Genomic DNA, 72089 nt, shown 5'->3' on the forward strand with positions numbered 1-72089 from the left:
TATTTGCCCTGACTTGAATGTAATGTCTGTATAAACAGAGAGTGGACTATTCTAAAGTTCATCTCGAATCTTAGGGGAAAAGAGGAGGATTTACCCTATTCTCTTCTTAACATTTCATACGCAAGCACACAAAACTTCTCCAGGTACCCAAGTGACACAGTGTAGGAAAGCATGTCAAATGAGAAATTGGTGTCATGGTGGGGCAGGAAGGAACAATAGTACTAGTATTGGCAAAAGAACTAAAGCTAACAGGATATTAGAAATGAAAGCAGGGGTGTCTGGCTGTCTCTCAGGAGAGCATGTGACTCTTGATCTTGGGGCTGTGAGTTTGAGCCATGTGGGGTGTGGGGACTACTTAAAAATAAAATCTTTTAAAAAAATAAGAGCAAAAGAGTTCTATTTTAGCATGGTGGCACCTTATATGTTCAGGCATTTCTGTTCTGCTATGTTGGTTGTCTTGAGTTTTGTCTTTAAACTTAAGACAGGGGTATAAATTTTTAAAAATGATTATACACTGTTCCCTTTGAGAACTAGGAGTTTGAATTTAAAATTAACAATATTTCCAATATGTTAAAAATTAACTACATCTCATGTTCAGTATTTTCTTAAATAACGATTTTATATAACAGGCCATTCTGAAGTATAATAAATGATGTCTTCTAAATTCTACTAATGGCTGGCATTACTTATGACCCTTTCTGTAGCAATAGCCAGTAAAAAAGATCATGTTTTCAGTATATACATATCATTTTGAAGACTCTAACCTTCAAAGTGAGTCAATTTATCTAATTTATAGGAAGATGAAAACCATTCTAGGAGTAACATTTTATGATTCTACTCTCATCAATATCTGATACTTTAAATTTTCTTTTTAAACATCTCCATTTTCCATTGTCATGTTTGAATTACTTTTATTATTGTATTTTACCTGTTTCAATGTCTACTTCTTTTCTTCTATGAATGAATTCACCAGTTGAAGTCAAAATGAGCCTAGAAACCCTTAAGATTTAGAATACCTTTTAATAATCATACATCATGCCATTAAGAAAAATCAGATACAGCTCTCTCTGATAAGAATTATGTTTACATTTTTCTCATCATTAAGTTTGACTTATTAAAAATAATCTTTTAATAGCAATGAAAATGGAAGTAACATACTAAAAATGGACTCTTATTTTATCAATTTAAAATTTCTAAACAATTTGAATGCTGGTGCAACTGTATGTCCATCATTCCCTCTGCTTGTTTTACTTGAAAAAAAAATATGCCCATTGGAAATGTGCACGTAACAGAACCTATACGTAAATATATATAAAGTTAAAATATATACATATGCATATCAGCAGACCAAACTGTAAAACGACTCTGTAAGACCTATAGTACTAGAGATGCTTCAAATACCAGTGATTAGAATTTATCAGAGATTTTTTTTAAATTTAGAGAACAGCATAATTAATTTCAGATAAGCCTTGTCTGGTCAATTAGTCCATGAAAACTTTCTTCTGGTTTTTTATTCATCATTTATGCTGCCCCATTTGCCATTTTACAACAAATTAGAAGAATAAATCCAATTTGTTATGATCCAAGGATTGTGTTTACAGTGTCTTATTTAACCCCCAGACTGAAAGACCCACACATTTGCCTTCTATTTAAATGGATATTGAGAAAAATGAGAGAGAAAGAGAAATATGGCTTTGTTTCATAAAAAACTAAATATCATCTAAAAAGTTAGTTAATTACCCATAGTTAAATATTTGACCCTCATAAAGAAATTGCATGATATGCTTTTGAATCACTTTCTATTATTAATGGTGTTAAACCTTCAAGCTTTTACTCTCATAATTCTTTTCAATTCCCACCTATCCCTTCAATGACTTTTTTCCCTTTGACTAGTTTAATTATCATGTTCACTTTTCCCAAACTAAATTGTGTACTCTTCATTATAAATTTTGCATTTCCATAGAATAAATACAATTATTCTTGTCCCAATAACCTAAATATGTTACAAGAGTCGATATTAAATGTGTTTCAGAATTTTTAGGATTAGATATCAAAGACAGGAATTGATACCAAGTTTTAAGAATTTTACCGTAAATTTTGTGACACTATACTCCAGTCCCAATTCATGGTTGAGAAACTTAGAGCAAAATAACCCGACATACAGATCAACAAATAAGTAACCAAACCTGACATAAATGCCTTATTTCTTATGAACATGTCTCATCTCCCCTATGAGATGACCAGCCTTTCTGGGACAGAGCCAAAGTAACACCCCTGGCATCTAGCATATGCCTACCAAATATTAGAGAATAAATGTTTAAGTTGGTTTTTTAAAACCAGTGAATCTTTGCCACATATATTAGTTAGCCCAGAATGAAATATTCTGCCATTAAAGATGTACAGCTACTAAGTTACATGCACATCTTAAGACTTCCGCACAAGTCTCACCAATCAACTGACTTCAGGGGCACCTCATTGACTCGGTTGGTAGGGCATGTGACTCTTGATCTTGGGGTCGTGAGTTCAAGCCCCACGGTGGGGATAGAGATTACTTCAAAAAATTAAAAAATAAAATCTTTAAAAACAAATCAATTAATTTCATTTTCTATTGAGCTCCTGAGTTTGTTTTTTTCAATATACCTATCATGGGGGACTGGGAATGCTTTTACTGCCCTTTTCTTAGATTTTTATGTCAATCTTCACAATATAGTACAAAACAGAACATTTCTTTTAGAAAATGTTTGTTCCTGACTTACTCTTTTTGCTCTGACATTGTTTCACGTTTTGTGCTAGTAGAAAGAAAGAAAAATTATTTTAAATGTGCGAATGAAATGAAGACCAACAAAAAACTGTTCTCTGCATTGGATAATAGAGTTTTAATGTATTTCTGCTGTCGGGTTGGTGTATTTGTGTGATAATTTTATGTGACAGTGTAATTAAATTGTAAAACAATTCCCATTTCCTATGTATTTTATCTATTTATCATCATTTATTTCTTTACCTTCTTTTTCTGCAATAAATATTATTGTAAGGAGAGTTAAATAAGTTAAACCAATGCAATTACTTTTACAGATTGAAATTAACTTCATATATCAATTTGTACACATTTGTACAAAGTACCTACAACTTGCCCGATATAAATAAATGTGTTTATTGCAGTATATTTATGATGTCACTGTGGTTCCATGTTTGCCTTCCTTTTGAGTGATGATCTATATGTTTAAACTTGACATTTTAACAGTATTTTCAAACAATTTCATTCATTATCAAATAACCATTTATTACACTATGGCAATTTCATACAATTTACTGAACCCTTTAGACACTCCTAAACAATGATTTATCAACCAATATACAGATTTTAATGCTTATCACAGCAAATATAGAAAGTAACATTAAATAGTGACTTGACAAGAGATAACTAAATTATCTTTTTAAAAAATTCCTGATGAGTCATGTTTAGTAATAGCCTGTATGCTTTTATAGGTGTACTAGAAATTAAAAGAAGTATGTCAGATTGTCCTATTCTTCATGTGTTAAGATGATTAATTATAAAACCTACACAGATGTCAATTGAATAACCTCAAATGTTAATTTTAAAGGCAAGAAAGAAGGAAGGGTATTTTAGATGTTTTGGATGCTGACCTGCTTGATAGCTTCTTGTATCTGGGCTTCCCCCATAGAAAGGACAGCATTCCTGCTCAGAAAAGGCATCTCTGGGTGACAAATCTGGGATGATCCAGATGGATCATGTTGTGCGAAACCAGTGGTTACTTAAAATCCCATCCGCCTGCTGCACACCAAACATACATACTCAGTTCATTCTCATGAGGTCTGACCATATCATCCTCTCTGGAGCATCCCACAGAAGTTATGTTGTTGTAAACTGTATTGAGGGAAAAATTTAATTTCTCCACCCAAAGGAGCCAAGTCCGTGGCAGAATGTTATCTTTGTAGGATCATGCAGTTGATTCAGTGAAAGCTACAGCCCTCAGAGAAGCCAAGAGAAAGTTTAGGTTTAAAAACAAACAACGAGGACGGAAAGGGAGGAGAGAGAAACAAGACAAGCTTCCTTTCAAGTAGGATCATTTACATGAAACATTAAACCTGATAAAGGTTTCTGTCAGTGTGGGGGAGGGTCTGTATTTCTGTAGTTATCCACATCCACAATGAATTAATTTGACACTAACTGCAGAAGGATTAAATTTATTCAAACTCTGTAGACTACTCCTTGACTATTAAAATTAAATGAAGATAAAAATGAATTATTCTTTCCTAGATCAAAAATTAAACACCAAAGCAATTTATGAGGATGTGGGGGACGATGAGCAGTGAAGACCACAACCTGTGACTTTTTGTTCTGAAATAAATTGAAATGAGATTTTTTTTGATAGATTTATTAATTTAACAAAAAAAACCCTTATTTCTAAGACCCCTGGGACACCTTTGGAAAACATACTCTAGCTGTAAGAACCTAAAAATATATCCGTTTCTACTAATACTTTTTAAAATATATATCTGTGCCAAGAAATTGGCTTTTGCTAGAGAACATCTTTTTCAATAGTCAAAACACAAAAAGAATTATCACAATGAAAAAGAGGAACAAGTTTCAAATGGCTTCACTTCAGCAGGTGTCCTCTCTCCCTCCATGTCAGATTAAGAACTGAAGCAAAGAGTATTATGAAGAGACAGTCTCATAAACTAAACTGAAAGAATCCCTTATTTTCAGAATGGCCCGTGAACAAAAATGATCACTTCAAGGCAATGCCTGAGATTTCCCGAGACTACCATCTCTTTCTTCATTTGCCCTTGCCTTTTCCCAGTCTTAGAGAAAACATAGTGCATACAGGGTGTGTGGGAGGGATCTTCACGGTCAGGTTGGAATTGTAGAGGAAATTTGCTGACTCTGAGTTCAGGGCGCTATCTATTATATTGTGCAAACCGGCAAACTGTAAATACCCCTATCCCTGGTAAATATTCCAATTCGTTAAAGTATCTTTCCTATCACCTGGCATGGATTTGATGTATGCATTTGGATTGGGGTTTTTTATGCCATTTTTTTAAGGCAAGACAATAACATGAAAGATGTGTCATTTTCAGGTGTTTGCACTTAAACATCCACATGACATTTGAGTGAATTTCTAAAATGTAAGGAAATGATAAGCCCAGCTTTGGGCAAAATGCTCAAACCAGGGTCATATGAGTCTTTCGTACTGTCTGAATTACTGACAAGGAAACTGAAGATCTGAAGAAGATAGGGAACTTGCCCAAGGTCACAGAAATTGTAGCCCTCTAAGGACTAGAATGCCTCTCCCAATCCTGGCCCAGTCCCTGGCCTTCCATTGCAGTGTAAAGTTTATGTGTTAAACCCTCTATGAAAAATAATTGCATTTTAACGTGAATCAGTGTCATAAGCTAATTAAGGAAAGACTAATAATGTAATTTCAGGCATTAGTCATCTTACTGATTCAAATTTGCCCCACACTCTCTCATATTCCAAGCTACACACAAAGCATACTAGATACAAATTTTGTAAATAGTGCTTGTCAGATGGAATAGCATCTCACATTTATATATATGGAAAGTCCCTCATATTAATGGGTGACCTGCTGAAGAGTAGTACTCCATTCAAAAAAAAAAAAATCTAGAATTTGAGAGATTAAGGATCTTTTAAAGATGATAATTCATGGTAAACTTCTGTCATTTCATGTCTCCCCATTCCATAAATACCTGAAACTGGAAAGTATTCTTCTTTTTCTTAGAAGGTATAATTTGGTGCTTTAGCAATTATATAAGGAAAAAAAGTGTTTGTCTTTAAGTCCCATAAGGGAACCATGTAAATGAAAAATAATGTTACAATATTAATATTTTCTCCTCAGTTGTACTGACATTCATTAAAAAGAACTGAGTTAGTACATTTTACCTGCACTTTTACCTGTGCTATTTTAAAATATAAATAATGATCTAGATTCTTTCACTTGAGGTGGTTACTTTTAGGAAGTAAAGTATTTTTGGAAATACATTTGTAGAACATTTAGCCTATTGCAATAGTGAATTCGATGACATCACCTTTTAATTTTTATATTTGTATTAAATTAAAGTGCATACATAGGGACATGTTAGCACTTGGCTTTGTTAAATAGAATGTAATTCCCAAGTGACCCAACAATTGTTTGTGTATTTTTAAATACACTGGTTTTCTTTTTTTTCTTTTTAAGGTTTACTTATTTATTTGCCAGAGGGAGAGAGAGAGAGAGAGCACAAACAGGGAGAACTGCAGGCAGAGGGAGAAGCAGACTCCCCACTGAGCAGGGAGCCCAATGCAGAACTTGATCCCAGGACCCTGGAATCATGACCTGAGCCAAAGGCAGACACTTAACCACTTAACTGACTGAGCCACCCAAGTGTCCCTGAAAAACACCTGTTTTCTTGAAACAAATAAGACTGTACTTGGACTCTAAAGATGCAGAATAATTGAAAACTGCTTTGGTGTGACAGTGTTATATCTAATTTTGTATTAATCTGGATGCAGGTGCTATAATTGACTACAGAACAGCTCACCTTAGTAAATTCTCACTTTTATTTACCCAGCTCAGGAAGAATTTAAAAAGCATTATCACTGGTAAAAATCATCACCATCATCATCATCAGTCAATCAGTCAAACTGCTTTTTTCTAACTGGAGGTTATCACTTATTTGTATGTTTCTAAATATAGATGTCATACTGAGAGAAAGAAGAGTGAAGTCTACTTCCCTCTTCACAATTAATCTCTGTTTTAGCAATAAACCAAGCAGAGGATACTATGTCTCAGTACTTTTGCAAGAGCATTAATTAAGAAGGGGAGTGTTTTTTGTAATGATCCCTATTCAGGGTAGATGGATCTCTGTCCATCTTCTTTCCAAATGTCAGCCATGATCTCTAATTTATTGATGCTATGATATGGCCAAATTTTGTTCTTTTATATGATAAAATGTATACCCTCAGATACTTTTAAACTCATATTTGTTAATTCTTTCATGACATTGCAGAAACAGCTTCACAGAAGACTTGAATATGGACTCTAAGATTTGTTCACACTATTAGTTTTAATGAGTAATCTAAGGTAGCTCTAGACTTTTCTAACTTATGTTGAATGAAATGCACATCCTCTCTCATCTTCAACAAACATGGCGCACTCCAGATCTGAGCTCTTGCTCTCACATGACTTCAACCTATAACCTATTTCCCTGAATGAGATGAATACTTAAAGTCCCATGGACTAAAATTCTCTGGCAAATTAGCCTAGTTTTCCTCCTGAATGGCCATAATCTAATTCTGCATGTGGAAATATTTCTTAAAAATGTGTGCAGCTGCTTCCCTCTATGTGCTCTGTGAAATGTGGAGGCATCTTGCAACAGTGATGTGTAATATATGTGTGCAATCCAATTTGATTTGCTGAAATAGGGAAGCACAAATTCTCTCTGGAATAATTTCTTTTACTGGTTCATTGTTGAAAAACTTGTCACCATGCCAAAGATAAAACTGCTGCTGGGTTTAGTTTCGAATTTTATAAAGTGAATAAGTGAAAAATATATATACATGCATTTCAGACTCAAGTTATGAATAATTAAATGAATATATAATTGTATCCAGTTTTACCCTCAAGCTCAACCAGCAAAGACATCTTCAACCCATGTAAAAAGGATACTTCACATTTTTTTCAAAAATTACGAGCAAGCTGCCAAACATCACTGAATTCATATGCTCATAAGCAAGAATAACAATCTGTCTATAAAATTATACAGTGGGGAGTGCAGCATTATTCAAGAGTTTCCTTTAATGTACATTTCGCCTTCTAAAATTTGAATTTACACAAGCATTCTCTTAGTGTTGTCTGAAATGTCTTCTTCATCATCTCTCACCCTACCTCTCTGATCCAAGGTTGCAGTGTAGGTGAGAAGCAGATACAGATCTTCAAGTCTATTTTGGCTAAGTGCTTTTGTTTTAATGTATAAAGTATGGCAAAGTAACGTGAATGATCTTAACACACATACCAAAGTGTATATTCAAATGAGTGTTGCCTCTTTCCAAGTTGTTCTCTCAGAACTTATTCTAATAATGCGGTTATTGCGAGGGACATGTTTCTATCTCTTCTTTCGAAGCACAGTTATAAAGTAACAATTGATTGCTTTTCCATGTTGCTCATTATATTGGCTCTGAATAAATCCTTAGCATAAAAAAACTTCCCCTTTCATGTGGCCTTTGATGACTTATTTTTGATACTGGCCATTCACACTCATATATCCTCCCATTGCTGGGGCTCCAGTCATGAAGAACAAGGGGCAGTTCCTAGAAGCCTCTGTGCATTTGCATATGCCATTCCCTCTTGGTTGGAAGATCCTCCTTGTATTACTAAGCCCGAGATCACCGCCTTCAGAAAGTCTTCCTTGACTGGCCCCACCTCCCACCATTCCCCTCCCAGCTGTTTAGCTCCCTTCTATTTAGCTGCACATTGGAAGTACCGGTGTCACCTCAATCCACCAAATTGTTTTACCATGTTCCTTTGCCCTTCTCCTGGACTAGTCTGCGAGTTCCTAGGGGGCAGACACTGTGTCTTTATTATCTGTACCCTCAGGGCCCGATAGTGTTAACTCACAATATGTTCCATGCAAGTTTGTTCAATGAGTTTGTGAAGGAATACAAATGTTTGTTGAAACGTTTGTGAATGGATACTTGAATGGGTCACTTAAGATATCTTTGAAGGTAAACTTTCATTTGATTGAGTCCTAGTCAAGTTAAGGAATCACTGGATTATTCAATGAATGATGTTAGGCAAACTAGTTTGTCAGTTTGGCAAAATCAGATTCCCTACCTCATATCATAAGCAGATATACAAAATTCCAATTGGATTTAATGCTCTTATTTTTTAAAAAGATGAAACTATAAGCAACTATAACTACTTGTCTAATTTTAGGGTGAGGAGGCCTATTTAAACATAACACCAAAGCCCAAAACCACAAGGAAAAGGTTGATGGTGGTTCTGAGCAAATGTATCACTTTATAGATGATATGTTCTAAAGGCACACTTTTTTCTTCTGAATTATTTTCCAATTTTTAAGATTCTAAATATATGCCTATTCAAGGAGACACATAGAAGAAAACAAGTGATTGTAAAAATATACTAAAGATTGTCCAAAAAATCTGTAAACACAGGGAAAACTCTTTTTTATTATACTTTATTTATTATTTTTATTATACTTTTTTCAGGCTAACAAATGGATCCATTGCTTAGAGGTATTTCACCTAAAAGCTGAAAGAAAATATATTGAGCATATTATTTGAAAATATAACTAGTGTGTTGTTTGGAAAAACCAGTCTTAGGTTTCTGACTTTTGGGAGATGCTATGAAGTGTGGTTTTTTACTATTAAAAAATGGAGCGACCTAAATGTTCAATAACAAATTGTTAATACATAAATTATCCATGATAAAAATGATGGTGTAGGGGCACCTGGGTGGCTCAGTTGGTTAAGCATCTGCCTTCGGCTCAGGTCATGATCCCACAGTCCTGGGATGGAGCCCTACATCAGGCTCCCTGCTCCGCGGGAAGCCTGCTTCTCCCTCTCCCTCTCCCCCTGTTTGTGTTCCCTCTCTCGCTGTGTCTCTCTCTGTCAAATAAATAAATAAAATTTTTTTAAAAAATGATGGCATTGAGGAAAATTTAAAAAAAAAAATATTTTTACTGACCCGAAAAGGAGTTCAGGATATATTTTTACTGACCTAAAAAGGAGTTCAGGATATATATATTTTTTTATTTTATTTTAAGTAGGCTCCACACTCAGAGTGGAGCCCAAGGCAGGACTTGAATTCATGACCCTGAGATCAAGACCTGAGTTGAGATCAAGAGTGGGAGGTTTAACCGAGCCACCCAGGCACCCCCAGGATATATTTTTAAATGAAAAAAAAAAAAAGATTATAAACTATTAGGTACATTATTTCATTTTTATAAAAACATATGCGCTATTGGGGCGCCTGGGTGGCTCAGTCGTTAAGCGTCTGCCTTCGGCTCAGGTCATGATCCCAGGGTCCTGGGGGCTTCTTGCTGGGCGGGAAGCCTGCTTCCTGCCTCCCCCAGAGAGGGAGAAGCAGGCTTCGTGCTTGTGTTCCCTCTCTCGCTATCTCTCTCTCTGTCAAATAAATAAATAAAATCTTTTAAAAATATATGCGCTATTTATATTATTATATGTATACAAAAACCTGAAAGGATATACATAAATGTATTAGTAGTAACTATCTTTTTTGTCTTATCTATAGTTTCAAATGTTTCAACAATAAGTATGGATAATTCATGAGATGGGGATAAAAAGATAAATCATAAAATAGATTATTCAAAACCAAAGCAAACATTGACCAAACTTATTAAACAATAAAGTTACTGAAATGAAAAAGAAACTAAAGATCGCAAGAAAAAAATACATAACTGTATATGATTTCAAGTGATTTGCTGCCACCTAGTGAGGAATGCTCCTCATTGCAGGACTGAAACCAAAGTAAGGAACTATGAAATTCATCTGTAACTGAAGATGAAATCGCTTACATAAGCATGATCCAAGAAGTTGTTTAGCTAAAGCTCCGTTTATCAGTTGATCCGTTTTGTTTTCTCTGCCAGCTATTTAACAAAACTGCCAGAATAGGAGGAAAATAGTATCAAACATACTAGATTACAATATGTCAAGCACGGTTCTAATAGCACTTTATCTCACAAAAACCCCACGAAGTAGATACTATTTTTCCCTGTTTTTATAGATGAGACAACAGAGAGTTGAACCCCCTGCCAACAGCAGTCAGTGTTGCCAAAACAGTGTTAACTGGGAGCTGCATTTCGGGTCAATGATTTAAATTTTGTTGAGCTTTTCAGTTCCCCTCAAGCACCCTCCCCCCATTCTCAAAATGCATTGCCCCAAAAGTTGACTGCTGCCTTTGTCGGGATTAGTGGATAAGAATTCCGAGAGGGGGCGCCTGGGTGGCTCAGTTGGTTGGCCGACTGCCTTCGGCTCAGGTCATGATCCTGGAGTCCCTGGATCGAGTCCCACGTCGGGCTCCCTGCTCATCGGGAAGCCTTCCCGCCTGCTTCTCCCTCTCCCCCTCCCCCTGCTTGTGTTCGCTCTCTCGCTGTGTCTCTGTCAAATAAATAAATAAAATCTTAAAAAAAAAAAAAAAGAATTCCGAGAGGGATTATTATATTCTCCAAACTAATCTTAGTTCCTTGAAGCTGTGGAGCAGCGTTGCTACTCCAAGTATGATCCACGGAGCTGGGCCCTTCTGTTACCAATGGCCAGGCAGGAACAGAAATTGAGAGTAGGCGTTTGGAAAACTTTATGGTAATTTTACAGGTACTTTATGGCTGTTGACTCTAATGATAAAATGTGTCTAATATTTTATCTTATCTTACCAGAGCATGGTCCACAACTAACTGTTAATTCAAAAAACTAATCTGATCCTCCCTACATATAGTCTGGGAAGCACCGTTGTGTTCACCCTCGAGAATTTTACCAAACTCTAAGGCTTCTTCTGAGGGTTAGTTTCCCAAAATGAGGCCTCGGGTATTTTTCCTCCCCTATTTTCACCCATCTTATGCTATGAAATTGTTGTAATGATCACTAAAGCCAACATAAAGAATGTAAAAATATCTCTTTGAGACTCAAGGGCCGAGTACCTGTGTAAGAAGGGGAAGTGTCACTAGTCCGGTTTGAGTGCAGGGCTGCCGCCAGGCGCATGCGCGCACGTGGGTCCGCGACAGCCGAGGGGGCGGGGCAGGGAGGAGGCGGCTCCGAGAAGACGTCACGCCTCCGTCTCTACCGGCGGTCGCGCCTGAAGAAGGTCGGGATATAGTCACTTCCGCCGGGGTCGCTCTCTGCATCCGGGTCAGCTGCTGCCGCTGCAGCTATAGCTTGGGGACTGGGCCCCGGTCTCCACTGCGGTCCGAGGGGAGCGGGCTCCTCTCGGCCCTACCTCCTGCGCCCTGGCCGTCAGCCCCACGTCGCCGGCCTGGAGGGGCGAAGAAGACGAGGGAGCCAGGGCTTCCTCCGGGGTGAGTGCGGCCGGGGAAGGCTGGGCTACGGCGGATCTGGGCTGAGAGCAGGCCTGGGGCGGACGTCGGAGGGGTGCGTGCCCCCCGGACAGCCCGAGAGAGGAAGCCCAGGGGGTTATTCGATGTAGGGGGCGCCAGGGAACCTGCCCGGGAGGCGCTTCCCGGATCCCCGCCCAGCTTAGGCCCCCCGCCCTTGGCTCGGCTCCTGTTTGCCCCCGGCCACCCCTTTTCCGTTCGTGCTGTCGTGCTCGGGGTGGAACTTGCCCCCCTCTCGGCCCCGCTGCACACACCCTGGTCCCGGGCCACTTTGGTCGCGTATTTAAGATCAGTGTCAGTCCTGGTGCTGAACAAAGAAACTCGGACGTCTGATGTGCCCTGTACCCTCGGGGAATAGACACGGAAGCGCATATGTAATGAGGGCTTTAGTAGACCTTCCTCCTGTAAAAGCCGAGTTCCTGCGTGGATTCAGACATTACCTTTTACTTAATGGTTTGGGTTTCTTCTGTATATCTGATGCTGCTGTGGTTCTGCTCGATCAACTCCTGTTAAATTTATTCGCGTCTATTACGTTGCTTTGAAACTTCCCCTGTCTGCCTGTTGCGGGAGCCCTTTGAGAGCACAGCTTTTGTCCTGTTCATCCTGGTAGTCATAGTGCCTTCCTTATAGTTAGTTGAATGAAGTGTGTGATTGCATTTTAGAGTTGCTTTTTTTCATCCTCACCTTTTTTGATTAGAGATCTCTATTTCTCTTAATGCCTAGTTTCTTAACTTTTTCAATGAAACCTTTTTTTTAAAGATTTTTAATTATTTATTTTGACAGAGAGAGACACAGCGAGAGAGGGAACACAAGCAGGGGGAGTGGGAGAGGGAGAAGCAGGATTCCCATTGAGCAGGAAGCCGGACGTGGGGCTCGATCCCAGGACGCCGGGATCATGACCTGAGCCGAAGGCAGACGCTTTACGACTGAGCCACCCAGGCGCCCCGAAACATATTCTTTTTCTAAAATTTTATAAGAATTTCTGCAACTTGTAAATGTCTAACGTTTATAACTGAAGTTACCCAATTTAGTTACCTTGTATACTATTTTCTTGATGAATTCTCACATCTTTTACTGAGTTCTTGTCATTTTACATTTCTTCTAAACTATTCTTGTTCTTCATAATCTCCTCTGTTGCAGCCTAACATTGTTGGGCTTATACAGGAAGTATGACAGATCCTCTTCTGCAAACATGGATCTTGAACTAGATCATCATAAGTTAGTGCTGTTGTAGTCTTTAAGTATTAAAGGACCTTTGAAGATAAATGTAACCAAATCTGGCATTACAGGCTTACTCTGTATAAAGTTGCCATGAACTGGAGACAGTGTGCTGTATTAGAAACATTCTATATTTAACCTGGGAACCAAGATGTAGTGTCATTTGCCTCATATGTAAGATAAAATGGGGATAATAACACCAGTGTTTTATACCTCACAGAAGTTGTTGATTGGAACATGTGGGGATGATGAATGTACAAGTGGTTAGTAAATGTGAAAAGGAAAGTGGTTCTCTTCATTGCCTCTGGAGCAATGTGGGTAGGAGCAGCGATGGAGGACAGCATCTAAAAAAGGAAGTATTTATAACCAGTTCCGAAAAATTAACCTTGGCTGACAGTGGATCGAAAGTTGTCTTGTTAAGCTTTGATGGTATAAAGCAGAATACCAGTATAATATGATGATAATAATATTCCACAATTATAATTTTATATTACAGCAAATATGTATAACTTACAATAAAGTGTCAGAGATCAATATTAGACTTTAATCTTTGTAAAGGGCTTAGAGCGTCTCCAGTATGTTCTGCATACTGATCATAAAAGTACTGTTTGTAGGTGGCATAATTATCCTTTGCTTTATTTTCACAATTTTTAGAAGTCAGCAGCATTGTAATTTTTCTTGAATTTTGTGTTAATGTTTCAGATAGAGGATCTCATTTTGTTCTTTTAAATTGAGGTACAGTTGGCATATAACATTGGTTTCAGGTGTACATACAATAATGATTTGATATTTTTATATATTGGGAAATGATCACCACAATGAGTGTATTTAACATTCATTGCCACACATTGTTAAAATATTTTTGTGATGAAAACTTTTAAGAATAATTTCCTTAGCACCTTTCAGATATGTAATACGGTATTAACTATAATCACCCTGCTGTACATTAATTACGTCCTTAGGATTTATTTTATAACTGGAGGTTTGTACCTTTTGACCGCCTTTGCCCATTCCTCCAACCTCCCTCCCCTCTGGCAACCACCAGTCTGTTCTCTGCATCTTTGACCTTGGGGGTGTGTGTGTGTGTGTGTGTGTGTGTTTTAAGATTCCATATATAAGTGAGACCATATAATATTTATCTTTCTCTGTCTCACTTACTTTACATAGCGTAATGCCCTCAAGGTCTATCCATGTTGTCCCAACTGGCAAGATTTCATTCTTTTTATGGCTGAATAATATTCCATTGTGTATATATACCACAATTTCTTTATCCATTCATTTATCAGTGGAAACAGGTTGCCTCCATATGTTGGCTATTGCAAATAATGCTGCAGTGAATATGGGGCTGCATGTATCTTTTTGAGATAGTGATTTTGTTTCCTTCAGATAAATACCCAGAAGTGGTATTGCTGAATCAAATGGTATTTCTATTTTTAATTTTTTGAGGAACCTCCATACTGTTTACCATAGCGGCTGCACCAATTTACATTCCTGTCAACAGTGCACAGGGGCTCCTTTTTCTCCACACCCTTGACAACACTTGCTCTTTCTTGTCTGTTCAAGAATGGCCATTCTAACAGGTGTAAGGTGACCTCTCATGGTGTCATTTCATTCTTAAAAACCTGCATGACCCTGCTCTCAAGGAAGCAGTGACAAGTGTAGAAGATTTTTCTGGAGGCGTTTTGGTGGTCACTGTAAACATATAGGCTGGCCTAACGTATTTTCCTATAGCGCCAACAGTGTTGCCAGCCGCATAGGGAAAAGTGAACATAAATATCTAGAATGAAGCCCTTTTGTTTAAATGAAGAAGTGAAAGACTTGCCTGGACATTTCCTTCTGCCAATAAGAAGTGATTTCAGCATAGGTGGTAGTTACTAGCACCTATTCCAGCAGGACTGTTAAACTACGTAATAGTAAAGTTGCACGTGAGATTGTAATTTATAAATCAGACAGTTGTAAATAAGATTTTAATATTTAATTTTTGCTTATATTGCTGAGTTGCATAGGGAAATCCCCTTCTTCATCTTGGTTGAATTTACCACCACATCTCCCTTCAGAAGTTGTGTCAGGAGGTAATCCATTCTCCTTGATTTTTAACCTCACTGAGGTCAGCAGGTGTTCTGAATTTATCTAAATGACTTCTAGTGGTTAATCGGCATAAGTAATCATGTGCCCCCAGTACCACAAGTATGTTGGGAAATCAAGTTATTGCTGTTGCATTAGGTTATTTTAACAAATGGCATCTTAAAGTGTTATTTCCCCATTGTAATTTACCAAATTTATGAACAAAAAATGGGAAACAGCCACAGTTAACTTGTGAGTCAGCAGTGTCCTGATTTCCTTCAAAGTGGTTGTGCTTATATTGCTCCTTTCTTGTTTGTTTCCTGTTCTTACAGCTGCTGATGATTAAGTGCTTCCAAGAACAATACTCTCTCAATTGTTTGAACTTTTTGTCTACCTAGTGTACTTTTCTCCCTACAGTCTGTGATGAAATGGTCAAGAGTGAATCTATCTGTATCTCTAGGTTCTGTTTAACTAGCTTAAATAATTATCCCCAAACTAGATATCCATGTCCATGTGCTGTGTGTTTTAAAATCACATGCTTCAATATGATTGAAGTAAAAATTGAGTGAATCAGCTGAGAGACCTGAAGGACTCAGGCTCTCTATGTTTAGAGGAGTTATTTTCAAGTAATAGCCTTGTTCAAGTGGTAGGGGAACTAAAGGACATGGTTTGTCTTATAGAATTTCTCAAGTTACATATTTTCACTTAAAAATAAGGAATGATTTTACCAACAGAAATTGTTAATTGCATGTATGTGGGTTGCCCTAAATATTTTCATTACACTTTTTGAGGGTAAAACAACAGGAAGGCTGTTAAATAATGTAGTTGAATAAGAAAAATAAGCCTAAGGGGTAGAGCAAAATAAAGGCTTGCTATCCAGTGTCCTACCTTACAATATTCATATAACTGACATTCACAGGCTTATGTGCCAGGCACTGTGTGAGGTGTTGAGAATATAGTGATAGCAACTTTCAGTCTCTGCTTTTATTTTTGAGATATTAAATATTTTTTTGAGTATGTGGGATATTTGAAAAAGACAACAAGAAGATCCTGGTATTTTTCCAACACCTACAAAAAGGTAAGACAAAATAACAGAAACTTTTTCTGATTATTGAATTTAGGAAGTATATTAGTTCACTTTAGAGTGATTATAAGACTTCAGAAAAAAATTGAGAAGTACAGTGAATTAAAAATTTGGAAGAGACAGTTTTAAACCTTTAGTAATAGAGTGTTTCAGTCTCACTTGGGCATTGATTTCTAAGGTAATAAGCATTAAGTGTTTGGGCTTATTGGCCATAATTTGGGGGTCTTTTATACTAGTTCTGTGTTCTAAATAGAAAAGATTGGCAAGATAGGTATCCCTTTTTTGTTTATTTTCTTCTCTACAGAGAGGAAGAGTTGCCATCAGAGAACAATCTATGATGTGATCAGTGAAGACCTGTGTTAAGGTGTAGACTATGTATTAGAAACAGAGAATGTGGTAAATAAGTCAAGATTACTGTAGTTTAGGTGTGTTTTCCATTAATTTCTCAACATTGCCTGGCTCAGTGTTTTCCCAGAGAATTAAAAATGACTTACGTATATAAATACTGAGTTTTCCGAGCAAATATGTTGGTGAGGAAAAGAGCATTTGCTATTTTTCCTGTGCTTGAAAGTGGGTCCTCGAATATTTAAACCTTTTGAGAATGTGTGAACCCTTTCCTTGAGCATAAGTAAGAATTCAAACTGAGAAGAGAGCCTCCCAGTCTTGGCAGAGATATAAATTTACTTTACCATGTGAAATCTAACACTTCAGAAAATTGCCAGTGTAATTTTGTTGTTGTTCTGGAACATAATGCTTTTTCTGTACAGCTTTGTACATCTTTATAGTGTTGTAATGACAGCAGATAAAGCAACCATAAACCATGACCACATCTTTGTTTTATTTATTTTTTAATTTTTTAATTTTTATTTTTATTCCAATGTAATTAACAATGTTATATGAGTTTCAGGTGTACAGTATAATGATTCAGCAATTCTGTATGTTACTCAGTGCTCATGATAAGTGTACTCTTAATCCTCTTCACCTCTTCTACTCATTTCCCACCCATGCCCCCACCAGTTTGTTCTATATATTTGAGTCTGTTTTTTATCTCTTTTTATTTTGTTCATTTGTTTTGTTTCTTAAATCCCACATATGCGTGAAATCGTATGGTATTTGTCATTATATCCTCGAGATCCACCTATGTTGTTGCAAAAGGCAAGATTTCATTCTTTTTTATGGCTGAGTAATACTCCAGTGTGTGGAGGCATCATGTCTTTGTTTTACAAGACTAATTGAAGTGAATGGCTGGCACTATTTGTTTTATTTGATAAGTATTTTTTAAAGTTATATATACATGGTTTTAAAAGTCAAATAGTTTAGGATTTACTATGAAAAGCATCAGTCATTCTCCCCATGTCACCCTCTTTCTTCTTCCACTGGGACCAACCACTTTTTGCTTTGTTTTTAATACTTGTAGTGATACTTTCTGTCTCTTAAGAAATACATGTTTTACTGCTTTAAAAAAAAAAAAATTAGTCATCTATTGACTTGCTCTAATGCAATTGAACTAAATATTAGCTCATCTATACCTCTTGTGCCCTAAAGTTGTCACAGTTTTTGTTCTGCTCATTAACCAGTTGATCTTTATGACTTCTTAAATAATATACTTAAACCTCCAGTTCTTATTCCACCAACCAAACCAATCTCAGCGTTCTTCACCTTGTAAAGTGAGGATGTAGGCACCCACACCCTTCCTTGGACAGACTAAAACTAAAACTGAATGGCCTAGGTTAGCATATGTAGTTGCATGAATAGAAATATTCACGGGGTGCCTGGGTGGCTCAGTCAGCTAAGTGGCTGCCTTCAGCTCGGGTCGTGATCCCAGAGTCCTGGGATCGAGCCCCACATCGGGCTCCCTGCTCGGTGGGGAGCCTGCTTCTCCCTCTGCCTGCCACTCCCCCTGCTTGTGCTCTCTATCTCTCTGTCAAATAAATAAATAAAATCTTTTAAAAAATAAATAAAAAAGAAATAGTCACTAAGTTCAGTGTCTGAAAACTTATGCTGAACTGCATGAGAAAAGTTTAGTGTAGATATGAAGCAAATCAAAATGTAGCATTCATTTACTGGATAGTTACTAAGTAGCCTTCTTTAAATGGCTCTGGAGTGATGGCATTGAAACTAAAGAGATGGAAGTATAGAAAACAGCACACATATTAATTATACTTCAATTTAAAAATGTTAATTATAGGGGTGCCTGGGTGGCTCAGTCGGTTAAGCGTCTGCTTTCAGCTCAGGTCCTGATCCCAGGGTCCTGGGATCAAGCCCCATGTCAGGCTCCCTGCTCACTGGGGAGCCTGCTTCTCCCTCTCTCTCTGCCTTTCCCCTCCTTGTGCTTGTGCGCATGCTCTCTCTCTCTCTGTGTCAAATAAATAAAATATTTTTTTAAATGTTAATTATACATCAGTTTTAAAAAGATACAGCACACTTTACTGAATCATGAATGTAAATGCAATTTACTAGTGTTCAATATCTAGGATCAACCTCTATCCGGAGGACAGAAAATTAATTATGGATCTAGAGTAGAGAATATATTTACTTTTATTCCTTGTGCCTCCCCCCCAGATTGTTTTTACATAATTCACAAAACTTAATAAAACTTAAATCACAACCTGGGACACACATGCATATATGTAACTGAAAACAAATATTTTCACTGCCCAATACCCTTAACTGCAAATAGTACTCACATTACTAGAATATATAGACTCTGATTTTCATTCTAATTCTTTTTTTTTTTTTTAAGATTTTATTTATTTATTTTAGAGACCGAGCACAAGAGCGGGAAGGGTCAGAGGGAGAAGCAGACTCCCTGCTGAGCAGGGAGCCCGGTGCGGGACTCGATCCTGGGACTCCAGGATCATGATCTGAGCTGAAGGCAGTTGTTTAACCAACTGAGCCACCCAGGTGCCCCAATTCTAATTCTTTTTTGTTTGTTTGTTTGTTTAATGGTAGTTGCAGCCCAATAAATTGATTTCATGGCCAGGGTGGAAGTGTGAACTAAGGTATAAGATTATTGCACCTTTTTAGCAGATAAAAAGTAACATGGAAAATATGTTGTTATAAATTTTTCTCTTTTCACAGGACATTGGCTCTCTGGATTATCAGGAGTTTGTGGCTGATATTGAATCTAAACTGAGGATGGAAGGTGTGGAACTTAAAGAAGAATGGCAAGATGAAGATTTTCCAATGTGAGCAATACTTTCAAATGAAAACAAATTTAAAATAAAACTTCAAAATGTCTTTATTGAGATGTCACTTATTAAATGAATATTGAGCTTCTTATAGAAACCCAATGTCAAAGGTGTTGATTTGATACTAGAAAATGAAAGTTCCTTTCCAACAGTGAGATGAATTCTCTTATATCTTATTTTCCAGTAAATATATATGTGATCTTCTATAATCTTCTATTTTTGTTTTCAACATTTAAATTTCAAAACGTTGAAATTTAAGCAAAAAATGCTTAAATATGGTATTTCTTAAACTGGAATCTGAGGGGTTCCTGGGAGAAGGGAGTCTTTAGATGTCTGTAAGAGTTGTTAAATTTTGTGCTTCTATTTTAAGAAAAAAACTTATTAGATAAGGGTTTTTTAGATCATCTGGCCAGCTACTTTGACACGTTTGCATTTGTATTTACGGTTGTATTGGCAGCAGCTGGGTTAAGAGAAAAAGGGCAAAGGCAGACCTTATATTTAAATGGTGCTTCCATACCATCTTGGTCAGAAGACCATCCCAGTGCATAGGAAGGTCCCTTAACAGTGGGAATATGGACAGCTTGTGGGAGTACTAAGTCACTGCATAGCACATGGTGATAATAGTAATGATATAGAAATGCTCAGCTCAAAAGAATTGTAGCCATCATGACCGTACTGGCATGCGAGGGACAGTTTACCTTCGCCACACATTGTATTGTATTTCATGTTAAGCTCGTCCATTTGAGTTATATGTTTTTTAGGTTGTTTATAATTTTTAGGTTTGTTTTGTAGTTGTATTTAAGAGTAGTTACATAAGGAATTTATATCTACTTTTATGTGTTATTTATATAGATATACAAATCATTTCTGACAGTCTGAAAATTTTGTCTTTAAAAGTCGTTTGTAAATTATTGAAGCTTAAGAAACTGCTTTATTCAGTTTTCCACGTAATTGATTCTATAAGATATTTTAAATAGCTCTGAACTTCAAAAAAAATTTTTTTAATTTGTGAATTAAAAATTATGTCTGTATCTTCTAGACCTTTACCAGAGGATGATAGTATGGAAGCAGATATACTAGCTGTAACTGGACCGGAGAGCCAGCCTGGTAAGAACTTGGCACTTTGGTTTCAACGAAATGGTAGACTTTGTGCTATTTTTTAACACATTTCTTTGTCAAGGGAAAAAAGTATTCTCATTTTTTGTTCTATTATACAGAGCCAAAGGATAAGTTGAATGTTTAAGAAAGCATTTTTTGAGTGCTTTGGAAATTTAACTTTGTAAAAACATACCCTTGGGTTTTGGAAATTTCTACAATAAAAGGTTGAGAGGAGCTCATTTTTAATTGTAAGAACTGACTATAATGTTTGCCTCTGTTACTTAAAAAGACTTCTCCTTGGGGCACCTGGGTGGCTCAGTCGTTAAGCGTCTGCCTTCGGCTCAGGTCATGATCCCGGGGTCCTGGGATCGAGCCCTGCATCGGGCTCCCCGCTCAGCGGGAAGCCTGCTTCTCCCTCTCCCACTCCCCCTGCTCGTGTTCCCTCTCTCACTGTCAATCTCTCTGTCAAATAAATAAAAGTCTTTAAAAAAAAAAAAAAGAAGACTTATCCTTGCTGGCATGTGTTGTCTTGTCATGATGTAGAAGCAATAATGATCAAAATCCAAGGTTTATAAATTAATGCTTTGGGATTGTGTTTGATTAATGTTATTTTTCTCAAGAATGTGGTTAGAATTTTTCTCTTTTTGGGGCACCTTGATGGCTCAGTCAGTTAAGCATTTGGGCTCTTAATTTCGACCCAGGTCATGATCTCAAGGTCATGAGCTTGAGCCCCACGTTGGGCTCAGCGCTAGGCGTGGAGCCTGCCTAAGATTCTCCCTTTCACTCTACCCCTCCCCCCGTTCACATGCCCATACTCTCACTCTCTAAAAAAATAAATATATTTTTAAAGATTTTATTTATTTACTTGAGAGAGAGGCCAAGATCGTGAAAGAGGGGGAGAGAGCAAATGAGCAGGGGGGAGGGGCAGAGGGAGAGGGAGAGGGAGAAGCAGACTCCCCACTGAGCAGGGAGCCTGATGCAGGGCTTGATCCCAGGACCCTGAGATCATGACCTGAGTCGAAGACAGATGCTTAACCGACCAAGCCATCCAGGCACCCTAAAAAACAAATAAATATTAAAAAAAATTTTTTTCTCTTTTTCAACTTGAGCATGTAAACATTCCTTCTAATCTGTTTTTCACTTTTTTTTTTTTTTTGAAACCCATTCCATGCTCACTAGAAGTTAATGGAAATAAAGTAAGAAAGAAACTCATGGCTCCAGACATTAGCCTGACCCTGGATCCTAGCGATGGCTCTGTGCTGTCAGATGATTTGGATGAAAGTGGGGAGATTGACTTAGATGGCTTAGACACGCCATCAGAGAACAGTAATGAATTTGAGTGGGAAGGTAAATGCTTCATTGTTTTTATCTGACCTTTATTAATGTTTGTCTCTATATACATATGTGTTTTTTGAATAGGAGTCTCCTATTAGGATAATTGAAAAACTTAAAACTTGATCTTGAACTTAAAATCAATGATTAAGGGATTTTGTTGAAATATGAAGTTATTCTTTCTAAAGTTCCTACTATATTTTGTTACTAAGAGGAAATTCTGCTAACACAATATTCTCATGGCTTTCAAAAACGGTTTTTAGTAGATTACACAGGTGGCTTTATTTTCTTTCTTAATTGCTCAGGATTGTGAAATTATGTTTTTTCATGTTGCTTCCAAAATACTGCTTGATAAGTATAGCATGTTCTTTTCTTTAGTCAGTCAGCTAAGGAAAAGAGCTTTGATGAGACATGTAACATAGGGAATATGCTAAAAGTAGTTAAGGGTTTATAGAGAGGGAGCTTTGAAGGGAGTTTTTTGAGGGTGATTTTTTCATTTGGTTTGCCTGATAGTGCTGCACTATGTAAACAACCAACTTGAATTAATGTATACTCTTAGTCCCCAAACTTCATATTCCTTATTATTAAGTTACTTAGAAGTCAAAGGATTGGCATGTGTTTTGCTTTGCATGTTTTCTTTAATGAGATAATTTCTATGTACAGTATCTTTATATAGTTGTTTATATATTCCATCTTTAAAATGATTTTTACTTCAAAGCAGTGTTTAACACTGTGTTTTATCAGCAGTAAAGAGTAAGATCTTTGATATGCTATATCTTTGTTCCTTTTTTCTTCCCTGTTTTACTGGTTCAATAAGCAGTCCAGTAATAAGCAATATTTTAAAAAGATACTGAAATAGTTTTCTGCCTATGTGTTTTGTCTCTTCTTTCTTTAATGCTGCTGTAGTCATTTCCTGGAAGGATATTTTCCGTTAACAGCTTTATCTTGGAAACAAACAACTAACATGCCGTAGGTCCCCCTTCCCCCCCATCTTTTGGTAAGGACTCTGATACTAAAATTTTGAAAATCATTACTTCATTTAAAATCCTCTAAAATGCAATCTTGAAATATAAATTACACCTAATCATTGGTGCTTCTGCTTTGGCTAATGTCAATTTAAAATAGACTTTTGCATGTACATGTCAGAATGTTATTAGTAAATTTCTGCTCAATAAAACTGATCAAATGAGAAATAATCATTGGCTGGTTAACCACTTTCTATCTGGTATTACAGTGTTTGGGGAATAATTTATGTGCTCAATAAAACAATTTGTTCTCAGTTACTTTAAATAACCTATAGTGGTAACTACCAAGAACAGTGTTGTAAATAAAATCTGAACGGCATTGTAAGGCCAATGTACTAAGATTTTGATGGCTGTATGAATTATCTTTTTTGAACTCATGAACATACATTGCACTGTGATAGGTGCTTTGTGAATTAGCCCATACAAAAAAGTTAACCATGATTTCCAAAAACATAAAATGGCCTCGTATCAATAACAAGCCTTTTCCTCTGTTACAGAAGAAATACTTAAAATTCCACAGAAGATATAATGAAAAAATCCCTGAACAATCTAATTAGATAGTAAAGTGGTTAACATGTAATTTGATTTTTATTGTATAAATAACAATTTGTGATTCAAAAACCTTTTATTTTGACAGATGATCTTCCAAAACCCAAAACTACTGAAATTATTAGGAAAGGCTCAATTACTGAATACACAGCAGCAGAGGAAAAAGAAGATGGACGACGCTGGCGTATGTTCAGAATTGGAGAACAGGACCACAGGGTCGATATGAAGGCAATTGAACCCTATAAAAAAGTTATCAGCCATGGAGGTAAGAGCGATCGAAGATTGTTCATATCCTTTTTACTCTATCTTGAGTAAAAAAATAGATATAATAAACATTTATGTCATCTTAGAAACAACAGTTTTGAAGTAAAAGGATAAAACCAAATTTAAAAATCGTTAGTACATGCACACAGTATATTCAAAAGGTACAAGAGTATACAGTGGAAACTGTTTTCCACCCTGACACCTCCCCCCAAAACTGAGACTTTCTCCCCTTTTTATCCATTTATAATTTATATATAGTGAAATGCTATAATCCTTTTTTGTAGTACTTGCAATTTTTTCCCCAGCTTCATGAGATATAATTGACATATTGTGTAAGTTTAAGGTGTAAAACGTGTTGATCTAATGCAATACATATCACATAATGATTACCATTTCTTTTTTGTGGTGTGAACATTTAGGATCTACTCTCTTAGCAACTTCTGAGTACATAATACAGTATTACTAACTAGTCACTATGCTGTACATTAGATCCCTAGAACTTATTCATCGTATAACTGGAAGTTTGTACCCTTTGACCAACATCTCCTCTTTCCCCCTAGCCCCTGGCAAACACCATTTTAGTCTATGTTTCTAAGTTTGGCATTTTTAGATTCCACATATAAGTGATATCATACAATATTTGTTTTTCTTCTCACTTTTTCACTTGGAAGCGCTCTAATCTGAAATGTAGTATTCAGTGAGTTTTGACAAATGCCCATATTACCATATATACCCATATCACCTACACCTAGACCTACAGAACATTTTCATTGCCCCAAAAAATTCTCTCAAACTCCTTCTCAATGAATACCCCCCTCTCCAGTAACCACTATTCTCATGTCTACTCCCATGATTACTTTTGCCTGTTCTAGAATTTCATGTAACCGGAATCATATAGTGTACCTTCTTTTGTTGACTTCTTTTGCTCAGCATGTTTTTGACATTCATCCCTGTTGCACATGTCTGTCGTTCATTCCTTTTCATTGCTAAGTAGTATTTCATTGCATGGATAAACTACAATTGGCTTATTCATTTTTCTTTTGATGAACATGTGAGTTGTTTCCAGTTTGGGCCATTATGATTAAAACTGTGAACATTCTTGTACTAGTCTTTGTGGATATAAGTAAAACTTGGCATTTTAAACTGTAACTCTTAATTTACCTTAAAACCCTGAAAAAATAATTTAGTTTTACCATAAAGTACAGTACTAGTTCATTCCACGTTTTTATGGAGCACCAACTTTGCATATTTGTGGAATATCCAAAAATATAAGGCTTCATTTCTTAAGAAATTGCAAGTCAAATAGGAAAAGCTATGGGAGTATGATTATAACTTCTATCCATCTGACTGTGCCATGTATAGAAGTTTACAAAGACACCATAAATAGTGTGAGAATGTTAATGGTAGTCAAAATGCAAGTCACTCTCTAGAACATTTCTTATTACCTGAAGTCCTAATGCAGGAAAGGGGTAGGTTAAACAGATTGGGTTTTTTTATGTAGAGTCCTTTCTACTTAATTTACTTTCTGCCAAATCCATTTCCCTCTGTATTTCTATAGTCTTCATTCATCTGAAACCAGATCACCTGAATATTTGCAGTTACATTATTCTGCCTAATTTAATCCTATTCAGATGAAGAAAACAGGATAATCTGGATCAGGAAGTCCACAGACTTGCATTAATTCAGCCAGTTCATAGGAAACAAGTTGTGAGACCGGCCTTATGGTTCAGACTATCTTAAAGTATCTTTCAGAAAGAGTGCTTTATTTGGATTAGGGGGAAATAATTAGGACCATTTTATCCTATTGAATTATCATAGTGTGTTTTGTGACTAAGAGATTGAGGAAGGTATTGAAGATGCTAATGTACTTGAACTGTTTAAACCTTTTCAGTGTATGTTTGTAAACAACAAAAATGAAAGTTAAACCAGTGTTACTGGATACAGCTTAATATCTAGAGATTATAATAAACATACACATTTTAACACTTTCTTCAGTTAAAATTGTCAGAGATGTAGTTTCTAATACTCTAAATCTACAAAATGCTAGGCATTGCTGAGTGTAAAAGTATTTTTTAAAAAGCACCCACTTTAGAAATAAGTCAAACAGAGAAAGACATGTATCATATGATCTCACTGATATGAGGAATTCTTAATCGCAGGAAACAAACTGAGTGTTGTTGGAGTGGGGGGTGGGGTGGGAGGGATGGGGTGACTGGGTGATAGACACTGGGGAGGGTATGTGCTCTGGTAAGCGCTGTGAATTGTGCAAGACTGTTGAATCTCAGATCTGTACCTCTGAAACAAATAATGCAATATATGTTAAGAAAAAAAAAGAAGAAGAAGGTAGTGGGAGGGGAAGAATGAAGCGGGGGAAATCGGAGGCGGTAGACGAGCCATGAGAGACGATGGACTCTGAAAAACAAACAGGGTTCTAGAGGGGAGGGGGGTGGGAGGATGGGTTAGCCTGGTGGTGGGTATTGAGGAGGGCACATTCTGCATGGAGCACTGGGTATTGTGCACAAACAATGAATCATGGAACACTTCATCTAAAACTAATGATGTAATGTATGGGGATTAACATAAGAAGAAAAAAAAAAAAAGCACCCACTTTAACCATAACTTGCATAAGATTGTTTTATTGCAGATGTTTTCATATTATGCCTGCTTGGATTATATCGTTTCATTTGTCTGTTTACTAAAGTAGGACTGGCTTTCTGATTATGCCACTTTAAATGGGTTTCTGGTTTTTATGCCCACTGTTTCCTCTTCAGATTTTATTCTCATTTTGAGAAGAGGGGATTTTAAGATCTTTATAAGGCTATATAAGGTTAAAAAAGAAACCATGTTTTTTGATCAAAAAAATTGTGGGGGAACATGAACCACTATATAATCTATCAACTGTACATACAGATTTCCCCTGAAAAAGTAAAATCATGCTGGTGATTTTATCTTTGATTTCTTTTTCAGGATATTATGGGGATGGATTAAATGCCATTGTTGTGTTTGCTGTCTGTTTTATGCCTGAAAGTGGTCAACCTAACTATAGATACCTGATGGACAATCTCTTTAAGTAAGTATACCTTCATAAAAAAATTTGGACAGAATTCTGAGTTAATTAGATCTCCAATTTAAGACGTGAACTTTACCTGGGAGAAGATTGTAATTATCTCCATTCCAGTCCTTTAAGTCCTTATTCTTTGGCATTATAAAACTCTTCATTTTCCAACTCAACAGGAAAATTGTCAGTTTAAAACTGGAAGGGCTATTTCAGATTATCTGTTCCAACTTCTTTATTTTACATTAAATGTAAAGAAATTCTTCTATCTCAAAATCATATGGCTAAACTGCATTTACTCCCAAAAAGCCAAATATAACTGAACTGACTCAGTTCTATTTCCACAGAGTCATTCTGTTTCTTAAGTTAGTGGTGTTTTAAAAAAACTTATTATGGAAAATTTCAAACTTATATAAAGGTAGAGAGAAGTGTATTGAATCTTTGTGTATGAATCCCCTGCTCCCACAATTAGTTTATACTTCATTCCCAAAATGTATGCTCTTCCCATTGTATAACTTTGAAGCAAGTCCCAGAAATCATGTCAGTTCATCTGCAGACTTTTAAATGTGTATTTCTAGAAGATAACTCTTTCTGATACACAATCATAATACCAACTAATGCAGTTTTGAAATTTTAATTGGTTTTGCTGTCATTGAATGGAAAGGAACGGCATTATATCATTTGCATAATTTTGTTTGGTTCTGCAAAGCAATATTTAAGGCTTAAACTTAATTTGTTTTTACAGGTATGTTATTGGCACTTTGGAGCTGTTAGTAGCAGAAAACTACATGATAGTTTATTTAAATGGTGCTACAACTCGAAGAAAAATGCCCAGTCTGGGATGGCTCAGGAAATGCTACCAGCAAATTGATAGAAGGTATTGTAAATACACATTGAAAGCTAGTCTGAATAATTTTTATAATAGCTTTGTTCAATTTTATTTCCTGTTGTCACTTAAGGACACCATAAATTATATTTGTTAATTTCATAACATGTTTCTATTTTCTCAATTCAGTATTTTAGAATATCACGAAAGAAATTAGTTTTGATCTGTTTTATAAAGAATAATTCCTTAAAACCTATAAAATAGTTCTTTATCTCCTTATTTATACCACATTGAACAGTTTCCTATAATTTACATTTTGGGAAAGGATGGAGAATTTAGTACATTTCCTATTTTAATACATTCTGAATTTTGCTAGCTCATAGTGCTTAGCATATTTTATGGTTTTTAAGATGCTTAGCTATAATCTTATTTTGGAATGAGCTCTAGGGAGTGTATTCTCCTGGGAGTTAGTCATCCATGCTAATGGAAGGAACTTTGAATCTCCAATTGGTTTGATTAGACTGTAGCCACATCGAACTAGTTTAATGAACTCAGACTCATTAATAGGTTTCTCTAAATACCTAAACATGGCATGGGCTAGTTTTTATGATTTAAAAAAAAAATCCTTAATGATCACTTAAGTGTGGAATATGCATGATAAAACAGCAGTTTTTATTTGGTCATTTTAAGTCGTCCAGGGTAATACCGTTAATTTTTACTCAGAATTTTGGACTCCATAAGAATGTGTTAGATCTGATTTACATTTCCTGTTCCTGTGGTGAACTTGACTCCCATCTTTCTGCTGGCACAGTGCCTTTCATGGTGAAGAAATGAGTACCAGTTCCCCTCTCGTCCTGAAAAATGAAATTTCATATTCAGTATTGACCTCTAACCCAGTTGACAGAATTCTAAAGACAAGTGAATGTATTTAGGAGACATTTAACAACAAGCTATACTGTGGACATAAATTTAGCCAAATGAAGTAAAGTTCATCTTGTAGCAGGAGGAGAAACAGAATTCAAGAATGTATTTTCTTGTCTTTAGGAATATCACAACTAAATGAACTTTTGGATGACAGATTTGTGTGTGTATAAAGTTGCACATACTTATTGATGCCTTACCTTTCCTTCTAGCATTAGAATTTATAGAGCTTAAAAATTTTTCTTTTTTTTTTTTTTATTCCAGGTTACGGAAAAACCTAAAATCACTAATCATTGTACATCCCTCATGGTTTATCAGAACACTTCTAGCTGTCACAAGACCCTTTATTAGGTAATTTTCTGAGAGTCATTGACTTAAAAAAAAAAAAAAAAAACAGAAACAAAAACACAAACTCCTTATGTGAATTTCTTGTCAGTTCTGTTGGTCAGAATATTGAGATAATTATCTTTATTTTCTTCCATAGCTCAAAATTCAGCCAAAAAATTAGATACGTCTTTAATTTGGCAGAACTAGCGGAACTTGTCCCCATGGAATATGTTGGCATACCAGAATGCATAAAACAGTATGTTTTGTTTTATTTCTTTAATTGTATTGGATCTTTATATATTGATGTACAGGAGGTAAATATTTTTCAATAGTCATTCTGTTACACTTCCTATATGATAAATATTTTGTAACTGCTCTTGTTTTTATAACTAAGGAAAAGGGAAAGAAGCGATTTTCCAGCACCTTCCCCACAAGTCACCATTTTCTTCAGGTTATCAGCTGAAGAAGCAAGGATTATTTCTGGTTGTGATTAATTTTTATTTTTAAAGACTGTTTATTTTTTTTAAAGATTTATTTCTTGAGAGAGAACACATGAGATGGGGGAGGGTCAGAGGGAGAAGCAGACTCCCTGCTGAGCAGGGAGCCCGATGCGGGACTCGATCCCAGGACTCCAAGATCATGATCTGAGCCGAAGGCAGTCGCCCAACCAACTGAGCCACCCAGGTGCCCTAAAGACTTTTTATTTTTAAGACTGTTTATTTTTAAAGACTGTTTACAATCTTAAGTGGTGATTTCCTCATCAGTCAGTACTAAAGAACATTCTCCAAACTTGAATATGCTGCTCGCCAAATATGAGTAAATTCATCCTGGCATTGAATAATCCTATTACTGGAGAAATACAATATTATTTATATCAGCCTAACCTTGGTTCATTCAGTGGCTGGAATATGTTCTGTTTACCAAATTCACCTCCATCTAATTTTTAAAAGGATTTGGTAGAAGGCTGTTAACATAAATCCTTGAGTATCACACTGCTATAATGTAGAAAAAGTTTTTTGGTCTACTAATCTGAGGTTTAGTCTGTTGAATGTGTCAAAGCCAGATTTCTTAGATCAGTTTTGACTTTCTACATAGTGTGTTAAGTATTTTTGGTTTTGCCTATAGACTTATATGAGTTTATTGTCAGTGCCTTTTTTCAAGTTTTGTTCATCTTCATAACATGTATATTTACTGAAATAACTCTTCCCTACCAAGGTATGAAGAAGAAAAGTTAAAAAAGAAACAAAAAAGGTATATGCACACCTTGACTGGGTTGCATCTAGACTAGTCCATTTGCATTGCACAGACTAACTCTTCCTTATTGGTTGGTTAGCTTGTAGACAAAGATAATAGCATTTGTAAATATAAACATACCCCAGAATCCAAATATAGAGTGAATCCGAAGTTCCTGATGCTGAATATGGCTTGGATTCACCCTGTTCTAACACCATGTATAATGCCAATTAAGAATTAAAGGCCATAGGCCCTCCTCACCCCTTCATGTTATACATACTGATAGCAAAACCAAAGAAATTGCTAAGAATACTATTTGGAAAACCAATTACCTCTAAGCCTTTATGTGTTTCACCATATTGTTTAAATGTCCAACTAGTGCTCTTGATAAATATATATGTACTTTTTTAAGGTAACAGTTTATTTCCCTGGGGTTTATGAGTATATTTGCAATGCACATATTCTTTGGCTAACCAACATTGATTTCCCTATACGCTTAAATGGCCTGCTAACCAGTCAAATTCTACATATGATAAAATACCTAAAATTCAGTATACCATTAAATAGTTAAGCACTCTGCTTTCCATCTTTAATTTTGAATACTTCTGCTTTGAGCATAACAAACTATTAGCTATTAATATCTCGGCTTAGAAGATGAAAGGCAAGGTATAAAATAGTTACCATTTTATATAGCAGTCTAGAACAGTGTAGGATTTGGAGCTGACTTGTTAATGGTTTTTGTTTTTTTAATGACAAATTAGCAAAACAGCTTTAATACAGTCTCTCTTAAGGTGAGAGATTTGTATGTAGTTATTATCACTTTGACCATTCTAAGGAAACAGTTACAAGGAACTGAAACATTCTTGACACATTTTGGGTCTGTTGATGAGCAAGAATTCAGTTGATGATGTGATGGAATCATAGCTTTACATTCTCATGTGACACTTAACAGTTTGACAGACATTTTAACGTAGAGATGTGGACTGTAATTTTAGGTATTGCTAATTTTTTTTTCCTTTCTAGGCACTGGTGTACACTTGCCAGACGGATAACTGAAATTAAAAATATAATCTGTAATTGTATAATGAAGCCCACTGCTTCATGGATTTCAAAATGAATTGCCTTTGTTGATAAAATCTGCTGAATTGTGCCTTTTTACAAAGTTCTTAGTATTTAATTACCTGGAATTTAGGGATCAGAAAAATAGTGGAACTATACTTTTTATTTAAATATATTGTTTGATACCTACCAATACTATTTTATCTTGATTTTTTTTCTTCTTTTTTTACTTTTGTTTAACCATAATAGAATCATTACATATATCTTTCAGGTACTTCTTAGTTTTTGCACAAAGTTTGTTAGTCTTAAAAAAATAATAAATCCTTGTCAGCTTGAAAATGGTAACATTCAAGTTTTAAAAATAAAGGAGCATATTTTTTAAAAAATGTAACAGAGGCTCTATGTGGAGGAGCTTACTTAAGGTGCAATCTCTTATGATGAATACCGAGAATAAGGAGGATTCAAAACTGAGTGTGCAAGCATAGTAGTTTTAAGTGTTGTAGATGTTTCTTTCAAGCAGCTCAGTGCAAGTGTGGCCAGAGAGATAGCAGTTGTTAAAATGTTTGAATGTAGTTTAAAACTAAAGTAATTGTGAAATTAGTTCATAAGAACTAATTCAACATATTTCAGATGTTGAAAAGACTGGATATATATTGCATGTCTTATCGAGACTATATACCTCTCATATTTTTGATACCAGCATAAAAAATGTTTTTAAATGTTATTAATCTGGCTTTACCACAGACCAAGACTTTTAGGTCTCATTCACTACTGTTCAGGGGATCCTAGTAATGGGTGGTGATGATGATAGTAATGGAAACAAGTGTGAAAAGTGTCTTCATATATTATACCAAATTGTTTTAAACTCCCCTCCATCAGTAATTCAAACTGGTACAAATATAATAGTAATAGACTGTTGTACATTATCTTTAAGGGGTTGTTTATAATTGTGTTGTAATTACATAATTCTTCTAATCCCCACTTGCCTAAATTTTGATATGATCTCTGTGCAGCCCACTACTAATCCAGTTCGATTTTTAACCACATCTAGATATTTCCAATTATTAAATTTGATGGCCTCTTACTATCAAAATAAGTGGAAGGCATTTATAGTCTATGTATACCAATAAATTTTGGAGAATAGTTTCTATAAATATGCATTTTTATCACTGAATTTAAAAACATTGGTCAATTGGTGGCATTAGTGGCATTTTAGTATTTCAGTTAACAGACTCGTTTTTTAGGGAGTTATTTTTCCTGCCACTCTCTCATCACTTAGATTCCAGCCATGCTACAGTTTAAGATTTTAATATACCTGTTATAATTTGAACTTTTTTTTAAGATTTTCTTTTCTTTATTTGAGAGAGAGAGAGAGCACAAGAGGGGGTACAGTCAGAGGGAGAGCAGGGAGCCCGATGCGGGACTCGATCCCGGGACTCCAGGATCATGACCTGAGCCGAAGGCAGTCACCCAACCAACTGAGCCACCCAGGCGCCCTAATTTGAACTTTTAATAAAGCTTATGGGCATTTGTATGTAAAGTATTTTATAATCTTTAAAGAAACAACAGTCACATTTCTTGTCGGTGTCCTCTTGTCTTTAAAAATTATCTTTCCTGGTTGGGGAAATGTTTGGTAACCTTTTTACTATGTCTGCTTCTTTGCAAAGCTTTGTTTTTAACAGAATAATATTCTATGCTAAAAGTAGTCACAATTTTTAGAAAGAAAATTGTTTAGTTGCTAGTGTCTTATTATCTATATTGTTTTTCATTAAACAGAGTTGATCAAGAGCTTAATGGAAAACAAGATGAACCGAAAAGTGAACAGTAAGTTTGGCGTCTAGTCCAAACAAGACTGAAGAATGTGCTGATGAAGCAGTGCTCTTTTTTGCATTTATAATGCATTTATTGGCCCTGATTTTTATGTAACCTGTTACAAAATGGACTTGACTCTTCCTTAATGGACTTTTGTGTAAGGGACTGTTCACTGCTGTATTGGTTTGCAAATCTCTTGAATTTAGCTCTTTATTAGCGAATTATATTGTAATCATTTTATATTTTATATTGCTAAATAGCAGAGAACCACACTTTATATAAAGCAGTTTTTGCATTTGTTTGTTGAATGATGCATCATCTTCAGTAAACTATTTATATGCCTAAATGGTAAAGGAAAGAGATAATATATATTTTTATGTTTCTGAGCAATATTTTTTAATGTATACCTGTCTTGTGGAAGAATGTACAGGTAAATAAGACCATGATTTGTAAAGTGCATGTTCGAATTTTTGTTTTCGTAAATGGTTAGATACATTTCCTGGGTAACTTAGAAAACTCATAAGGTGAGGGACAGTTAAACTGGTTCTCATGAATACCCAAAGGTCATGTACATAATCTAAGTAGATTAATACTATCCTAAGCTTTTTTTTTCTCATTTAATACTGTTTCTTAATTCAGAAGCGCAAATACAAATGTATTGCACACTTTCTCCTTTTTAAACTTTAAAGACAAGTCAAAAAGCCATTTTTAGAACTAGAGAACTTAAGAGGCTAAGAAATGGGGTTTGTATATATGTATATATGGGACATTTTATCTTCTGGCCAGAAGTCAGAACTTTATAAAAATTTTAGGTCTGTTCACTAATGTGAAATAAGCTGTGTGTCCAGGGTATCACTCTCCAGAATTTGTGAGTGCAGTGTAGTATTCAGAGAATGTGATGAGTTATTCACTGTCCCTATTTTTCTGTAGAAAATAGGGGCTGCTTTTTTAACTGCTCTCAATGTGGGCACTTCACCAAAATACTTCTGTATCAGTTACTTAAACCTGGTAGGAGGTAGGTGTTTGACCTAATCAGATTTGTGTATATTCACATTTTCTGTTGAATCATGTTGACAGTACTGTAAATTAAGTTATTTTGTAAGTCTTAGAGCATCATTACATTATGCTGTTTGGGACGGCATTTAATATAAGCATATAAACTTTTTGTTTAATTTGGTAATAAGTACCTTGACTCTACACTGAAATACATTGTACTGAGGTGCCCAAACAGAACTTAATTACCCACAAAATCATCCTAAAACAACAGATTGGTCTGATACTGTGTCATATGCTTGTGTGACTCATACACATGTGGAAAAATTAGTATCCTCCAAGTTTGAGGATACTACCACACCCCAGCCCTTCCCATAAGGTAATTTACAAAAGAATGTCCTAGAATAGCAAAATTGAAGCTGATGAGAGCTAAGCTTTTAGGATTTATTCTGTCCCAGACTGAACACACATGTGGCTTTTACAAACATTGCCATTTTTCGTATAAAGTTTCCGTTAAAAAGGAGAATTTTCCTTTACTTTTTGTCCTCCTCAGTTATAAACTTGGCATGCTAACCTAAGTCCAATTATGGGAGATGCTGGAGGATTCCCAGGATGAGCTGTTCCTCAGCAGCCTTCTGACTTAACTTGGATCCAGCAGCCGTGGGCAGATCCTAAACTAATGTCATTATAGCAAATAAAGCCAAAACCATTTTTGCTTGCTCAAACCTTAGAAACAGTTTGTGTTGAAAAAGCAAACTAACAATAACAACTTAGGCATTCCTTCTGAATTTACCATATGAGAATTACGAATAAAGAATCATTTAATTGTGATTAGAGTCTATATTTATAGAGCTCTTTAAGTAGTCTTTCATCTGTAAGTCTTTATCCTGTTCAAAATTTGCTGAACTTTTTAAATAGGTGGTTTTCCTCCACATAAAGTACACAGTGCTTCAGGTTCAACAGTTTATTGTGTTTATTCACTTTTGCTTTTGCAAGCATTGTTCCTAACTATAGATACAACTTGTTGCAAAAGTGATGCATTTTCCTAAATATTTTTTTAAAGTACAGGTAAACTTTAATCTATTAGAACATTAAAATTCAGAAGGAACAGTGTTAACACTTGGGATATAACGAGAGTGATGTGCTGTGAATCGTTGGATTAAACGACACCTGCTCTAACCTACACCTTAATGGAATCTGGTACAGGGACATGCCCCGTAAAAATGTTTCATAACTATAAGGCTTAAGATTATAACTAGTAGGTTAGAGGAAAAGCACTTAGGCAGTTTGTTATTTGTAATTTGTCACTATGTGACATTTCCCCCATATCATTCAATTTTAATTTTCCATTGCTGATTGAAAGTACATAAAATTGTATTATCTTTCTGCTGGGGTCATGGATCTAACTTAAGTGGTTTAATTTGATTTTTGTCACTATGTTTTATTATACTTGGGCTCTGAGTGTCTCTCTTTAATCAAAAGTTTCTCATATAAAGTAATTTGGTTGTGTTCTGCTTGGTCATATTCCTAAGTATCACCAAGGAAAATGCTATATTGGCCTCCCACTTGAAGCTTAATAGCCTTTAACTCGGGTCGGGGTGTGGGGAGGATAGGATCCTGAGGAGGGCCTAGTGGGGTAGTTGGAAAGGAAGATAACAAAACAAGGAAGTAGGAGAAAGAACTCTGAAGAGGTAAAGAGTAGGTGTTATCTCAGATGTCACTGAATGTTTCCCTGTGAAGGGATGTACTGTGTATGGCAGCTCTTTGCACCATATAACAGTCTTGTATCCAACGGGAAAACCTGCAGGCTTCACACAGAATATGTGAATTAAGACTGGAGTGAAGAGGGCAAAGGTTAGTAATACCTATAATGAGAATTTATATTTTCATCTGCTTTGTCTCTTCATACAGAAGCAAGTTTGAACAGAGAGGGTCAACAATTACAGTGCTCAAATTAAAGTTTAGGACCAGGTTATTTTTCATATTTTATGAAACGTGGTAAACATTAATTAGTCTTCCAAAATGGACAGCACTATTTAGTAACTGCACTGAATACTGAAATTTGCTGATTGACAAAGTATATATCAGTAGCTAGAATTTCTTCAACGACAGTTTCAGAATTTAAAAAGGTAAAAGTTCTGCTTTTTGATAGAGACTTCTTGTAGATGACTACAGTGTTACTATTTGGCTGTTTTTATGTGAGTGCTCAGGGAATTTGGAAGTGTTTGATTTAGTGCAGAAGTGGCTTTTTTAGATTTCTTCAATCAAGAGGTAAATTAGCATTAGGATATTATTGGTTAGAACAGGCCAGTTTCTTGTTGAGATCGGTAAAAGTGTGTATATAAGGTGACAATAGCTTCGTCCTTTTTCCTGTGTTATATGTGGAAAATTGCTAACATTGCTCAATCAGAAGGGAGAAGATAGGCTGAAAATAGAAATTTGCTAATCCATTCCATCATGTTTTCTTGCTTATTTTTTCAAATATTTAGATATTTGAGAAATGGATCACAAACCTCAAAAGGAAGGAATAGAGGAGTTAATGTGCTTATTAGTTAGACCAGCTACTCTGTTAGAGTTTATCCTTGTCACAGGGAACAGGAATTGTGTGATTTGAGTCACTGGGAGAAAGCATGAAGAATTTAGACTCACCTGGGAAGGTCAGCTGGTAAGGGAAGTTGGAGGTTTTCTACTCAGTGTTCTCATAGTACAGAAGAATTACCTAGGGATCCTTTCACTCACCTCTTCCGCGGTCCCAAGATTCTGAATGAATTAGAATCAGCAGTGGTGAGTCCCAGTAAAGTAAGTTTCTTTTAAAGTTCTAATGGCACTTGAAAATAAGTATTGTGTTGAACATGAGGAGTGACACTAAAATTTTAACATAGCTGTTGCTTTGTTGCAACTACATATGGTAGATCTACTTAATTTCTTATGTTTTGAGAATTACTTTTAAGAATACTATGAAAAGTTCACATAAAGCAACTTAAATCAAACACCTGATGAAAATCAAGGGTTTAATTAAGCTTTCAGATCGATAAAGAATTATATTGAGCTGTTTGCTTCATATAGCGATCTGATTCTATCTTGTAAGACATTCTACAAGGGGTTAAAACATTTACATTTTGGAATCTTTGTGTTTTCACAGTCAGTGTGGCTAAGGAGGAACTTGGAAAATAATACTAATTAGCTATTCCATTGCACTTTTTGTATACGAACTTTCTAAAGTTGTGCCCCTTAAACCGTTTATGTACATAAACCTAGCTAGCAAATGTTGGAGGTGTGTTCAGGGCCACTGACTTGCACAGTCCATAGGACACTATGCACACAGAACACAATTCAGAGTGAGTTAGACACCTACACACTTTGATACAGATTTCAAAAATTCAAATATTTTTCTTAATGTAAATTCACATGCTGCCATTTAGACACAGTGTGCTGTGATCATTTCACCACTATTCAGTTGATGTTGCCTAGCCTGGTGCTGTCATTTTACAGTGTGAGAAATTCAGTTCTGATGACTGTGTGTGCAAGATGTTGATGTGATCCCTGTAAGAAATAATGGGGTTCGTCTTGATTTACTGAGGAGATGTAATATTTTATTTTCCTTTGACTTGTTAGGAATACGGTAACTTGCGTCCTGGTTTGTTGCACAGCATATTTTTGCAACGTTAATGAATTTAAATAAATTAATTGGAAAGTTTGTTTTTGACTCATTTTTATCACATTTTTTGTCTTCCGTTATGTCACTAAGTTTTTGCACTGAATTATCTCATAAGCCTTTCAAATAGTTTTAGACCTTTTGTTTCTCTTTCTGTAGTCGGGTGCTACTTCCTATTTTTCAAGGGAGTGAAGTGTTCATCCTGCTTTAATTTTAAACATTACCTTAATGATCACACTTTGTATTTCATAGTTTAGAATCATTTTAGTAGTGGGGAATCCAACAAAATCAGTAAGTGGCAGAGATTCCACTTAGTAACACTTTTGTATTTACTCCTTAATCACTGTTCAGCTACTTAATGGCAAACAGCTGTACACATATTGCTGCCTTTAATCCACATTTAGGATACCATTTGGATTTATATAAACTCAATATATATTGAAGTGTTTGTCTTCCATTACCTACAAATTTTAAATACAAATTCTCCCACATTAAAATTCTTCAGGAATCACAAGAGCTTGCTGGGCTAAGTGAATTGCAGCCCTACTTTGAATGGTAAAGAAATCCTGCTCTAATCTTCAGAATTTGTCTTCAATTTAGTATTGCAGGGTCTTCAACAGTATTACGCAGAACACACTTTAGGCATAAGATGTGACTGCCCTAACATTCCTAATTGTGTATCTAACAGTGGATAAGATTAATCTCAAAATTACAATTCCCTTATGAATGATTTAGTAAACCTGGTGAATTACTCGGACAGGACGCCAGTCGGCGGGTCTAGGGCTTGAAAGCTGCTGGCCCCACGCCCCTCCTCCCTCCGCACCCCGCCCTCCCCTGGCAAGTCTTGAGTGGCGAGTGGGAGCAGGGGCTGGGCGGGGCCTCCCGGCCCACCCGCGTACTGTCACTTCCAGGTTCGGCGAGCACTTCCGGGTCGTCGGCGCAGCTCTGCGGCTCCTGCGGCGGCCGAAGAGGTGGTCGGGAAGTAGGTGCTTCCTGCTGGGCAGCTAGCTCCTCCGCTTCTGTCCGCTCCGCGGCGGGAAGCGCCTTCCCCACAGGTACTTGGTGAGCCGGGCCCGCGCTCCCTGCGGTCCCCCAGAGGTGGAGCTGCGGTCGGTTGGGTCTTCGAGGGCTGCTCAGAGGGCAGGGGCCCAGGGTGGGCCCGTTACCGACTTGGCTGCCGGGATGGCCCCGTGGCCGGTACCCGCGAATGAAAAGTGCGGGAGGCGGCGGGAGGCGGTTGCGGCCTCTGGCGGGAGGTTTGTGGTCCACGGGGCGCCAGCCGAACGGTCCTGGGGGAGGTCCTCAGCCCAGCGCGGTATTTTTAGCCAGGTGAATGTCTTTACGCATCCGGGGTTGTGTTGTGTTGTGTTGTTTGGGCCGAATATCAGGGGAGCGCATTCCTTAAGTGTCTCATTCCTATGCCGCTTCGCTTATTTGAAGTCTGCCTTAAACCTCAAGCCAGCTCCCACAGGGTAGTGAATTTAAACAGGACTAGGACTGCTGAGTTAATTCCGAATGTGGAGCCTTTGTGATTTTCGAAACTGTAGAATGAACGAGCACGAAATTGATGCGGCGGATACCAGATCTAACAGATTTGAACATTTCATAAGGAATTTTTAAGAATCTAAGGTCTAAGGTCATTAAAGCAAGTTAACTTGAACAAATTTTTAAATAACTTAGAGCTATTTTTTAAATTAGTATTTATTGAGGTATAATTGACACATAACATTAGTTTCAGGTTAGTGTTTCCGTTTTCTTCGGATAAATAGGAGAAGCAGAATTGCTGGGTCATTTGGTAATTCTATTTTTAATTTTTTGAGGAACCCCCATACTGTTTTCCACAGTGTCTTCAGCAGTTTGCATTCCCGCCAACAGTGCACAAGGGTCCCATTTTCTCTGCCTTCTCGCCAGCGCTTACCTCCTGTCCTCTTGATAATAATAGCCATTATAACAGGTGTGAAGAGATATCTCACTGTGGTTTTAATTTGCATTTCCCTGATGATTCGTGGTGTTAAACATCTTTTCATATGTCTGTTGTTGATCTGTATGTGTTCTTTGGAAAAATGTCCATTTGGATCTTCTGCCCATTTTTTTAATCAGCTTCTTTGCTGTTGAGTTGTATGAATTCTTTATGTATTTTGGATATTAGCTTCTTATTAGATACATGATTTGCAAATAGTTTCTCCCATTCAGGTTTCCTTTGTTTTTGTTTTTTATGTACAGCTATGTTTATTATCACTTTGAACCTCTTTACTTTATTTGGCTATATGCCTTGTGCTCAACATTCCAGTTTCACCTGATCTCTCACTGTAATATTTAACTCATATTGTGTAGTTAGCATATATCTAAAAGTCAGTATTTTGAATAATTCAAACCTTCTATGTCTGTTTTACATCGACTCCCTCTACCATATCGTTTCCCCAACCCCTGCAACTACCTGTCTGTTCTCTGAATCTACACGCTTGTTTTGTTTTTTTTTTCCTTTTTGATTTTCAATTCCACATGTATCCGATATCATACAGTATATGCCTTTCTCTGTCTCACTTAACTTCATTTAATGATAATGCCCATGGTGCCTATTCCTGTTATAAATGGCAAGATTTCATTCTTTTTATGGCTGAATAATATTCCATTGTAATATATTCACCATAGTTTATCCATTTTCTTTATCCATTGATGGACACTTAGGTTGCATATCTTTTGAGTTAGTGTTTTAATTTTCGGGGGCTACTCAGTAGTGGAATTGCTGTATCATATGGTAGTTATGTTTTTAATGTTTTGAAGAACCTCCACACTGCTTTCCATAATGGCTTTACCAATTTACATTCCCACCAGTAGTGCATGAGGGTTCCCTTTTCTCCACATCCTCACCAGCGCTTGTTATTTCTTGTCTTTTTGATAATAGCCATCCTAACAGATGTGAGGTGATACCTCATTGTGGTTTTGATTTGCATTTCCCTGATGATTAGTGATGTTGAGCATCTTTTCATGTGTCTGTTGGCCATCTGTATGTCTTCTTTGGAAAAATGTCTATTCAGACCTGCCAATGTTTAAATTGAGTTATTTGTTCTTTTGCTGTTGAGTTGTGTGAATTATATATTTTGGATATTAATTTCTTATATGATTTACAAATATTTTCTTCCATTCAGTAGGTTGCCTTTTTGTTTTGTTGGTTTTCTTTGCTGTGCAGAAGCTTTTTAGTATGAGACAGTCCCACTTTTGTATTTTTGCTTTTTTTTATTTTGCTTCTGGTGTCAAATTCAAAAAATCATAGCACCCATGTCAAGGAACTTACTGTAGCTGTGTTTTCTTCTAGGAGTTTTATAGTTTCAGGTCTTACATTCAAGTCTTTGACCTGTTTTGAGTTGATTATTGTGTATAGTGTGTAAGTTTGTCCAGTTTAATTCTTCTGCATGTGTTTGTGCAGTTTTCTCAACATCATTTATTGAAGATACTGTCCTTTCCCCCATCAGATGGTCTTGACTTCTTTGTTGTAAATTCACTGAGCATCTGCATGGGTTCATTATGGGCTATTATGTTCTGTTGATGTGTGTGTTTGTTTATGCCTAGTACTATACTGTTTTGATTACTATAGCTTTGTAATATTGTGGGATCAGGGACCATGATTCCTCCAGCTTGGTTCTTTCTCAAGATTGCTTTGGCTATTGGAGGTTTGGTGGTTCCATACAAATTTTAGGTTTGTTCTGTGTCTTTGAAAAATGCCGTTGGAATTTTGATAGGGATTGCATTGAATCTGTAAATTGCTTTGGGTAGTAAGGACTTGTTAATAATATTAATTCTTTTAATCCATGAGCATGGAATGTTTTTCCATTTATTTTGTCTTCTTCAGTTGCTCATTAATGTTTTGTAGTTTTCAACATACAGGTCTCTCACCTCCATGCTTAAATTTGTTTCTATATATTTTGTTCCTTTTGATGCAGTTGCAAATGTGATTATTTTATTTCTCTGATAATTTGTTATTTTACTTTTTTCTTTCCAGTTTGGATGGCTTTTATTTCTATTTCTTGCCTAATTGTTCTGGAAGTACTTCCAGTACTTTGTCAAATATAGGGCAAGAGTCCTGTCTTGTTTGTGATCTCAGAGGGAAGGCTTTCAGCTTATCACTGTTGACTGTGATGTTAGCTATGGGCTTGTCCTGTGTGGCCTTTATTATGTTGAGGTATGTTCCCTCTAAATCCACTTTGTTGAGAGTTATCATAAATGAATGTTGAATTTCGTCAGGTGCTTTTTCTGCATGTATTGAGATGATCATATGATTTTTACCCTTCATTTTGTTAATATGGTGTATCACATTGGCAGATTTGAGGCTGTTGAACCATTCTTCTATCCCTCGAATAAATCCCCCTTGATCATGGTGTATAATCCTTTTAATGTGTTGTTGAATTCAGTTTCCTAATATTTATTGAGGATTTTTGCATGTATATTCATCAGGGATGTTGGCCTGCAGGTTTTTTTTTTTCTTGTGGCATTCTTGTCTGGTTTTGGTTTCAGGGTAATACCGGACTCTTAAAATGAGTTTGGAAAAGTTTATTATTCTTCTATTTTTATTTTAAAGATTTATTTGAGAGAGAGCATTAGACTAAGCACCCAAGTTGGGGGAGGGGCAGAGGGAGAGAATCTTCAAGCAGGCTCCCTGCTGAGTGAGGAGCCCAGTGCAGGGCTCAATCCCATGACCCTCCTCTTCTATTTTTTGGAAGAGTTTGAGGACTGGTACTAATTCTTCTTTGAATGTTAGGTAGAATTTATCAGTGAAGCCATCTGATCCTGGACTTCTGTTTGTTGCGAAGTTTTTGTTTACTGATTAAATCTCCTTATGAGTAATTGGTGTATTCAGATTTTCTATTTCATCATTATTCAGTTCTGTGTTTTAAGGAATTAATTTCTTCTAGCTTGTCTAGTTGTTGGAATGTAATTGTTCACAGCAGTCTCTTAAGATCCTTTCTATTTCTGTGATGTCAGTTGTAACATCTTTTTCATTTCTGGTTTATTTATTTGAATTTTTTTCCAGGTGAGTTTTACTAAAGATTTGTCAGTTTTATCTTTCCAAAGAGCCAGCTCTTTGTTTCATTGATAATTGCTAATTCTTTTAAATCTCTATTTCATCTCTATTTTCTTCCTTCAGCTAATTTTGGGCTTCATTTATTTTGTGTGTGTGTGTTTAGTTCCTTGAGGTGTAAAGTTAGGTTGTTTGTGAGACTTTTCTTATTTCTCAAGGTAGACATTTATCAACATGAACTTCCCTCTTAAAACTGCTTTTGATGTATCCAACAAACTTTGATATATGTCCATCTTCATTTGTCTCAAGGCATTTTTTTTATCTTTGATTTCTCCTTTGACCTATTGGTTATTCAGTAACATGTTGTATAATCTTCACACATTGTGAAATTTCTAGGTTTCTTTGTGTAATTAATTTTTAGTTTCATACCATTATGGGTGTCTAAGATGTTTGATATGATTTCAGTCCACCTAAATTCATTGGCTTGTTTTGTGGCCTAATCTATGATCTATCCTGGAGAATATTGCATGTGCACTTGAGAAGAATGTATATTCTATTGCTTTTGGATGGAAGGTTCTGTATATATGTGTTAAGTTCATCTGGTCTAACATGTTTTTCTAATACCGATGTTCCCTCACTAATTTTCTGTCTGGATGATATATGCATTGATGTAAATGGAATATTGAAATCTCCTACTATTATTGTATTGCTGTCTATCTATCCCTTTAGGTCTGTTAATATTTTCTTTATATGTTTGGGTGTTCCTATGCTGAGTGCACAAGTATTTCCAAATGTTGTGTTTTGTGTTGCATGGACCCCTTTATCATTATGTGACACCCATCTTTTCTCTTATTACAGTTTTTATGTTTCAGTCTGTTTTTTTCTGATATAAGTATAGCTACATTCGCTTTCTTTTGGTTTCCATTTGCATGGAATATCTTTTTCCATCTCTTCATTTTTCATCTGCATGTGTTCTTAAATCGAAAGTGAATTTCTTATGGGCAGCATAGTGATGGGCCTTGGTTTTTTTTGTTGTTTTTTTTAATGCATTCAGCCACTCTGTGTCTTTTGACTGGAGAATGTAGTGCATTTACAGCTAAAGTAATTATTGATAGGTATGTACTTACTGCCATTTTGTTAATTGTTTATTGGCTGTTTTTGGACTTCTTCTCTTCCTTCTTTTCTTGCTCTCTTCCTTTGTGGTTTGATGACTTTCTTTAGGGGTATCCTTTATCTTTTGTGTTTTTACTATAGGTTTTTGCTCTGTGATTACCATAGGCTTACATATAACAATTTATGTCTATAATAGTCTATTATTTTTAAGTATAAGTAACATACAGCGTTAGCATATCATTTGACAGTTTTATACATTACTCAGTAACCATGATAAGTATAGTTACTGTCACCGTACGATGTTATTACAATATTGTTGACTATATTCTCTTTGCTGTACCTTTCATCTCTGTGACTTATTTTATAACTGGAAGTTTCTACCACTTAATCCCCTTTATCTATTTTGCCCATTCCTGCCACCTGCCTCCCTTCTAGCAACCACTAGTTCTCTGTATTTAAGATGCTGTTTTGTTTTGTTTTGTTTTGTTTAGAATCCACCTGTAGGTGAAATCATATGGTATTTTTCTTTGTCTGACTTATTTCACTTCCCATAATACCCTCTGGGTTCATCAGTGTTGTCACAAATGGCAAGATATTCTTTTTTATGGCTGATTAACATTTCTTTGTATATATACACCACAGTTTTGTGGGGGGTTTTGAGTATAGTTGACAACAATGTTACATTAGTTTCAGGTGTACAACTTAGTGATTTGACAAGTTGATACACATTATGCTGTGTTCACAAGTGTAGCTACTATCTATCCTGTTAAATTGCTTTTACAATATCATTGACTGTGTTCTTTATGTTGTGCCTTTTATTCTCGCAACTTACTCCGTAACTGGAAGCCTGTATCTCCCTCTCCCCTTCACCCATTTTATCCAACTCCTCACCCCTCTTCCCTCTGGCAGCCATCAGTCTCTGTACTTATTGATCTGATTTTGCTTTTTGTTTATCCATTTGTTTGGTTGCGTGTGGTTTTTTTTTTAATTTTTTCGTTCCACTTATGAGTAGAATCATATGGTGTTTATCTTTCTCAGTCTGACTTAATTCATTTAGCATAATACAATCTAGCTCCATCTGTGTTGTCTCAGATGGCATGATGCCATCCCTTTTTATGGCTGAGTAATAGTCCATTGTGTATATATACCACATTTTCCTTATCCATTTGTCTATGGACAGACACATGGGTTGCTTCTATATCTTGGCTGTTGTAAATAATGCTGCAATAAACATAGGGGTGCATATATTTTTTCAAATTAGTATTTTCTATTTTGGGGGGTGAATATATACTAGTGGAATTACTGGATTATATGGCATTTCTATTTTTATGTTTTTTGAGGCACCTCCATACTGTTTTCCACAGTGGCTGTCCCAATTTACATTCCTGCCAAGGGTGCAAGAGGGTTCCCTTTTCTCCACTTCCTCATCAACATTTGACATTTCTTGTGTTTTTGATACTAGCCATTCTGATAGATGTGAAATGAGATCTTGTGGTTTTGATTTGCATTTCTCTGACAGTTAGTGATGTTGAGTATCTTTTCCTGTGTCTGTTGGCCTCTTACTTGTGTGTCTTCTTTAGAAAGAGGTCTATGCAGGTCTTCTGCCTATTTTTTAACCAGAGTATTTGATTTGTTGGTGTTAATAAAAGTTCTTCATATATTTTGGATATAAACCCCTTATGAGATATATCCTTTGCAGATATTCTCTCCCACTCACAAGGTTGCCTTTGGTTTTATTAATGGTTTCCTTTGCTTTGTAAAAGCTCTTTGTTTTGGTGTACTTCCAGTAGTTTAATTTTTGCTTTTGTTCCCTATGCCTGAGGAGACCTATGCATAAATAAGTTGGTAGGGGTATTGTCCCAACAGGTCGGACTGCCTATGTTTTCTTCCAGGAGTTTTATGATTTCAGGTCTTACATTTAGGTCTTTAATCCATTTTCTGTTTATTTTTGTGTATGGTGTAAGAAAGTGGTCCAGCACCATTTATTGAAGATACTCTTTTCCCCATTGTATATTCTTGCCTCCTTTGTGATAAGTTAATTGACCATATAAATGTGGGTTTATTTCTGGGCTCTCTATTCTATTCCATTGATTTGTCTGTTTTTTGCCAATACCATAATGTCTTAATTACTTTAACTTTGTAATGTAGTTTGAAATCAGGAAGCATTGTTTGTCTTTGTCAGGATTGCTTTGGCTATGTGGGTTTTTGTTGTTCCGTACAAATTTTAGGATTGTTTGTTGTAGTTCTATGAAAAATGGGATTGGAATTTCGATATGGATTGCAATGAACATGTAGATTGCTTTGGGTAGTATGGGGATTTTAACAATATTCTTCCAATCCATGAGCATGGAATATCTTCCCATTCATTTTTGTTGTCTTCAATTTCTTTCTTTAGTATCTTACAGTGGTCAGTGTATAGGGCTTTCACCTTGGTTAGATTTATTTTTAGGTATTTTATTCTTTTTGATGCAATTGTAAATGGGATTGTTTTCTTAATTTCTCTGATAGTTCACTGTTAAATTATAGCTCTTGTCTAGATAACTCTTAGACTGTTGTCAAATGAGTATGACACAAGTGTGTATCTCCATTGGGACCTCTTCTTGCCCTTTTTAACCCTCCCCCACCTACCCACATACTTAATTTTTGCCCTCATTAATTTACTGAACAGATTTTTATTTGGTTTCCATTATGAGTCAGTTATTGTTTGTTCTAGACATTTGCTTTACTTCAGTGAACAAAACAGACAAAAGTCCCCGTTGGAGGATGCAGGAAATAAACATAAATAAATAATGTGTTAGAAGGTGATGGTACCATCAAAAACACATATTAGGAAAAGGGGGATTGGGAGAAGTTCCAGAGTGGAGGTGGAAATTGGTATTGTAAGTATGGCCATCAGTTTAAGGCTCATTAAATACATATTCTACTTGAAGGAATTAAAAGAACCAAGTGGATATCTGGAGGAAGAGTATTCTAGGTAGAAAGATCAGCCTTTACAAAGGCTTACATAGGGAGGTACATGTCTGTCATGTTCTAAGAATAACATGGAAGGCAGTGTGTCTGTAGAAGGGTGAGAGCAAGGGAGAGATGGTAGATATGGTTGGAGAGATTATTGGTAGCCAGATTTTTGTAAGGATTGAGTGAAATGGAAGCCATGGGAGGTTTGGAGCAAAAAAAGATATGGGCTGCTGGGTTGGGATTAAAGTGTAGGGACAGTGTGGAAGCAGGGAAACCAATTAGGAAGCTATTTCAGTAATCCAGGGGCAGATGATCATAGCATAGACCAGGGTGGTAACAATGGAAATGGTGAGAAATGGATGAATTCTGAATGCATTTTGAAGATAGAGTTTACAGGATTTGCTAGGGATTGGATGTGAAGGTGAGATGAGGGGAGTGGGGGATAATTTCAAAGGTTTTTGCGTAAACCCACAGAAGTATGGAGTTACATCAACTGAAATGGGAAAGACAAAAAATAAAGATGTTGAGTAAGCAGTTGGATCCAGGAGTGAGTTCAAGGGCAAGGTATAGGAAAAGGATGAACCAGTGAGTTTAAGAGAACAACCCAAAAAGTGTGGGTCCCAGGAGCTAAGCCAAGATCCTTTATTAAAGAGGAGGGAGTAATTAGCTGTGTCAAATGATTAAGTCTGGTAAGGACTGAAAATTTTGGATTAGCTTTACCAATGCCATTGGTGACCTTCACCATCTGTTTCTTTTGAGTGTTGGAGGCAAAAGCCTATGAGTGAGTGAGTGAGGAGTATATAAGAGGAGTGAAGAGTGAATATAAGAGAAAATGGGAGAAAAGGAATGAGAAGACAGTACAGACAACTCTTAGGAGCGTTGCTGCACAGAGGAACAAAGGAATACCGTGTAGCTAGTGAGGAAAGGGAGTCGAGACTTTTTTTTTTTTTTTTTTTTTTTTTTTTGAAGATGTGAGAAGTAGCCACCTGTTTGCTGATGGCAATAATCCACAGAGAGGGGAAATGTGATGGTGAGGGAGAGAAGGACTGATTCAGCTGTTGGAACAATATTCTTGAGTGTACTAGAGAGAATAGGCTTGATGTAGAGGTAGAAAGATTGTATTTGGATAACAGCATGGATAGTTTGGCTATTGTGACAGGCAGGGAGGCAGAGTGTATGTGGTTATAGGTATTGGAAGGTGGTTTGATGCCGTTTTGAGAGTCTGGAAGTTTTCATTGCTTCATTTTCCTCAGTAAAGTAGAAAACCTTGTATCACACTTAGACAAATTAACAATAATTGATAACAGCATTTATTCTTATTCAAGTTACTTATTCACTAATAAATACTTATTGAATGCATACTATATACTAGGCATTGTTCTAGATGGCAAATACATAACTGTGAACAAAAGTCCCCATCCTTATGGAACATCTGTTTTAGTGGATGTAAACAATAAGCATGTATATGTCAGCTTCAATTAATGGTATGAATTAAAATAAAGTAGTATAAGGGGGAAGGGAGGTAGTTCCTTTTTATAGGTTGGTCACAGAAGTTCTTTCTGATGAAGTGATATTTGAGCAGAAATCTGACTTAAATCAGGGAGTGAACCATGAAGGGATCTGGGAAGAACATTTGAAGCAAAAAGGACAGACAGTGCGAAGACCTTAAAGCAAGACTATCTTGCCATATTGAAAAGCAGCAAGGGACCAGTATGACTGCAGCAGAGGGAATGAAGGAGTAAGGGGCAGAAGGTAAGTTCATTGAGGTGGTGGAGAACCCCGATCATATTGGCCTTGCAAATCATTAGAAGGACTTTTTTTATTCTGAAACAGGATGCTGCTATTGGAGGTTTTGAATAAATGAGTGATGTGGTTTGATTTATGTTTTAAAAGGCTCAGTGTGGCTGCTCTAGGGGCAAGGGTGTTACAGGCAATTGTAGAAACAGGGAGACCTCTTATGGGGCTATCACAGTGCTCTTGCTGGTAGATGATGGGGATTTGGTGGTAGTACTAGAGTTGGTAAAAGTCAGCTTCCGGCTATACTTAGAAGAGCTGAAAAAATTGACCGACAGATTGGATGCGGAGTGAGAGAGAAACTAATGCCAAATGTGAAATTTGGGGGGTGTCTTACCCTAGACCAGATTTACTGTTTACTAAGGTGGGCAAGGTGAGGGCAGAAGAAGTTTGGAGGACATGGTATCAGGAATTTGGTTTTTGACACATTTCATTTGAGCTACCTACTTGATATTTCCCTTCAGTGGCAAGGAGGCAATTTTATATAGGGCAACAAGGGGAGAAGGACTGGGGATATACATTTGAGAGTCATCAGCAGATAGCCTAATACTAAGGGAGTAAAGCATCTAGAGAAGACCTAAGAAGCCTTAGGGCACTCAAGTAGAAGTCAGGTACCTGCGGAGGGACCAAAGAAAACAAATATAGTAGTATCCAGTGAGTGGGGAGGAGAGAACGGAGTGTGGGGCCCCAAAAAGCCAAAGAAAAGGTTTCAAGTGTTTGCAGGTATATAATGTGAAGACTGGTAACTAGCCATTATTTTTGCTGAGTTTTTCCTGATAACTCCCTGAATATGTCTCCTGTCCATCTCTAAGCTGAAAGTGCCATGAGGTCAGGGATCTTGTCTATGACTTGTAGCTCAGTATTTGTTGAATCTATACTACTGCCACCCTGTTCAAGCCCTCATCTCCTTCTCATCTTCCAGTACATTCTCCCTGGCATCCCTCCTGTTGGAACAAATACACCATGCCGTCTTTTTCAGCTCCATCTCCTACCACTTCCTGTTCATAATTACACCTTAATCCTGTGGAACAATTTATAGTTCTCTCTACAGACCGTATCATTTCATACTCCTGTGGCTTTACTCGTTCTGTTCTTTCAGCCTAAGATGATCTTCCACCTTTGTTTGGCTGAAGTCTAGCTTAAAGAATCAGGAAGCCTTTGTTAATGAGTTCACTCAGTCCACAGGTGGCCTCCATCACACACTGTGTACATTTGTCACGGTGCTTATTCTTTATTGAGTTAAATACTGTTTTGTGTATCTGTTACCCTCTGTAGAATATACATTTTTTAGAGTCCAGGAGCATATCCTTATTCATCTTCCTCTCCCTCCTGCCTATCACAGTGCTGTCTTCTTGGTAAGCACTCTATAAATACCAAATGTTAAGGGAAAAAAATGAAGCAGAGGGCATGCAACTGTGAGCCAAAAGATTGTCTGGATCACTGGACTGACAGGAGAAAGGAATGGTAGTACACAGTAAATTGATTCTAGATTAGGTCAAAAGGCAGGCTTTTAAAAGAGATGGTAAAGATGTACCTTTTAATAGATATATCTGTGCTTTGTATAAAGGAGTATAAATGCCTATGTCAGAATAACAAAAAATAGAAAAATCATTTTTAACTGTTCTTTGTCTTAATTATATAGCAGTTTGCAATATTAAGAGTTGTGATAGCATATATTAGAATGTATGAAATAGACTATATTACATTAGTGGTTTATAATGTTTAATACTTTCATATTAAATTTTTAGGACATCAATGCAAGCCTGAATAAGAAAAACAATTTCTTCTTCCTAAGCCATGGCATATCAGTTATACAGAAATACCACTCTGGGAAACAGTCTCCAGGAGAGCCTTGATGAGCTCATACAGGTGGGAGACTAAAACCAATTTTTATTTAGAGGAGTCTATAATAAGTTTTGTTAGATCTCTTCTCTCAGGCAGAGAGCTAAGAGGTAAAGGATCTTAGAATCTTTGACCCAGCAAGGCAGTATTTATCCCATCCTGACTACAGGGCATAAAATATAATGAAGATCAAATGACATAGTTTAACATGCCTAAACATAAAAATTGAGATTATTGGTTTTCTCTTATTTATAAGGCATAGTCTGTGTGGCTTTAAGGTAACTTTGGACAATTTGATAAAGTCTTTTGAGATTTAAATTTAAATTTATAGTTCAGTTTTAGGAGAAATAACCTTTTAAAATAAAGCTCATCTAAGAACATATTAAGTATTTCCATTTGTTTTCATATAGTTGATGAGCTTTGATGAGATTAGGTTTTTAAAAAAATAGATTACTGGGCCTGCATTTTTTTTTTTTAAAGACACTGCATTCTTTCAGTCTATCAGATGCCTCTTTCCAGACACTGTAAAGGAGTGATAGAGTTTTGGCCTGGCAGTGTAACATCACTGCATATTTTCTTTTCAAAATTATGTTTGTGTCAAGACAATGCAAGAAAATATTGTCAGGCTTTACTCCTTAACTGTCAGTATGGCAAAGAAGGGAGTCTAGTTTAAGAGGCTCTCTGTTAACCTCAGTTAAATGTTAGATGGTAATTCGTACATATTTTGTCTTTAATGTCCTTCTCTAAGAGGATTTATGACCTTTACTTTTTCTCAGTCTCAACAGATCACCCCCCAACTTGCCCTTCAAGTTCTACTTCAGTTTGATAAAGCTATAAATTCAGCATTGGCACAGAGGGTCAGGAACAGAGTCAATTTCAGGGTAAGGATATTTTCCTAAATCTAGAAGCTTGCACCAGTGGTTGTTAACAACAGTGCTTTTGAGGACCCCTACATATTTATGAATCATAATAGGAAGCGATGGTTTAATCAAATATTGGAGTTTGTTTTATAATTATACTTTACTTTTAAATGACCTCTATACTAAGTTTATCCACTTAATGTGAGAGAGAATTGTTTTTAGACTTTTATTCCATTGTTTCACAAATCAGCCTATGTATGTTTCGCTGCCTTCCCTGAAGAGTTACTGAGATTTCAAACGCCCAAACCATTACCTGCAGGATTGAAGGTAAGTGACAGAGTAGTCCCTAAAGCTCACTTAATGTTTTTCAAACTCTGATCTTCACCCATTCCATGGAAGTACATTCATGTTGCCTCCCACCTACTCTTATGAAGATCTGAACTGGTGGTAGGTAATGATCTGTTCTGATAGCTTGATCTCATTTGAACAGTAATCCCAAACTGAACAAAAGATGGTAAATTCAAATTAAAGGCCCATTGAAAGTATCATGGTGAATAGAAGTAATTTTACCACATTGATATTGATGGAGTCAGATATATATAATCAAATATCACTGTACACTGTTACATAATATTTATGCTTATGTTGTTTTAAGGGATACCATAAAGTAATTAAAAGGTTACAGTATATGAAAAGAACATAGAGGTTAATTTGCTTTTAAGAGCATAGTGTTTGTTGAATAAATTTTAAATAAATTTAAAATTTTTTTAAGAAATCCCCAAACATTTCAGTGCCTGTTACAAACCAGGCATTGCTGTGAATATTGGGTTGGCAGAGAACGAATTTAGTGAAGGGATAAAGTCTGCATGTATGTTGTATAATAAGTCTCTTACTAATTTCACATGCTTAAAAGTTATCTGGGTAAAATGTATCTTTATAAAATTTTATCAATAGATTCTTGAAATTTTAACAGTAACTATTCTGGCAAAAGTTGTTTGCTGTTTTGTATAACTATGTGTGCAAATCTGCCAAGATGCTTTAATTTGAAATTGATCCATGTTGATACCTAACAGTTTTCTAATTTAGTTTTCTAATTTGGATCTATTTAGCTAAAGTTAAACATAATTGGACATTGCATTTCTTTTGCGTAGTGTTTTGTAAGTTTGTCTGTTCTCCAAAAGCTAGAAATAATTAGTTTTTGAGCAGATCTGACTTTCCCATTCTTGTTTTTTTTTCTTTTCCTACTGTTTTAAGCCCAGGCTTTCATTACCTACCTCTCCCATTACAGCAGACTTGATCAGTTTTAAGTCCAGAATGTTTGCAAATAACCTGTTTTGTTTGGTGGGACATATGACAAAGGCAGAAGAGATCACACATTGGTAATTTCTAATTTTCAAAGGCATTTTGCTAGATCACGTTTAAATCTATATTTTACTGGCCTGATGGCCCATTGAAGCAATCTTAGGTAACATCGTAAATTTTGCTTTAAATTGTCATATGAATTTCATATAACAGATCATTTAGTAGAATCTTATAGGGGAAAAAAATCTCCTTGAGTATGGGAATTAAGATTTTAATTTCTGTGTTAAAATTTATTAGCAAAAAAAGTCAAAATATATGTTTACCGAGAACCTTGAACTAATTTTTAGGGAGAACATTCATATTGAACTAGTCATTTAAAGAGTCCGCGTATGCTTTTGATAGAATGTATGCTGGCAGGTGAGAGTTTACAATTAATGTTAAAATACTAAACTTCAAATAGTAATTAAGGAAGCATTAAAAGATTTAATGGTCAAGAAAAATCGCCCTTCTGAATTCCCTATCTGTTCATTTCTACAATTAACATGCATTATGATATTTTAACTGCAAGAATGTTGCCCAGTTGTAGATTAATGTTAAAAAAACACATGTATTTATTAAAGGTGCATTTAAGATAATCAGTTACTTGACCAAAGCCAAATATCATATTTTTTAATATTTAAAAAGTTCCTTCCAATACTTTTTTTAAATAAAATTTTTGATTCTTGAGGTACTAGATTATGACTTTCTCATGAACACAGTGAAGAAGATATTTATTAGGGATTCTAGCTCGCGAAACAATTCTAAAGAGAGGGGTGACTCAGTTAAGCCTCTGCCTTCAGCTCAGGTCATGGTCCCTGGGATGAGCCCCGCCTCGGAGCCTGCTCGTCCCTCTTTCTCTTCCTCTCCCCTCCGCCCCCACCATGCTCATTCAAATTTAAAAAAAAAAATCTTAAAAGATGATATCATCATCTCATTTCTTCTTGTGTTCACATTTTATTAAGCTTTTGTTGGCTCAAAAGTTATCTAGCCAATGAGCTCTCTTAATTATGTTGTCTATTTTAATCTAAATATTAGAAAGCATTTAATATAGCAATAAAATAAGTGAAAGTGAATGTTCCCACACTAAGCATAAATCCCAGTGATTATTGGCATTCGGCTGTGTAGCCTTCCAAAGGCTCAGACTGTAGCTAATGAGATCTATTTTTTTTAATAATTCTTTGTTAACCCAACATGTCTTACGTGGTTTTCCGTGCATTAATCTTACCACTCCACTGAAACTTTTCTTGCCCTATTGTTGCTAAACCTGATGCATAATTTGTGATACTATGGATTAGTCTCTGTGGAAACCATACTGTCCTAGCTTCCGTTCTCTGACCCCTCTCTTTCTCAGACCCTTTGTAGTTTAATTGTTGGTATTCCTTAGGTTTAGCTAGGGATCCACATATTCTCCGTGAATGAATGAATCCAACCCTGTGGCTCTACAGTCAAGAGGCCTGTGCTCCTAGGCTTTCTTCCACACACCAGCTGCTTATTGCACATGGTGATTTAGATCTCAAACTCAGCAAGTTTCAGATTTATCAAACTGTCTTTTCCTATGATTGCACTGTTATTGGAGCCAGAATCTTGAGAGATAACAAATTTTGTCTCCCCACCATAGCCAAGTTGGTTGTCAAGTCCTAACAGGAAATTTTTTTTTTCTTTTTTTTAAGATTTTACTTACTTATTTTAGAGAGAGTGGGAGAGGAGCAGAGGGAGAGGGACAAGCAGACTCCACACCCAGCCTGGAGCCAGACACAGGGCTGAATCCCATGAGCCTGAGATCATGACCTGAGCAGAAATCAAGAGTCAGACGCTCAACCAGCTGCGCCCCTCTCTCCACTTCTATTGACCTCTTTGCTGCTATAGTAAAGGCACTCTCACCTCTCATTCAGCTCCCCCGCCCATCAGTTCTTCATGTTATCATGAGAAATGCAAATCTGATGTTACTACTCTGCTCAAAATCCTTCTTTTAGGATACAGCAAAAGCTTTCTAAGGTTCTCCAGGATCTCCTTCCCCTTGGGACCTCCTGACACAGTTGACTTTTACTCATTTTTCAAAACTCAAACTTCACTTCGTGAGAGAAGCCTTCTGTGCCCCATGTGTTCCATACCCTTGGGTGCCCCTAGCTTACTATGCTTTCATAATACTGCTGTTGTTTTAATGCTCTCCCCTGCTACCTGAAGCTTGTTGTTGATGCCAGGAATCATATTTTGTATCCTCAGAGCCTAGCATAGTCCAGCAAATAGTAATTACTCATATTTTTAATATTGGGTTAAGTCATTCATAGCATCATAGTTTCCCTGATCATTCTCACTTGATAGAACATTTAAATAGACTGTAGTTTTTACTATTGTGGGTAACACTGCAGAGAATGTTTTTCTGAATTGAAGGTTTGGGGCATATAAATCTCTTACCAAACACTAAATTTCATTTGTGAAGATTCCATGTGTATGTATGTGTCAAGTTTTGATTGTATTCAGTTGGTGTCTATCCTTGCACTTTCACCCCATTCTTCAAAAATTTCCTTTTAATGTTTAAGCAATTATTCCTGCTCCTAAAAAAAGAAAACAAAGTAACTTTTTATCAGTTGCACAGGACAGTAATACTGTAGTTTCTGTGGCTAATACAGTAATTGATCTGAGGGAAGCACAGCGTTAAAATTGAATGTTTCTGGGTAGTCCCTGCTTCTGTACAAGTTCGGAGAGTTAACACATACAATAAAATGCAGTTGACCCTTGAACAGCATGGGTTTGAACTGCATGGATCCACTTATATATAGATTTTCTCAATAAATACAGTCCTGTAAAAGGTATTTTCTCATGATTTTCTTTCTTTTCTGTAGCTTTATTGTAAAAATACAGAATATAATGCATAGAATGTTACAAAATGTGTTTATTGACTGTTATTGGTGTAACATTACACATAATAGCCTATTAATCGTTAAATTTGGGTGGAATCAAAAAGTGTGTGGATTTTCTGTGAGAGGTGAACTTTTATCATATTGCCACAAGAGGGCAGTAGAAGTACAAATTCAAATTTCCTTTCAACTTTTCTTCACCTTCTAGGTAAGTAATTTGCAGACTGTTAACAGAACTGAAAGTATACAGTATTTAACTCTTAGTAAATTTATCTAGGGTGTTTTTTTAAGTGATAGAGTGAAAATTAAGGAAAATCTTAAGAATTAGGTAGTTGGTAGCTGAGTTCTCAAATTGCTTTGGGGAAAAAAATGACTTCATGGTATGTCAATGTTTTGTTTTAAAGGGCTCTCTAAATACATACAGATTCTGCGATAACGTGTGGACTTTTGTATTGAATGATGTTGAATTCAGAGAGGTGACAGAACTTATTAAAGTGGATAAAGTGAAAATTGTAGCCTGTGATGGTAAAAGTAAGTGTTTACCTAATTACTGTGAAAGCAAAGCTACTTGAAATCTTGTTTTTGTGAGTCTTTAGAAAATCTTTGTCTGAAATTATGGGGGGAATTCTGAATTCCAGATCTCAATTCTCAAACAGTGCTCTTAATGACTTTAGGTGTGAACATTTCACAGGACACATAGACTGCCTCCACAGATTTGAAGTGTTTAATTTTTTTTTTTTTTTTTTTTTTTAAAGATTTTATTTATTTATTCATGAGAGACAGAGAGAGAGAGAGGCAGAGGGAGAAGCAGGCTCCCAAGGAGCAGGGAGCCCGATGCGGGACTCGATCCCAGGACCCTGGGATCATGACCTGAGCCGAAGGCAGACGCTTAACGACTGAGCCACCCAGGCGCCCTGAAGTGTTTAATTTTGAAATTTATCCTAGTTTCTGTGTTGCTGGATGCCTATACATTTTATATTTTTAAAGTAATCATTTAAAAGATTTTAAAATAACCATAAGAACCTTATCAGGTATAATGGTAAATATCCATTCCTGATCTATTACATCTGTGATGGCAGACCTAGGACCTTGTTTAAGTCAAATGTTTCAAAAACTATACATCTTTCTCTTCCATGATTAGTTATTTCCTTTTTGCTAATTATATTTTAAATATATTTTTACTTTATGATCTGAACCATTTGTATCTAAACAGCTATTCCTAAAATAGAGAATGACTATTACTCTCTAAGAAGGGGAGTTTTGAAAAGCAAAAGAAAATGTGGAAATTTGGTTTTATGTATTTTGGGTTTCAAAAGAAATAGCTAATCAGTGAAAAAATTTAGAGGACAGAAAAGCATAATTTGTAACACCAACTGGAGATAACATCACTTAATATTTTATTGTATAACTTTCTAGTCTTATCTGTTTTTACGGTGATATACATTTACATGTGTACACATTTGCAAATACATCATTTCTCACCGGCTGTATAAAATTATACTTTTGGCCTTTTTTTTTTTTTAAGAACTAGTCTCTTCCGGAGATCAGAAAGTCTCTGAAATTAGCAACACTTCAATGACTTGTACTTTTCAGAAGGTTAGCTAGGAGTAATCATTCTAAGAACTTTAAGCAAAGATAACTTTTTAATATAGTTATCAAATACTTTGTTTCCTTGTTATAAGGACAGAAAAGATCTATGTAATCTTATGCAGAAATGTTATCATCTTGTAATCCAGAACTATGTCAGATAATGTATACTTGTTTCATATTTTTCTTATAATTTGGGTAATAGCATCCTCATAACCCTGAGATTAAGTTTTTACTAGACTGTGGAATTTGGGCATTAATTCATAACTTCTGTATCTTTCAAAGTAAGTTAATGATGTAGACTAGTACTATTCAGTAAAACCTGTACCTATGGAAATGTTCTCTGTCTGTACTTTCCAGTAGCCACATATAAATGTGTTAGGGCAACTAAGAAATTTAATGTTTTATTTTTTATTTAATTTTATCAGTTACCTAAATAACCACACATAGCTAGCCATGTTGGACAGCACAGATACTCTTGCCTAAACAGGCAAGAGTGTTTTTTTTCCAAAATTCAGTAGATGAAAAGTAGCAAATCAGCCTTACCTATTGCCATAGCTTCTGAGAAGTTTGCCCTGCTTCCCTCACATAGTATTAACTGATCTCAAAGAAAAAACAGTTGAGTATTCAAGTTGTGTTCCATGTATTCTGTCATCACAAAAGAATACAATCTTAGAATGTTTTCAAAATTAAAATATAAAAAGTTTGGCATTTAAAAGAAGTTTAACTGAGAAACTTCCATTCCTTAGTAACCAGATAAATGGAGTGCTACTATGAAATAAGCCCATTTTCTCTAAAAATCAGCTTTCTGAAATAGGAAGAGTGATAGTGGCTAGAATTTTGGTCTGTATCTCACCAGGAATTAACATAACAATTTTCTTCTGATTATATGTTATGGTCCTTTGTGGTTTAAAATTTGGGGACAGTAGAGGACCTAAGGGGAAAAAATGGTCATGTAGTAGCTCTAGGAACCAAACCAGTATAACTTATATAATGAACCAAATAATACAATTTGGTTTTTCAATAGCATAAATATGGAGAGCTAAGAATTATCTTCTCACCTGTGCCTTGAAAGGTATTTAAGTTCTCAGGGCAGTTCCTTGATCAGCTCCCCTCAGCCTTCTCTTCTTCCCCATCCTTCACACCACCACCACCATTAGTTCCTGTTTTATTTTTTTAAAATATTCTCAAAATATTTAAATTTTAAGTTGCTCCTTGAATTTACTCTTTCTCTCTTCTGTTTCCTAGATACTGGCTCCAATACTACAGAATGAATTGGAAAAAAAAAAATGGCTTTTTTTTAATGCCATCTTCTGTTACTATTCATCGCTTTTTTGAAGAGAAGCATAGAAGAGACTTTTTTTTAATTTATTCTGGCATCGCAGAAATGACTACACTGTGCTATATATACTATCAGAATTCCAATAGAAAGAAGCTTATAACTCTAGCCTCTTACATTACCTTTTCAGCATGAAGAAACAGAAGTTTTTTTTAATAACAAACATTGTTGCCTTCCTAAGAACATTCTTGAATAAACTCATTTTAAAACTCAGTGTGAGTAGTAAATGGTAGAGCTATTAAGCTAGCAATATGAAGAGATTAGATAAGCATTTTGAAAGCGCACCATCTTCCTTACAAAGGAAATTTTCAGTAAAGGGAAATTAGTTTCATCATTAGGGCAAAAACCAAATTCTGGATTGGGATAGGTCTTTTTTAAAAATATAAAACCAATTATTGGTGTGAAAAACCTAAGTACAACTCAATTAGGAAAAGTTAGACAATCTTTACACAGCTTCCATAACCAAAACAAAACTTTTTAAAAAACCTAGCAACATAAAATAGTCTCCACATGACATGTAAATAATTTCTTAAGCTGGCCCTATTGGTCATATTTCATACATTTTAAAAATTATCTACATCTTAACAGTTACTAGATCTCCAATAAAAAGTCCTACTGAATATATGCCATATCTTTGTGTACTTGAAAGAAAAAAGTTTTCCTTGTTTGTCAGTCTGGGTATATCTAATGAAGAATGTGGCTTTTCTAAAATATCAGAGGGAGACTATCGGGCACCGGGTAGTTAAGTAACTGAAATTCAGCAGCTGACTATAGAGGAGTCAAGACCAACTATTTTTAATAAGGATCTGACACTTTATCATTTAGTGAGGGTAGGCTCTTGACAGTCCCATCCTGTGGTCACCTGCAATTAGTGTGCCAAAGCTACAATGGGATGAAAAATTACCTTTTTCTCTATCTGAAAGATAATGCTGCTGAGAGATAATAGAGTTGTCAGTAATCTTTAGCAAAATAGCTTTTTATAAACCTATTAAAATGTTAAATAGGTCTTTGTATTACACATAGTCCCCGTTTTTTCATTTGTAGAAGCACATTATATAACAAGTGTCATTTTTAAGCAAACAGTGCTCAAGTCTGATCGATTTAGCAGCACAGACTTTGTAAAATAATAGCAAGCCTAACTGACTATTATGAGTGAGACCAAGTTATATGTGTTACATAGATTCTCCTGGATGATCTTAACAACCTCAGAAGACCTTTGTTCCCTTTTTACAAATTAAGAAACAAACTCAACCTCTCTATATTACCAAAGTGTACATAACTAGGACTTTTCTTAATTGTAATTAATCAAAACCGAAACCTTTTTACTTTGGAGGTTCAACATAATGGTTAGGGGACAAGTATGTTGATAGTGAACAGTAGTTGTCGAAATTTCTGGTTCTAAAGAGTAAGTCATGATTTAAACTTTTTTTTTTTTTTTTTTGCTTGTAGTAGTCACTGAGTTCTTACAGAAGGAATAATAGGGCTGGAGTTGTATACTTGTTTGGGAATTTAAAACCCTGTAAAGCCTATCAATAGATTGTGTTTCCAAGAAATGCAGAAGCATTTCTCCTCCCTGGGTGAGGGGTTTGTTGTAAGACATGGTTGGCTGGCCTGACCTACTAACTGGAGTAATACTGACTTATGTCATGCTCTGGGTGCTTCTGTAGCATTTCCTGAGCATGTTAGTGTAATCCTTGCCTCTCACATTAACACTTAACTTTTATCTTTGCAGTCCATTCTAGTAATCGACTCCAGGGTTCTCTTCCTAGCCTTCCCTACCACCCAGCACATAATCTGCTCCAGTCAAGTTTGGTTATGTTGTTTCCTCCATATCTCATGGCTTTCCTTTTAAAAATCAACATCCTACCCAGCCTTCAAAACTTAAACCCAGTTTTGTCTCTGCGTGTAACTAATATTGATCTCCTCTTACAAAGGAGTCCTTTAAATACATGAAAAGACACAAGAGATTGGAAGAACATGGTCCATTTCACTACTCACTCAGGTGCTCAATCCAGGTAACTTCATTAGAACTTCATTCCATCAGTTGAAGTCTGTTCTTGTACTTAGGTTAGTCACCATATACACCTCCTTTCGCCTGGGCAGGAGTGCAGTAATCCTAGCTCACATTTCCTCCTGTCAGTTCTCATTACTCGCATAGCTGACCCTTAATTGCAGTAGGTGTTCTAATGGTCCCATAGTGGTACTCACACTTTACTGGAGTTACAAAAGGGTCTCAGCAAGAACTCACTCCACTTTGTGCTTTCCCAACCAGCCACAGGCTCCAATGATAGTAAATTTACTTGCCTGTTAATGTGGCAGAAGAAAAAATCCATTAGTTTTTCTACTGTTAGGACTAAGTAAAAGCTGTAGAGTCAGTCCACTGCAGATGCATTACTAATGCTACTTTAACACCCAAATAGTAGGCAAAGAGTACCCTCTGACTTTATTGGATTGGTCATTGTTTGGCTTATTTTGATCTATCTTCAGCTAATTTTGAAAAAAAAGTGAATAGTTTCTCTCTTGGTAGACATCAATTACAATGAAGGTAGGTTGCCTTCAGTTTTGAGTGGGTCATAATTAGATTCCTACTAATAGTAAAATTTTGAAAGTTTATATACATGTATTATTAATATGTATATTTCTCAATTGGAGAAGTCATTATTTGTAGCCTTGTTATGAAATTTGGACTCAATAAAATAGAGCACAGAGTAAGGGAAAGTGGAACATAGAGTTAACATGAGAATGAGAGATTACCAGAGGTCTTGAAAGCTGGGCAGAGAAATTCTTAGAGCCTTTAGTGGTCTTTGGGGAGGGGAGACACATGAAACAAAGCTGAAATAATGCAGGAAAGATAGGAGAGTATCCATGCAGTAGTTAAAATTTGGCCTAGAAAAATAATTGTGGGAATTCAAGACCTCCAGAACAGGGAAATTTCACTAAAAAAAAAAAAAAGTCAACAGAGCTGGGAGTTCAGGGTGTTAACAAATATATAGACATCTGTCCGGACCTGCTGGCCACAATATGATGAGGTTCACAGATCAGAGACTTCAAAGCTGATGGAACCTCAAAGATCAACCAATGAATCCAGCCTCATTCGGTGCACTAGAAAGTTAAGGTCTAGAGGGGGTCCACTTCTCCAAGCCCAAAAAGCCAGTCAGGAGAGCTGAGTGTAAAACCCCAAAAGCTATAAAACTAGAGTGCATTAAAATACAAGCTGTCCTTCACAGCATCGCTTATTATTTAAACATCTTTACATAAGTCCTTGCTGATGGATAACGAAGATGTGGTATGTATATACAATGGAATACTACGAAGCCATAAAAAAAACCCAAGTCTTGCCATTTGCAATGACATGGATGGAATTAGAGGGTATTATGCGAAGCGAAATAAGTCAGAGAAAGCTAATTATCATACAATCTCACTCTTGTGGAATTTCAGAAACAAAACAGGATCATAGAGGAAGGGAAGGAAAAATAAAAAGATGAAATCAGGGGCTCCTGGGTGGCTCAGTCAGTTAAACATCTGCCTTCGGCTCAGATCATGATCCTGGAGTCCTGGAATCAAGCCCCACGTTGGGCTCCCCGCTCAGCAGGGAGTCTGCTTCTCCCTCTGAGCCTACCCCTTCTTGTGCTCATTCGCTCTCAAATAAATTTTTAAAAATCTTAAAAAAAAAAAAATAAAGGTGAAATCAGAGAGGGAGATAAACCATAAGAGATTCTTAATCATAGGAAACAAACTGAGGGTTGCTGGAGGGGAGATGACATAACTGGGTGATGGACATTAAGGAGGGCATGGAATGTAATGAGCACTGGGTATTACATAAGACTGAGGAGTCACTGAACTCTGCCTCTGAAACTAATAATACACTATATGCTAATTGAATTTAAATTTAAAAAATTTTAAGTTTTTAAAAAGTCCTTGCTGCTACTCACGTAGGAGCATATTACATAGAAGTATCCAAGTGAGAACTCAATCAAAATCCATGCTTGCGGGGCACCTGGGTGGCTCAGTTGGTTAAGCGACTGCCTTCGGCTCAGGTCATGATCCTGGAGTCCCGGGATCGAGTCCCGCATCGGGCTCCCTGCTCGGCGGGGAATCTGCTTCTCCCTCTGACCCTCCCCCCCCTCTCATGTGCTCTCTGTCTCTCTCATTCTCTCTGTCTCAAATAAATAAATAAAATCTTTAAAAAAAAAAAAAATCCATGCTTGCTACTAAATATTTTTGAATGAAATTACATGATGCCTGGCACTTACTTCAAAAACAAATGAGGGAAGTGATGGGTGGGGGGGATATTAATAAAATTAACCATGCAATAATAGTTGTTAAAATTTAGTAATAAATGGGATTCATTATACTCATCTAGTTGAATATATGTTAGAAAATTCTTAAAGGATTTTTTCCCCTAAAGTCAATGCTTGTAATGTGTAGAATTTGGCCTAAAGTATTATATTTAGGGCTTTTTACCCTTGTTTTCTGTGTCCACTTTTTCTTACTATCATGGCATATAGAGCCTTTCAGGACACTCCAGTAAATTTTAAAGCCTTTGTTTTGTCAATCCATTCTATTTTTTTTAAAGATTTTATTTATTTATTTATTTGAGAGAGCGAGAGAGAGAGCGAGCACATGAGAGGGGGAAGGTCAGAGGGAGAAGCAGACTCCCTGCTGAGCAGGGAGCCTGACGTGGGACTCGATCCCGGGACTCCAGGATCATGACCTGAGCTGAAGGCAGTTGCTTAACCGACTGAGCCACCCAGGCACCCGTCAATCCATTCTAAAAATGCCCTCTAATTTGGTGAAAATTCACCCAGCTATTTTATTATTATTTATTTTTACATGCTGTGATAGTAATAGGATCTTATTTTCCTAGTACATAGATAGATAGGGTTTGCATGGGGTTTGGGACAAGACATTTCACTTTATAATAGGTACAGGAATGTGGCAACATGCAGCAAAGAATTTAATGCAATTAGCTCAAGAGCACTATGCAGAAAGACTCAACAGTATTCTGTCTTGAATGTCCCAACTCTTATTTTCTGATTCTGCGAACCTCTTAAAGTTCTATTCCAGGAGAAATTGGCTTCAAAATTGGTTCTTTTGCCAAAGTTCTATTCCTGGCAGAAATTGGAGATTCTTCTTTCCACTTCTGGAAATACATGGGCAAGTACCAAACCTTTGCCTAAGTTAAGGGATTGGACACACATGCTCTAAGCTTTTTTCCCCTGTGATTTTATTCATTCTGTTTTCCAAGATGAAGTACCACAAAACACCCCAAGTAGCCAAAGCAATCTTCAGAACAAAGCTAGAAGCACTGTGTTCCCTAATTTCAAGCTATATTGCCAAATCTATAGTAATCAAAACAGTATGGTATTGAAATAAAAACACACACATGGTTCAGTAGAATAGAGAGCCCAGAAATAAACCCACGCAAATACGTTTAATTTATGACCAAAGAGCCAAGAATATATGCATGGAGAAAGGATAGTCTCTTTAATACATAGTGTTGATAAAACTGAACAGCAAAAGAATGAAACTCAACCACACCACTATCTTCTACCATACACAAAAATGAGCTCAGGGCTGCCTGGCTGGCTCAGTCAGTAGAGCACGCAACTCTTGATCTCAGAACTGTGAGTTCAAGCCCCACATTGGGTGTAGGGATTTCTTAAAAAACTTAAAAAAACAAAAAAAAAAACAAAAAAAAAAACCTCGAATTAAAGACTTGAATGTAAGACTGAAACCATGAAACTCATAGAAGAAAACAGGTGGCAAACTCCTTGACGTCAGTCTTGGCAGTGATTATCTTGGATCTAACTCCAAAAGCAACAGGAGCACCTACCTGGGTGGCTCATTCGGTTAAGCATCCATCTCTTGGTTTTGGCTCAGGTCATGATCTCAAGGTCATGATATCAAGCCCTATGTCAGACTCTGTGCTTAGCACAGAGTCTGCTTAAGATTCTGTCTCTCCCTATATTCTTCCCCTGCTCCTTTTTTCTCTAATAAATACATAAATAAAATCTTTTTAAAAAATTAAAAAACAAAAGGCAACAAAAAGAAACAAACAGGTAGCCTTGTACAAACCAAAAAACTGCAAAGGAAACCATCAACTAAATGACAAGGCAACCTACTGGATGGGAGAAAATATTTGCAAATCATGTATCTGATAAGGTGTTAATACTCTATGTAAGAACTCATAAAACTTAATAGAAAGCAGTCCAATTTAAAAAATGGGGATTTAGAATGACATGAAAGAAGACATACAAATGGTTAACAGGTACATAAAAAAGGTGCTCAGTATCACTAATACCAGGGAAATGCAAATCAAAACCCCATGAGATATCATACCCCATACCTGTTAGAATGGCTTTTATAAGAAGAAGATAGCAGCAGGGGAAGAATGAAGGGGGGGAAATCGGAGAGGGAGGCAAACCATGAGAGACGATGGACTCTGAAAAACAAACTGAGGGTTCTAGAGGGGAGGAGGGTGGGAGGATGGGTTAGCCTGGTGATGGGTATTAAAGAGGGCACATTCTGCGTGGAGCACTGGGTGTTATGCACAAACAATGAATCATGGAACACTACATCTAAAACTAATGATGTAATGTATGGGGATTAACATAACAATAAAAATTTTTTTAAATGGCTTTTATAAAAAAAGTGTTAGTGAGGATGTGAAAAACTCTTTGTACCATTGGTGATAATGTAAATTGGTACAGCCATTATGGAAAACCACATGGAAATTCCTCAAAACATTGAAAATAGAACTCCCATATGACCCAGTTATCCCACTTCTGGGTATTTACCCCATGTTCATTGCAGCATTATTTAAGTATTCGAGACATAGAAATAACCTAAGGGTCTGTCAACAGATGAATAAAGAAAATGTGATATATATATACATACATATACATGCAATGGAATATTCAGGTGTAAAAAAGGAAATCCTGCCATTTGTGGCAAGATAGATGGATCTTGAGAGTTATGCTAAGTGAAAAAAAAAAAAGACAAATTATGTATGATTTCTCTTGTATGTGGAATCTAAAAAACAAACAAATTCATAGATACAGAGACTAGATCAGTGGTTGCCAGAGGCAGGAAGTAGAGGTGGGTGGGCAAAATGTTCGAAGATGGTCAAAAGGTACAAACATCCAGTTATAAGTAAGTCCTAGGGATGTAATGCACAAGATGGTGACCATAGTTAAAATACTTTATTGCATATTTGAAAGTTGCTAAAAGAAAAATCATAAAAGTTCTCATCACAAGAACATAAATGTGTAACTGTGTGGTGATGGATAGTAGAAATTGGGGTTTAGGGACACTCAGGTAACTGGACATTAGCAGAGTTCCAGAAAGGAATCAATACAGTGGTCCCCTAGAGTCTTCACTGAGTACTCTACGTAAGTAGAATGACACTCTACAAGATCAAACAATAAGTGACTGGGGGGCTGGGGGGGGCGGTTAGTTGTAAATAGCAATTCCCAGAGCTTACATAGGACCAGGAGCCAGAGTGCAGAGTCCTCAGTAATCACCCAGGATATTAAATAGAGACCCCAGAGGGGTCATGCCTTAGTAGTAGCCATAAAATATCCCTGGAGTGAAGGCCACTTTAGCTTAGATCCATTCTAGCAAAGATGCTTTAAATACAAGATTCAAAGGCATCAAACTGATCCACAAATAAGTGCTAAAACAAAGCCTGACACTTAAGTAAACAAAATCCAGATCCTCAATAATGTAACAGTCATAATGTCCTGCATCTAATTAAAGAATTATTAGACATGTCAAGAAGCAGAAAAATGTGACTGATAACTAGAAGAAAAAGTAGTCTGTAGGAAAAGACCCAGAAACAGCAGGGATGATAGAGCCAGCAGACAAGAATGTTAAAACAGGGGGCACCTGGGTGGCTCAGTCATTAAGCATCTGCCTTTGGCTCAGGTCATGATCCTGGGGTCCTGGGATCAAGCCCCACATCAGGCTCAGCGGGGAGTCTGCTATCCCTCTCCCTCTGCCCCTATTCCTGGCTTGTACTTGCGCTCTTTCGTGCTCGCTCTCTCAAATAAATAAGTCTTTAAAAAAATTTGTTATGTATATTTTGCCACAATTTTTTTAACCTTTAAAAAAAATAATGCTTAGGGGAAAACCTATGTGTGTCTTCTCTCTGCCTCGCCCAGCTCTGAGCCCCACCACTTCCAAGAAGCTTTCCCTCACCTTTCTATTTACCATGTTTCTCAACTTTCCCTGAATTCCTGTACCACCCTATTTAGTACTGAATTATCTACTTGCCTTGGCAATCTGTAGGACCCCTGAAGAAAAGAACTGTCTTCAGCTTGTTTGGGGGCCCTGAGAGTAACTGTCTTAGAGGAAGAGTATCAGTCGGTGTCCAACTGGTGAAATAGAAACCACATTAAGTATTTCAAACAGAGGGAACATAATACAGGGAGTTTGTTACAAAGTTCTTCAAAGAGCCAGAGGAGCAAAAGAGGAAAGGTAAGCGTATCTAAAGAATACTAAGGAAGCAACATACCATTCCTACGGCTGGCAGGAGCAAAAAGGCCAACAGACCCACAGTCACTACCACTGAGGCTCCCGGTGGGGAACCAAGCTGCCTGACCAGCGGGGCTGCCACCATGCTGGGGCTGCACTCCGGCTCCCATAGCTGTCACCACCATTGCTTGTGCCACTATGGGAAGGCAGAAGAAAAATGGTTTCTTCTCCCCAGCATCCCCGTACTTCCTCTCAACGGTCAGACGAAACAGAAGTCCAGCAGCAGGGAGTCTGGGGCCTTGTGGCTTGTGGAGCTCCTGCCACAACAATGAAGAGGAAAATACAGAAGAGCTGAAACGGAGCTGAAGGAACAGACAGTATCCGGCCCCCTCCTTTAACTACTCAGCATATACACCCATCCTTTTGCCTCTTTTGAGATTTACACACACAAAAACTTTCTTGTACAAAACACACTTAACCTGTCCCCCAAAAGAAAGATAAAAAGTCCCACCAGTCACTATGAATATCTGGGTGATGACAATTCTAGTTAAGTCAAACCACCGCCCCCCCCCCGATATGTTGAAATCTTAAGACTCAATTGTAGATCAGTCACCACCAAAACTTTTACATTTAATAGAGGAGAGGGGGGAAGGTAATTAACACATAAAAATAGGCAAGAAAGAAACAGCTGGTATAGTCCTCATTTTTATAACTCAAATGGTTACCTCTGATCTTTTTATTCACAGCCCACATCATTTTCCTATTGCCCTCAGTCAGAATCTTAGCTGGCTGGGGTTCTTTACCTGGTGGGGAGACCCTATACCTCATTCCTGAAGTATCTAAGTCCTTACTGATTCTGCCTTTGGTGAGTTGCTATAGCCTTCCATTAACTTTTAACAACTGAACACGGAAGCACTATGGAGGCACTGCAGAGAGTCCCCTCCATTGTTTAGCAACAGCCATATTTCCCTTGATAATTGAGATCAAGCGCCCCAGTCAATACAATGAGCCCCTTTTCCCTTTGGTTCAGTGGCACAAGAACCCTAAATGCCCAAATGGGAATCTCAATTTCCAGTTCATTGAGAGCACTGTTCATTTCCTAGTGGACATATTTCCTCCCTTGGGAACCCAACCAGCAGATCCCGAAGTTGTACGTACAGAAGCCAAAATTCTGTGAGCAGGTTATTAGATGTAATATTGAGAAGAGTCATTCTCACTGTCCCCCATCCCCTGATTCCTGGCCCTTTGATTTAGTGGACAACTCACTAGCAAAGAGCATTCCTAATGCCCAAATTGTGGTTTATAAATGCCATTCATACTTCAAAAACAAAAACACCACCACCTCCTTGAAGAATGGCTGATTAAAGGTAAGGGATGAGAAATATTTAAAGACCCTGGAAAGGCGTCTTGTATCAGGATATAAGGCAGTTATCAAAAATCACTGGAGTCCTGTCAAAAAGACACAGTTTTGGGGAATCTTAAAGCCCAACTTTAAAGGGCTCTCACTAGCTTTAGTAGGCTGTATAATGGCCCCCAATGATATCAGGTCCTAATCCTTGGAAAATATGTTTCCTTATACAGCAAAGATTTCGCAAATGTGATTAAGGATTTTGAGATGGGGAGAATATAGGATCTTCAGGGTATGTCCTAAATGCAATCCTATAGATCTTTATGAGAGGGATGCAGAAGAAGATCTGCCACACAGAAGAGAAAGCCATGTGACCATGGAAGTTGATTGGTGTGATGTGGCTACAAGCCCAGGACTCCCGGCAGCTACCAGGAGCTAGAAGAGGCAAGGAACAGGTTCTCCCCTACAGCCTTCAGAGGGAGCATAGCCTTGCCGACGCCTTGATTTTAGCCCAGTGAAACGGATTTTGGGTTTCTGGCCTCCAGGACTGTGAAACAATAAAATTTTGTTGTTTGAAGCCACCAAATTTGTGATATTTTGGTACTGTAGCCATAGGAAAATAATACACTAGCCTAAGATGGAGCATTTTGAGCATCAAAATAACTGCAGTGAATCACAGCATATAAATTACATTTTTAAACCATGAGTTCAAAATGATACCAATACTCACGGGGCGCCTGGGTCGCTCAGTCGGATAAGCGTCCAACTCTTGATTTCAGCTCAGGTCATGATCTCAGGGCCGTGAGAGCGAGCTCCACATCAGACTCCATGTTCAGCTTGGAGTCTGCTTGGGATTCTCCCTCTCCCTCTGCCCCTTCCCCCACTGCACTTTCTCTAAAATAAGTAAATAAATATATTTTTTTAATGATACCAATGCCCTCTCTATGTACACCGATTTGTCAGTAGGTAAACTATTCAGTGTTCTAAAAGCTGACAATGCGAAATTACTTCAGTGGAAAAATACAGTTAGAAACGTTTTGCTTTACAGAAAAATTTAAAGAAAGATTTGCAGAATTAAGATGTCTCCATTTTGCAATCCATTATGAAATAGCAGCAATGATCATCAATGGCTGCTGAAACAATTAGGTGAGAGAAGGTTATGGGGAATTCATAATCAGTCTGACAACATCCAAACCCCACAGTTCAATCAATCCCATCATTAAAAAAAAAAAAAAAAAAGACATATGTGCCTCCTGATGGGATGCAACAAGAAATACAAAATACCATCTATGACATTCTCTTGACAAAATTTCAAAACTGCGTCTGCTGAAGCCTAGATCTAAGTACCAGTTTACAAGAAATATTTGGGACAGGAATATGTTCAGTGATAAAAACTGATGGGATCCTATCAGCAGAATCCTAAATATAGGAAACTATAGAGGGAAAGGACCTAGAGTTTTTTCAACAAATTGCCAAAAATACAAAAAAAAAAAAAAAGGCACAAGGAGAAATCGATAAAGATTTAAGAGGGTTCAAATGTCACTGTTTCTGTAAACCTTTAAGAGACTTCTTGAAATAGAACTAATCCCTCACTTCAAAGCAGTCCCAACACATGAAGAACACGACTGTCCACTATACCCCTTATATCATTTCAGCAGCATCCTCTGTCCTCCCACCTTACTCCAATTAAATTTCATGGCCCATCATTATGATCACTCCCTAGCACATAACATCAACTCCTTTGCCTCTCTCTCATACTTGCTTGGATAAATCATGAACCTGGGTAAATCCTGCTCTATATGCCTGTGCTCTTGCTGCTGAATGTGGATGAATGGCTGATTTCTTTTTAGACTCACTCTCCTTAATGTCATTGGATCCTTAATGCTGCCTGGCATCATTTCCCCCCACTTGGTCTGGCTTCTTTTCCAGTTTCCAATTTGATTCACTCATAACCTTCTCCTCTTCCCAAACACTTCCAATATCTCCTCCATCCTCATCTGATAAAATCATCTTGCTCTTTATTTCACTGAACAAAATAAAGGTAATAATCAAAAGAGAACTTCCAAGACATCCAAATGGCTAATAAACATAGGAAAAGCTACTTAACATCATTAGTCATCAAATGCAAATTAAAACCACAATCTGATACCACCACCACTCACCAGAACGGCTGAAATGACAAAGCCAGATAGTGATATAGGCATTCCTCAGAGATATTGCGAGTTGGGTGCCAGACCACCGCAATACAGCAAATACCGCAATAAAGCAAGTCAAATTAATTTTTTGGTTCCCCGGTGCATATAAAAGTAACAATTATGCTACATTGTGGTCTGTTGGGTGTGCAACAGAATTATGTCAAAAAAAAGTACATACCTTAATATGAAAATACTTTATTGCTAAAAAATAAAATGCTAACCATCCTCTGAGCTTTCAGCAAATTTTTGCTGGTGGAAGGTCTTTGCCTTGATGATGGCTGCTGACTGATCAGGATGGGGGTTGCTGAAGTTGGGGTGGCTGTGGCAGCTTCTTAAAATAAGACAATGACGTCAAAAGGAATGAGATCTTGCCATTTGCAACGACGTGGATGGAACTGGAGGGTATTATGTTGAGTGAAATAAGTCAAAAAGAGAAGGACATGTATCATATGATCTCACTGATATGAGGAATTCTTAATTGCAGGAAACAAACAGGGTTGCTGGAGTGGGTGTGGGTGGGAGGGATGGGGTGACTGGGTGATAGACATTGGGGAGGATATGTGCTCTGGTAAGTGCTGTGAATTGTGCAAGACTGTTGAATCTCAGATCTGTACCTCTGAAACAAATATGTTAAGGAAAAAAAAAAGAAGAAGAAGAAGGTAGCGGGAGGGGAAGAATGAAGCATGGGAAATCGGAGGGGTAGACGAACCATGAGAGACGATGGACTCTGAAAAACAAACAGGGTTCTAGAGGGGAGGGGGGTGGGGGGATGGGTTAGCCTGGTCGTGGGTACTGAGGAGGGCACATTCTGCATGGAGCACTGGGTGTTGTGCACAAACAATGAATCATGGAACACTTCATCTAAAACTAATGATGTAATAATGTATGGGGATTAACATAAGAATAAAAAAATAATAATAATAAAAAAAATAAGACAATGACGAAGTTTGCCCCATCAATGGACTCTTCCTTTCACAAAGAATTTCCCTGCAGCATGCGAAGCAGTTTGACGGCATTTTACTCACAGTACTTCCTTCAAAATTGGAGTCAGTCCTCTGGCCGCTGATTTATCAACTAAATGTATGTAATAATATTCTAAACCTTTTGTTGTCATTTCAACAATCTTAACAGCATCTTCACCAGTAGATTCCATCTCAAAAAACCGCTGATTACTGTAACAAATAATAATGAAAAAGTTTGAAGTAGTACCAAGAATTACCAACACGTGACGCAGACATAAAGTGAGCAAACACTGTTGGAAAAACAGCACCACAAGACTCCCTCGATGTAGAATTGCCACAAACCTTCAATTTGTGTGAAAAAGAAGCACAATTCAGCGAAACGCAATAAAGCAAGGGATGCCTGTAGTAATGAGGAAGCAAATGGAACTTTCACACCTTGCTGGTGGGAGCTGGATGGGTAGGGCATGTTGTAAAACTGCATGACACCATTCACTAACGTCAAGCACGTGTATACTTAGGGCCCATGAGTTTCCCCCCTAGATGTATACCCAACTGAAACGTATACATGTTGTCTATAAAACAGGTTCCA

The 72089-nt window shown here is 36.7% G+C and overlaps 2 protein-coding genes across 10 annotated transcripts; both read left to right on the top strand.

Moving 5' to 3' along the window:
* Positions 1 to 11843: 11843 nt before the first annotated feature.
* BNIP2 (BCL2 interacting protein 2) lies at positions 11844 to 37853 on the top strand. 7 transcript variants are annotated; one of them, XM_064570375.1, is made up of 12 exons: positions 11874 to 12069; positions 19215 to 19375; positions 19553 to 19659; positions 20702 to 20769; positions 21940 to 22107; positions 23755 to 23931; positions 26898 to 27000; positions 27731 to 27862; positions 28997 to 29083; positions 29217 to 29315; positions 30275 to 30310; positions 33128 to 37853. In XM_064570375.1, the coding sequence occupies exons 3-12, from the start codon at positions 19610 to 19612 to the stop codon at positions 33177 to 33179; spliced, it is 972 nt and encodes a 323-aa protein (XP_064426445.1). In that variant the 5' UTR covers positions 11874 to 12069; positions 19215 to 19375; positions 19553 to 19609; the 3' UTR covers positions 33180 to 37853. The 7 variants fall into 7 exon arrangements, with proteins under 7 accessions (XP_064426444.1, XP_064426448.1, XP_064426450.1 ...); XM_064570376.1 differs by having other exon boundaries at positions 19235 to 19375; XM_064570374.1 differs by lacking the exon at positions 19215 to 19375 and having other exon boundaries at positions 11844 to 12069.
* Positions 37854 to 38708: 855 nt separating this feature from the next.
* Positions 38709 to 58730, top strand: GTF2A2 (general transcription factor IIA subunit 2). 3 transcript variants are annotated; one of them, XM_045899954.3, is made up of 6 exons: positions 38720 to 38866; positions 48497 to 48648; positions 50439 to 50559; positions 51309 to 51413; positions 55996 to 56122; positions 58427 to 58730. In XM_045899954.3, the coding sequence occupies exons 3-6, from the start codon at positions 50488 to 50490 to the stop codon at positions 58450 to 58452; spliced, it is 330 nt and encodes a 109-aa protein (XP_045755910.1). In that variant the 5' UTR covers positions 38720 to 38866; positions 48497 to 48648; positions 50439 to 50487; the 3' UTR covers positions 58453 to 58730. The 3 variants fall into 3 exon arrangements, with proteins under 3 accessions (XP_045755909.1, XP_045755910.1, XP_064426451.1); XM_045899953.2 differs by lacking the exon at positions 48497 to 48648 and having other exon boundaries at positions 38709 to 38866; XM_064570381.1 differs by lacking the exons at positions 38720 to 38866; positions 48497 to 48648 and adding an exon at positions 38901 to 39140.
* The last annotated feature ends 13359 nt before the right edge of the window (positions 58731 to 72089 follow it).

This window comes from Mirounga angustirostris, unplaced genomic scaffold (genome assembly GCF_029215605.1).
Source record: "Mirounga angustirostris isolate CCGP_5_RB_7025 unplaced genomic scaffold, mMirAng1.0.hap1 SCAF_9, whole genome shotgun sequence".
NCBI classification, from domain to species: Eukaryota; Metazoa; Chordata; class Mammalia; order Carnivora; family Phocidae; genus Mirounga; species Mirounga angustirostris.

What these genes read in the sequence shown, in the direction of transcription:
- BNIP2 (XM_064570374.1), top strand. Translation starts at nt 19,610, where the DNA reads ATGGAAGGTGTGGAACTTAAAGAAGAATGGCAAGATGAAGATTTTCCA. An exon ending in GTCACAAGACCCTTTATTAG is followed by an intron (nt 29,084 to 29,216) that starts GTAATTTTCTGA and finishes TTTCTTCCATAG; the next exon opens with CTCAAAATTCAGCCAAAAAA. An exon ending in ATACCAGAATGCATAAAACA is followed by an intron (nt 29,316 to 30,274) that starts GTATGTTTTGTT and finishes TTCCCTACCAAG; the next exon opens with GTATGAAGAAGAAAAGTTAA.
- GTF2A2 (XM_045899953.2), top strand. Translation starts at nt 50,488, where the DNA reads ATGGCATATCAGTTATACAGAAATACCACTCTGGGAAACAGTCTCCAG. An exon ending in GCCTTGATGAGCTCATACAG is followed by an intron (nt 50,560 to 51,308) that starts GTGGGAGACTAA and finishes ACTTTTTCTCAG; the next exon opens with TCTCAACAGATCACCCCCCA. An exon ending in GGAACAGAGTCAATTTCAGG is followed by an intron (nt 51,414 to 55,995) that starts GTAAGGATATTT and finishes TTTGTTTTAAAG; the next exon opens with GGCTCTCTAAATACATACAG.